Source organism: Bos taurus, chromosome 2 (genome assembly GCF_002263795.3).
Source record: "Bos taurus isolate L1 Dominette 01449 registration number 42190680 breed Hereford chromosome 2, ARS-UCD2.0, whole genome shotgun sequence".
Taxonomy (NCBI): domain Eukaryota; kingdom Metazoa; phylum Chordata; class Mammalia; order Artiodactyla; family Bovidae; genus Bos; species Bos taurus.
In genome coordinates this window covers 78,874,576-78,946,369 of record NC_037329.1, presented here as the reverse complement: position 1 = coordinate 78,946,369, position 71,794 = coordinate 78,874,576, and the positions used below count along the sequence as shown (strand labels likewise).

The following is a 71,794-nucleotide window of genomic DNA, read 5'->3' as shown; positions in this document are numbered from 1 at the left end:
GATTGGTCCTGGGCAGATGGTCTTCACTAGGGGAATTTACACAGGCAGGGCTCAGTGGGCAGGGTGGGCTGTGGAATACTCTGTTTTTATGACAATGTGACTTCTTGGCTAAAGTTTAGTTAATTTATACTACTTTTCAACCCTGATTATATATTTTGGGTAGACAATTTGGAAAAGTACATGATAGGAGGGAAATACCAGAAAACAGAGGCTCCTACCTATTCTGTCTGTGAAGAAGCTCTGTTTCAGGAGCTGAGGTCCTTGGAGCATAGGGATGAAGTGAGATGCCTGTTATGCAGACTCCCAGGGACTGTGTGGGCCTTGCCATGCTGCATGTGGACTCTGACAGGAGGTAGACAGCAGGGTTAGGGGCCCACCCTGAGGGCAAACGGGGAAGAAGACACACTGAAGATCCGCCCTCCAAATCGGGAGGCATCTCAGAAGAGCTTCCTTGAGTCCTTTGGAAATTTCTTTCAGCGATCTTAACTCTGAGCAGTTACTGTTATTAATAGTGTGCAGATGAGCTTCCCCATATTTTCTCTGGCTTTCTAGTGTGCCTGCATTTGTCCTGGGTATATATTGTTTATTTTAATGTTTCTCCATATAAAATTGCATCATGAGCATTTCCCTAACCTTAAAAATCTTCTGCAACATCATTTTATTGCTACAGAATATTTAATTGCAAGTCTGCATCGTAATTCTCTTAACATTCCCCTAATGAGAAACTCTTAAACTGTTCTCTATTTTCCTTACTGTAAATAGAGCTATTACAGATCTTTTTAAACTGAAATCTTGATCTGTATTTCAGGATATTTTCTCAGAACAGGCCTTTAGAGGTAGAGTTTCTGGGACAAAGAATGTGAACGTTTACAAGATTCTTGGTATACTGCCAAATGCACTGCCAGAAAAGTGATGGGCAGGTCTGCATTCACCAGCATGTGCCCGTTGGAAGCTTAATGACTTTGGACAAGTTTCTTTTAAATAATCTCTGCTTTAATTAATAAGATAAAATGTGATATATATATATATATATATATATGTATATACACATATGTATGTAAGTGTATGTGTGTGTATTATATCTTTGATTAGCAAAGCAATTGCACATTTTTTTCCTCCTAGAATCATTTTTTTAATGGCAAGTGGATTAATGGTTGGTGGAATAAACAAGTCAGAGAGCTTACTTCTCCTTCCCTGGGGGGTAGATACCATTAGCTGCCAAGAATTCCAGCTCAGCTTGGCTGTTTTTTGTTTTTTTTTAATTAAACATGTCTGTGGGGGAAAATCCCTCCATAAAAGCAACCAAAGAAATCTTTGTGATGGTACATTTCAACAGGGTGTTGAAAGGGGTGATAAGACAATGGCAGAGGTCTTCTCTTCATCCTGAGCATCTCTGTGTCCCAGAGATGCTCTAATTCATTCTAACAGTTCTGTGAAAAAGGACCAGTAAGATGCTTCATCCCTTTTCTACTCATGAGGAGATACAGACTTCAAGAGGGGAGCCTCATGACTGCTCCGTGTCATCTCCCAGGAACCAACTTGTCTTTTTCACTTAGTGACAATCAGCTGAAAGACCCAATGGGTCCCTTCCATTGTCAGACCATGTCTCTCGGTGTGGGGAAATCCAGCCAGGCTTTTGTAAGAGAGTGCCATCTTTAAATGGCAATGGCTGCCAGGGACGAGTATGGGGTAGGACTTTGCCAAATGCCCAGTAATGCTCCGATATTGGTATTTATAACATAGGTGGAGCTAGAGGGGCCAGGCTCCACCTAGGTTATAAATACCAATATTGGAGCATTACTGGGCATTTGGCAAAGTCCTACCCCATACTCGTCCCTGGCAGCCATTGCCATTTAAAGATGGCCTGAGAAATTAGAAGATTAGACAGAAGTATCCCTATTGGTTTCTGTGACCTTATCTGGACCATGTCCGGTCATTTTATTCAACATCCAGCACAGTCTCTTTTTTGTATCCTAGTCCTATGTGAGCAAGATGGTGTTCTGACCTGAGATGGGTGTCAGAGCTGAGCCTTTGCAAATTAATGAAATGAGAAACATCTCCCTCCTCTGCCCTCCTGTCTCCACCCTGCCCTCTACCACACAAATATGCCTTAGCACTCCAATCCTGGCTCCTGCCTCCAGGCTCTGGCGCCCTGAGTCCTCTGGACAGAGAAGAGGCATGTATACAGCCTCACTACTTTCCCCCACACCTGGAAGGCAGAGAGATTTGCAATATATCTTCCTAAAGAACAAAACTTGAATTATGGCATTTCTGACTTCCTTGGGGTTGAAAGTCTAGGTAGAATGCTTTCCATGGGTATCACCAGTGTCATATACACAGGCTTTAAGAGGTATCTCTTCCAAACCCTTTGTTTTTATTTTCCTTCTGGGGTTCTAGCCCGATATCTTTTGTCCCAGAGGAGCTGCAAATATGTCTCTAGGAATCTGAAGACCTTGGTTCATTCTGTGCAGATTTTAGTGACAAAGGTGGGGGAAGAATCTTCATGCACAAACCCAACACATCTATTTTGAACTTTTGCTCCCGCTGCCATAGTGTTCTGGGCATGTGAAATCCCTCAAGCAATGCAGAGCCAGATGGAGTCTAGTTGTGTCTGAACAGGATTTTGCTTTCAACCCAAGGGACTTGTTATAAGGTGCTTCTCCTTATTCAAGCCCCAACAGTTTCTAGGTCATCTTTCTCCCCATAATACACCTCTAATTCATCTTCAACATTGGCCACCAAAGTAAACCTGACCATATCTGCACCCTATTTCCTCCCATAAGCCCCTCCAAGGGCTTGCCACCACCTTTGGGACAACATCCAGGCTCCAGGGTATGACAAGCCAGGCCCCTCATTACCTGGCAGTCCAGCCTTATCCTTGGTCACTTCCACACATCTCATGCTCCCCCAAATGGGACAGTACACTTGAAGTATCTGGAACCTCTATTTCTCTGCTTTTCTCGTGCCTGTATCTGGCTGACTCCTTCTGAATAAGGTTCAGGAGTCCTCCTTCAAGAATCCTCCCCTGACCTCCCACACACCTCTTTTTAATAACTAAAGTATAGTTGGCTTACAATGTTTTGTTAGTTTCAGGTATACAGCAGTGATTCAGTTACATACATACCAATTTTTCAGATTCTTTTCCTTCATAGCTTATTATCATATATTGAACATAGTTCCCTGTGCTACACAATAGGTTCTTATTGCTTATCTATTTTATATATAGTAATACTAGTTTATGTTAATTTATCCCACTCCCCTTTCCCCTTTGGTAACCATAAATTTGTTTTCTATGTTTGTGAGTTCCTTCCTTTTGACAGCCTTCCACTGTGTGCACTTCATAACATGAGCCGATTTGACACATTTCCTGTGGTGCTGGGTGTCCTTTGGAGCAAGGGCAGGAATTTGATCACCTCTAAGTCTCTGGCATTGTGCCTGCCACCTAGTATAAACTCAGTGGACATCTGTGAATTATTGAAGGTGTTTCACTGCCTGGACGCTGGGGCCTGGATGCTCACCATCATTTTGTCCTAACATCTCCACCTGTCACCCTTAGAAGACAATATCTGATGAACAACGGCTGTGGACTAAATGACCCTTCCCAGGATGGAAGTGTGTTTGCCTCTTAGCCATAGAAGGGGTTCACAGGGTACTTTATCTTGAGAAGGTGAATGTAGAGCTCTTCCCTAAGTCTTTTTTGACTTAGAAAAAGAAGTCAATTTAGTTGAAAGATAAGAGTTGGCGAAAGTGTTTGGTTTGAAGTTAGAGACTGGGAGGTCTGCATACCTTGTCCTTGGAGATTTATCATGTTGGCAAGAGAGTCACTTTCATCACAGGACAACCTCAGAAACAGAGGCTGGCAAATTCCATCCAATCTCATTGCCAAGGCTCTGGATTTATGAATTCACCCATGAACTTGAGACTCCCCACAGTGTCTCCTCTGTTTGTGATAGCAAAGCAGCAAATATACCACACCTGCAGCTACCTCTCTCATATACATCTCCCTCATATACACCTCCATACAAAGAGGGGCAGAAAAGTCTTCTACCTTAAACTCCCTTAAGTGTCTCAAGAAGCAGAAGATGCTCTCTGGGAATTCCCTGTCTGTCCAGTGGTTGGGACTCTGTGCTTTCACTGGCTGGATTCCCTGATCAGGGAACTAGGATCCTACCAGCCATGCAACACAGTCAAAAAGAAGAAGTGGAAGCTGCTTTCTGATTTGCTGGTGAGAAGGGGGAGGTCTGAAGCGCCAATACTTTGGCCACCTGATGCGAACAGCCAACTCATTGGGGAAAAACCCTGATGCTAGGAAAGCTTGAAGACAGAAGGAAAAGGGTATGGCAGAGGATGAGATGGTTGGAATGCACCACTGACTCAATGGACATGAACTTGGGCAAACTCTGGGAGATGGTAAAGGACAGTGAAACCTGGCATGCTGCAGTCCATAGGGTTGCAAAGAGTTGGACATGACTTGGTGACTGAACAATAACAACACAGGTGAAGGTCTAGTTATTTAGTTCATTGTTAGGGGATTGTGGATATGCACGTTTACTCAACAGATAGCATTTACTGAAACCCTCTGTCCCAGGCATGGGGTTAGGCAGTGCCTACCTAACTAGGAGATAGTTCTTAGTGGGCCTCTCTCATTTGTCACATCTTGTGAGTGAGGCACAGGCTGCCATTTGTTCTGGACAATCTTTGCAAGGACGTTTATAGAGCAAACAGCCTCAGAGGATGGAGATAGTGCCTCCCTCCAGAGTAGAGGGTGGGTATGCATATTGTCCATTTTAAGGGATTTAGCCCAGCATTTACTTTCAGAACTTAATTCACTCATGTGGACACACAGCTGTTTGGGACTACCCACATCGCCAGTCAGGACTTGGGGACAAAGAGAATGGATGTTCATGTCCTAGCTGTGTTCTAAGTGATGAAGCTCTCTGTCTCTGACCAAGGACTCCTATGCCTTCTGTCTGCACTTGCAGAGTTTTTATAGGCTGCCTCTTAACTCGAAAGAGGTAAAATTTCAGTGCCTTCGTGGTTGCCGAGAAGTTTATTTCCTTATTGAATTTTATATTCAAAACACCATAAAATTCAACTGTCTTTATCTTCATTTAATTCATTGAACAAAAACAGAGAAGTTAAGTAACTCTTCCTGGGTCACAGAGCTAGTTCATATCACAGGGGAGATTTTTGTTCAACTCTGTCTGATTCCAGAGCCATATTCTCTCTGCAATGTGTGGAGCTAATACACAGCAAACATTGAATTGCCTGTAGTTTCACTGTGGCCCTAGGCCAGTTAAAATCCTGTTAGCCCTTTAAATCACCCCTGTTGCCATGATGATAAAATATATGCAGCAAGAAGGCAAAGAATTGAGCAGCCTCTCCTCCAAAGGGATATAAACAAGATAAAACATCAGTTCCTCCCATTGCAGAAGAAGTTCTCTAATATTTACACAATTGGCTTCAAGCCTTGACCTACTGCCCTTTCTTCTAGGGAGCGGATGAGATCCATTTCCCACTGACAGGATGGGTTGAGTCATGTGAAATCCAGACTAAACACCAGTGTAGCTGGCGTGATGGGTGTGCTCAGGGTGCGGAATGTCTCGGCCCTTGGGCCGTGTCCAGACCTTGATATGAGCTTAGAACCCTTGTACATTTCCACAGTGCACTGTACTTGTGTCCTGTTGAATCTGCTCATTGCCACATCTCTATGATGGAGACTGACCTATTCCTTCATGGTTCTCTATTGCCCATGGGACAAAGGCCAGATTGCTTAGCCTGGGTCCGAAGGCCCTTGCTGATCCATTCTTGGTCTGCTGTATGGTTGACCTAAGCCCCGCTTCCCCTTTGAAGCCATGCTATCCCCCAGGTGGAACCGGCCCCTCCCTACCTGGTGTCCACATTGTCTGTATCACTTCTCTTACAGCATCACTAACACTTTTCCATGTACACGTAGGTGCTTACCTCCTCCACCAAGCCATGTAGCCCTTGAGGCAGGACCTATTATATCCAGCTATGTCTCCCCCGCACTTTGATAGGTACCTCGTGCATGCTTGTAGGTTGCAGCTATACTCTCAGACTTACACATACACATATGATCCATCTGTCTCTGGGTCTGAAACATTATCATTAAATATGCTGATTTCAGAATTGAATACTTTTTAAAAGCACAAATCATCCAAGCAGGGAGGGTATGAATAACATGATGTCATCTAGCTGACCATTTTCCTCTTGATAAGAGTGACTTGGGTTCAAGCTTCTGGGGTGGTTGAGGTGTAGGTGAGGTGTGATGGGCCTGAAAACACTGACTGTCTCTATCTTGTTAATTATCCCACCCAGGACCAGCTCCCGTGGCTCAGAGCTGCTTCTGGCCTCAGCCAGTCCTCAGGAAGAATGAAGATGTTGACACAGGAGCCCAGGCCATGGCTGGCCATGCCCGTTGGGTGGCAGAGAGCTGGCCTGAGTGCCCCAACTCCCTGGCATTCCTGAATCCTGCTGCTGCCTGCTTTGCTCCCAAGAAGAGCACCTGCTGATTCGCCTCAGCCTGTGGAGGGCAGGACCTCCCTTTCCCAGCCTGCTGGTGAGACAGGCCTGTATTCAGATGCTTCCTTGGCTGTTAGAAGCTGTGTGACCTGCAGCAAGCCCTTCCTCAGTCTCCACAGGTGGAGAGAGAGGATGAGGCCATACTCCCGTGGTGTTATTGTGAGGATGAAGGAGGACTATGTGCAATGAAGCTAGGGTTCACACGGAGTATGAACCCTAGCTCTTCTAGCTCTCTCCTCCACCCTTCCAACACCCTTCTCTTCCTCCTTCTGACTGAACAGCCCTTGGAGACTTGGGGTGTGCATACTTTCTCTTATTTGCCATGATAACATCTATTGCAGGCCCAGTGCAAGGATGCTCCAGTCCCTCATAGAAGGAATCAAAGATAAAGCAAGCACGCTCCCTGCCCAGTGGGAACACTATTCATTTGCACACCCATATGTATTGGATGTCACCTGCCCGTGCATGTGACCTTTCTCTCCCTAAATTGCTCTGTCCTTGTGTGGTTGCTTCACCTCTGCAGTCAACCTGTGACTGCTCCCTCCCAGATGCCCAGATGGCATCTACACAGAGCCTCATTGGCTAACCCAGCCTTGCAGCTTCCATGTCACTGACATAGGAGGACTGGGAACAATCTCTAAAAGAATGACATAACCCTTAAGGACACGACATAAACTGGTTAGAGCCAGGTAGCTCCAAGATGGTGGCAGATTTGACTTCTAGTTGACTGTGAACCTCATTATATGCTCATTGTAATACATTAGCTAAATGACACAGCCACAGGCATCATGACAAGTCTGAGGCTGACCATAAACGGCCAAAAGGTGGGTGTTGGCCCAATTCCTGGAAATCTTTGCCTCTTTCCCAAAACAGTTGGAACAACCCTCCTGTTCATTAACCTATGAAATTACCCAGCCCATAAAAACTAACTCCTCTATTTATGGGCCTCCCACCTTCTAAGGAGGGGCTTCCCAGGTGGGGCTAGTGGTAGAGAACCTGCCTGCCAATTCAGGAGACATAAGAGACACGGGTTTGACCTCTGGGTTGGGAGGATCCCCTGGAAGAGGGCGTGGCAACCCAATCCAGTATTCTTGCCTGGAGAATCCCATAGACAGAGGAGCCTGGTGGGCTATGGACCACCTGAGTCCACAGGGTCACAAAAAGTCAGAAATGCTGAAGGAACTTAGCACACACACACCTTTTAAGGTGGCCCATACTCTGTGGAGTGTATTTCTCCCAAGGCTGCTCTCACCTTTTGAGATGGACCATATTCTGTCTATGGGATGTGTATTTCTCTAAATAAATCCACTTCTTGCCTATCATGTTGTCTCTCACTGAATTCTTTCTGTGATGAGACATTAAGAACCTAAGCTTCATTAAGTTCTGAGACCATTGGGCTGGGGAGCAAGATGTTCTTCCATAAAGTTTTCCAGGACACTAGGTAGGCCAGGAGGATGAGGCTGAGGGGAGGGGATTGAGGAAATGAGGGGATAGGAACCCAGGTCCGATGGACCAGTTCACGAAGTTGCAGTCAGTATAGGCTTCCTGGGCTGTGGAATGAGGGGTGATGAGCATTCCTCTTCCACAGGCATCAGCCCTCATGGAGACCCAAGGGCTCATTTTTTCCCTGGAGCCTTTTTAAAGGAAGGCACTTCTGAAACTGAGCAGGACCCTGTGGGGTTCCTGAGCACAGATGCCTTTATGTGTCCCCCATTTCTTGTTTATAGGGAACACACTCCAGGCTTGATGACATTTCCTGAGTTCCAAAAAGCAGGTTCAAATAGTTACTGATCAGGGGAGGGAAGAGATGTGGCGACAAAGAAAGAGCAGCCAAGAGACAATAGTGCAGCCTTGGGGCAGGGTCCTGGTGCACCTCAAGGGATACACACAACAATATTTTTGAGCAGCAATATTTTGTTGAGCAGCAGCAGCAACTGTCTTGAATCATTTCTATAAAACTCCTCACTAAATCCCTCTGGATTGGGACACACAGTTTTCGAGGGCACAAGCCTGCTGTGTCCCCCTTTGCCTGGCAAAATAATAAAACTATTCTTTTCTGCTGCTGCTGCTAAGTCACTCAGTTGTGTCCGACTCTGTGCGACCCCAGAGACGGCAGCCCACCAGGCTCCCCCTTCCCTGGGATTCTCCAGGCAAGAACACTGGAGTGGGTTGCCATTTCCTTCTCCAATGCATGAAAGTGAAAAGTGAAAGTGAAGTCGCTCAGTCGTGTCCGACTCCTAGCGACCCCATGGACCTCAGCCTACCAGGCTCCTCCATCCATGGGATTTTCCAGGCAAGAGTACTGGAGTGGGGCGCCATCGCCTTTTCTACTTCACCCAAATTTTGTCTCTGAGATTCAATCTGGCACTGGTGCACAGGGCCCAGGTTTTTGGCATCACTTGTATGTGTGGGCTCTGGGTGCTTTTTCTGTGCCCACTGAATGGTGATCTATGTTCACATTCTTTAAAGATGAGGCCGTGTGCCCACATATTCTCAAAATCCTAAAGTGATGACACAACAGGAAGGGATATAAGAAGTCATTTAGTGTTTCCTAAAAGTGTTCTAAGGAATTCTTGGTCCACAGTTTGCAAGAGGTATTCTGGGAAGAAATGGGGTTTCTGGCCAAATATATTTGGGCAGTGCTGCCTGACTCTCCCCGCCTGTCATGCATAGGCTGGAATACTGGAGATGACAAGAGGACTTGCACTGGTTTAGCTTTCTTTAAATAGACTATTTTCCAAACCTATCTGTGCACAGAACAGCTTTTTAGTTTGGGCTATTTATAGCCACTTTGCCAAGGTGGTGTTTGGGACATGGATACAGCCAAACCCTTTATTATACAGAAGAGATGTGGAGGGCCAGTGAGCTTGGGTCACCCAGGGAAAGGCCTCAATTTCGGATCAAGTCTCTCCCATCTCTGCTTCTTTCTGTTGTGACTTCCAGCTTCCTTAGATGGTGGCCATTCCTGCCTGAGCTTGGGTCCCATTATTTCCCTAGGGAGAATCCTGCAAGATCTTTTTGCTGACTCCCTGTACAGATGACTCAGCCTTAAGAAACTTGAGCTCTGGGGAGTTCCTGGTTGCCTGGGCTGCAATCTTTTATCTTGGAGCTTCTAGTCTCTAAATGAGTGATTGCTGAGCTGCTGGGACTCTTAGAAAGACCCTCATGCAAGAGGATGGTTAGTAAGTTCACTTTAACTCATAGTTACTCCTGAGGAGCCACATCTACTTCTGCTTCATTGACTACCCTAAAGCCTTTGACTGTGTGGCTCACAAAACTATGGAAAATTCTTAAAGAGATGGGAATACCAGACCACCTTTACCTGTCTCCTGAGGAATCTGTATGCAGGTCAAGAAGCAATAATTAGAACCAGACATGGGACAACTGACTGATTCAAAATTGGGAAAGGAGTACATCAAGGCTGTATATTGTCACCCTGCTTATTTAACTTCTATGCTGAGTACATCATGCGAAATGCCAGGCTAGATGAAGCACAAGCTGGAATCAGATTGCTGGGAGAAATATCAATGACCTCAGATACGCAGATGACATCACCCTTATGGCAGAAAGTGAAGAGGAACTAAACAGCCTCTTGATGAAGGTGAAAGGGGCAAATGAAAAAGCTGGCTTAAAACTGAACATTCATAAAACTAAGATCATGGCATCTGATCCCATCACTTCATGGCAAATAGATGGGGAAACAGTGGAAACAGTGACCGACTTTACCTTCTTGGGCTCCAAAATCACTGCAGATGGCGACTGCAGCCATGAAATTAAAAGATGCTTGCTCCTTGGAAGAAAACTTATGACCAACCTAGACAGCATATTAAAAAGCAGAGCATTACTTTGCAAAAAAATGTCCATCTAGTCAAAGTTATGGTATTTACAGTAGTCATGTATGGATGTGAGAGTTGGACCATAAAGAAAGCTGAGTAACAAAGAATTGATGCTTTTGAACCATGGTGTTGGAGAAGACTCTTGAGAGTTCCTTGGACTGCAAGGAGATCCAACCAGTCAATCCTAAAGGAAATCAATCCTGAATATTCATTGGAAGGACTGATGCTGAAGCTGAAGCTCCAATACTTTGGTCACCAGATTCGAACAGGCTACTCAGTAGAAAAGACCCTAATGCTGGGAAAGATTAAGGGCGTGAGGAGAAGGGGACAACAGAGGACAAGATGGTTGGATGGCATCACCGACTCGATGGACATGAGTTTGAGCAAGCTCCAGGAGATGGTGAAAGACAGGGAAGCCTGGTGTGCCGCAGTCTGTGGGGTCGCTAAGAGTCAGAAATGACTGAGCGACTGAATAACAACAATGCTCATGAGGAACCATTGAGAAGTGATGCACTGAGGAACTTTCATTGACTGATACACACCCATTATATAAAATTACTTTTGAGCACCCAACACATTTGTTCCTGCCATTGATCCCGAGAGTCCACCAGGGAGGTCAAGTGAGTTGCTCAAGAACCCAGGACCAGGAAAAGAGTAGCCAGGTCCCAAACCCAGGGAACGGGGACTCTGCCACCTGCACTCCAGCCACTGGAAGCCATCATCATCAATTGTTATCATGGGAAGGATGATGTGATACTGTGATTTATAATAAATATATATTTGGTCATTCAGATAACCAAAATGTATTTCTCATATATTTTGGTCTTTGTCCACTGCTCCTGGCTTAGAGCTCCCCAAACCCTCAGAATTTCTTAAGTGTTGAGAGTGATAAAGGTGTCTTTTGTTGGTTGAATAAGGTGACTTTTGGAAGCCCCTAAGGTTGTAGGCTGGTTGCCAGGGGAACCAACCATACAATTAGAGGTTTGTAACTTTTAGTATCACCCCCTTGATTTCTGGAATGGGAATGTGTCTCGAGGTTGATGGTCAGTCACCACTGATGGATTTTTTAAAATCTATGGTCAACGGGCTTTTTAAAATTGAAGTTTAGTTGATTTACAATGTTTTGTTAATTTCTGCTGTACAGTAAAATGATTCAGTTTTATATATATATATATATTTATATATATATATATACATTCTTTTTCATATTCTTTTCCATTATGGTTTATCATAGGATAGTGAATATAGTTTCCTGTGCTATAATGAGGATCTTGTTACTTATCCATCCTATATAATAGTTTGCAATGTGGGTTCAGTAACCTTTTATAATAAATCAGTAATCTGAGTAAATCATGGGTAAACTGATTTTCCCAAGTTCTGTGAGCCCTTCTAGCACATTAATGGAACCCAGGGAGGGAGTGGTTGGCACCTCCAGTTTGTAGCCGGCTGGTGGGAAGCACAGGTGACATCTGAGATGAGGGTGATCCTGTAGGACTGAGTCCTTTACCTGTGAAGTCTGATTCCATCTCTGGGTAGACAGTGTCAAAATTGAGTTGAGTTGCCTGTTGCTGTGGGGAAGCCTTTCCCACACATGTTGGAATTGGGCTTGGGAATGCTTTTCTGATGAGGTTCACTCATATTTTTAGTAGGTCCATTCTTTGTAATACTAGGAATTTGGGAACCAACACTTCAGCCAGTGCCATGGGTATTTCTAGAGGGACACTGCGCCCCTATATTTGTTTCCTGAAGCTGTGCTCATGTGGGGAAGATGCCTGCTGGTCACTGGTCCCTCCCTCCCTCATGGGGCCCAGAAGCCACCTCTATAGACTGTTCTCTGACACCTGCCCGGTGGAGCCCAGAGCTGTGTCCCAGCATCAGCTCATGGAGTTCATCAGAGAATACAACAATCACAGTCATGTCTTTTGACTCTGAATGCTCTGTTATATTTCAAATTTATTTCCAATCAGAGCTGCATCTACGGGAGACAAAGGTGCCTTGGAGCTCTGGCACCTGCTGTTCCCCCCAAATGTCAAGGGCTGACGTTTGATACCATTGTCCCCAGTCAGCATGATGACAACTCACTCCTTGCTCCCCCAGGCCACCACCCCACTCACACCCAGCGAGGACTTCCACCCCCACGCAGGTGGTAACCTGTACAGCCCAGGAGGACTCAGACCTCCTCCGTCCGGCTGAGCACCCTTGGGTCCTGGGAGAGGACTCTCCAGCTGGATTCCTCCTTCGATCCTCGCCCCCACGCCGGGTGGCACCGGGTGTCCCAGGTGAGGTGCGTGTCTTGGGCTGTAGGGGGCGCTCGAGGGCTGCCCAGTGCTGCAGGTGATGGGGCAGGTGGTGGGGCTCTCTTTCCTGGACTGGGAGGCATGGGGGGAGCTGAGTCCTGGTAAAGTCCTTCAGATAAAGTACTCCTTTTTGCTGTTGCCACCGTTGTCCTGGAAGGACGGGTCGTCCTGCAGGGCCACGTCCGCGTTCTCCGCGAACTCCGTGCCCTTGGCCTCGTTGGTGTGGTATGTGCCCTTGTGCCGGTACATGTAGTGCAGCATGAGCAGGAGGAGGCCGACCAGCACGAAGGCCATAGCTGCGATCACGCCTGAAGGAGGGGAAGCACACAACTCAGTGTGGGGGGCAGGGGCTGGACTGGGGTGCGGGCGGGGCAGGCATGCCCATGGGGGTGTGCCAGGACAGACATGCTGCTGGACAAACACCAAGCCTAGACAGGCTGACTCCTTCCTGCCTTACTGTTGCCCTGCCAAGTGCACTTGCCCCTCCCCGTGCCCGTCTAAGTGACCCCTGACTTCCCCACTCCCTCCACTCAGCACCCTCAGACTGAGGCTGGAATCATCTCAGAACTGACCCTGTTCTGAGGCCCTCCTGGTCCACTGAGGAAGGCAGACCTCCAAGCATCATCCACAGAATTCAACTCATGCTTTTGCCTAAAACTGAGAAGTTCATGGGACTTGAAACTTTTAATTTTAAATGTTTAATTCCAAAGAATTAGGTATTTTACACATAGATATTAAAAGAGTGAAAAATTTTATTTTATAAAGTCACGCTCGTTTTGTAAAACCTGGCAAATATAGAGAAATATAAATGGAAATGAAAATGTCCTTAATCCTTCTACTCAGAAATCACCAGTTAACAACCTGATGTTTTTCCCTTCCAAAAAGCATTCATGTTTAATCAAAGTTCTCCTTCAATCTTCAGATGAATGCATGCGTGCTGTCACTTTAGTCGTGTCTGACTCTATGTAACTCAATGGACCATAGCCTGCCAGGCTCCTCTGTCTGTGGGATTCTCCAGGCAATAACACTGGAGTGGGTTGCCATGCCCTTCTCCAGAGGATCCTCCCGACTCAGGGATTGAACCTGCGTCTATCTCCTGCATTGGCAGGCGGGTTCTTTACCACTAGTACCTCAGATGAATGGCCCCCTCTAAAACTCTGTGACACTTTGGTATTAAGAACTTGCAATCATTTTCAAACTCTTCTTACCGGAGTCCATCTGGCTGATTTGTAATTCTCCAAACACTTTTTATTTGACCGTTTTTCCATGTCTTTGCAAATGTTCTGTCTGCTGAAAATATTTTCCCCTCTTATCTTCCTGGTAAACTTGGATGCTCCCTTCTGAATCATGAGTCTCTACCACTTCCTCTAAGATTATCCTTTCCCTGCAGAGTGCATCACTCCATCCCTCAGTATTTCTCTTATACTTTACCAATCTGAGCTTTCTCAGTTTTAAAAGCTGGACAGTCCCAACCGGGCATGGGACTTAAAGTGCATGGTGTTGGGAAGACCAGTTGAACTGGCTGTCCTCTGGGTAGGAGGAAGGAGAGGAGGTGAGGGCTGTCCACAGGGTTGGGGGCAGGTTGGGTGAAATGTGGTCTGTGCTCCTCAGCCCAGTCCAGTTCCCCTATGCTCCTGGGAGACAGGTTCTGCGGCAGGGGTCTGGTGGTGCAGTGCCTGGGCTGGTCAGAAGGACCAGGTCACTCAGGGTCTTGGAGAGAGAGGATGAGTGGGAAGGATGGAAGAGTTAGGGTAGGATTAATGGGTGGCACTCTCACAACTTGGGAAGGGGTTCAAGCTCAGGTGTTTGCTTTAAAGTGCAGAAGAAACTCTCTGCCTTGACTTAGAAGGTAGGTTTACTGAGGGAGGGGCTGGTGGAGAATACGTATAGGCTATAGCTGAAGCCAGTCTCAGCTTTGTGGTACAATTTCCTCAACTTCCCGTTGCCGTTAGGCATTCCTGTCTGCATGATGTGAATGATATTATCTAAAAGAAAGAAGGTTCAGCTGTCCAGTGAGTAGGAGAACACCAGAGTGATTGTCTGCTTTTATCTATTTATATTTAATCATGAAGTTCCCTGAGCTATGAATGAACTATGGGAGATGTGTGAATCTCAGGACACCAAAAGCTGTATCTCACAGACTTAGTGGATCCTGAAACAGTTTGGGGTCATAGCCATGACCAACAAGGGCCAGTATGGGGTTCAAAGCAAGACTGGGGCAGGCTTAGAATGGAGGGACAGGAGTGTAAGACATCGGAAGGAAGAGTGTGGCTGGAGGGAGCTGGGGAAGAAGTCAGGAGCCTTGGTCAGCCCCTCAAGCCCACCCAGCCCTGCACATTCCTCACTGGAGTGGCTGTCCCTCCAGATTCCAACCCTGTGGATCTAGGGCCTGACAGGCCCTGATTCGGCTGTATTGGCCCCTCGTCCACCAGGATGCTGTGTTGGACATTCTTACAGAGACCGAGTCCCTGGCCCACCTTCTAACCACCTTTGAGGGAAGGAAGTTGAGGCCATGGCAGGCCCTCCCGTGAGTCTTTCCTCTGACTCTCCTGCCTACTTGCAGGGCCCCAGGACCACATACCTGCAATGACAGCGATGTTGATCTCACTCGAGGCCATCCCCGGGTTGGGCTCTGTAGACAGAACAGAAGAGCCTGAGATGAGAAAGGATGGCTACCCACACCCTGCAATGTCTCCAACGAGCTTATACCCTCTGCTCGCAGGTGCACTGGCCCAGGGTGCACAGGAAACTGCATGGTACATGGACAGGCCTCTGGCTGGGAGCACAGAGCAGGGCCCAGGCTCTGCTTGGCTGCTGACCATTGCTGGAGAGCGCTGTGTGAACCCTAGGGCTGTCAGACACCATTATGGCATCTCCAGGACGTGAGGGACCCCTGCTGCATCCCTATCGCCCCTCTGACCTAGAGCTCTCCCTGTACCTGCTCACCAGACACCTGTGCAGGGTGTGATGACAGGTCCAGTTGTGTTTAGTGCAGCATCACCTGCCCCTGCAGGCCTTAGCTTTTCTCGTGATGATGGTAAAAACAGACCACATGTGGGGTGTCCGCATATGTCAGTTGTTGGTTTAGCTGCTGTCCATCTAGTATACCATGTGCATGGTGTACTGGGGGCTTCCCAAGTGGTGCAGTGGGAAAGAGTCTGCCTGCTAATGCAGGAGATGAACAGGAGATGAGGAGGATGAACAGGAGATGAACAGGAGATTTGATCCCTGGGTTGGGAAGATCCCCTGCAGGAGGAAATGGCAACCCAGTCCAGTATTCTTGCCTGGAGAATGCCATGGATAGGAGCCTGGAGGGCTACAGTCATGGGGTTGCAAAGCATAGGACATGACTGAGCGACAGCACCACCGCTTTTATTATCCCATTTCACAGGTGGGCCACTGAGGCTCAGAGAGTGATGTGCCCACCATCACATAGCTTGTCGGTGGTCAGGCTTGAGACCGGGACTTAGTCTGCCTTCTCTGAGGGGCCCTGTGTCTCATCTCTCTTGAAGATGCCCCTCCCAGAGATCCCTGTCTGAGACCCTACACAGGCCTCTGCATTCTTCTTCTATGGGAGAGGCACTCTGTGGGACTATCTAAGTTACTGAGTGTGTTTTTCCAAAGCTCAGTGATCTAGACAGAAGGCTAGGATGTGCAGGAGAGCAGGAACCTCCCCTCTGGGAGATGGGTGAGAGGAAGGATTTATTAGAGCATGGAAACTTCAGTGTTCACATGGAAATCCCATTGTCCCATTACAAGGGTGCCTCCTATTAAAACAGAGAAGAATGCTTCATAATAGTCATTTCCATTCAGAGAGTCACTTTAATTATAGTGTGATGAGGTCATTCTCCCCAGCGAAGCTGCCAGATGCCTCTTTCTGATAAGAAGCTGGCTGGTGGTGGGAGGAAGTGGGGGTTCCAGGTTTGAGGCCCCCAGAGGAGGGAGGGTCAGGCTGAGGGCTCTGGGGCCAGCATAGAGCCTGGAGGTGGGGGAGAGGAGAAAACAAAGCCTCAAGTCAGCAAAAAGACAGAGCAGGTGTCAGGACGGGGGAGGGAGGCACAGACAAGGGAAGGTCAAGTGGATGCTGGACACCTCAATCCAGGGTGATCAAATGCAGCTTGGGACTTAGTATCTAGCACATCAGTTCAGTTCAGTTCCGTCACTCAGTTGTGTCCGACTCTGCAACCCCATGATTCACAGCACGCCAGGCCTCCCTGTCCATCACCAGCTCCCGGAGTTCATCCAGACTCATGTCCATCGAGTCAGTGATGCCATCCAGCCATCTCATCCTCTGTCGTCCCCTTCTCCTCCTGCCCCCAATCCCTCCCAGCATCAGAGTCTTTTCCAATGAGTCAACTCTTTGCATGACGTGGCCAAAGAACTGGAATTTCAGCTTCAGCATCATTCCCTCCAAAGAAATCCCAGGGCTGATCTCCTTCAGAAGGGACTGGTTGGATCTCCTTGCAGTCCAAGGGACTCTCAAGAGTCTTCTCCAACACCACAGTTCAAAGGCATCAATTTTTCGGTGCTCAGCCTTCTTCACAGTCCAACTCTCACATCCATACGTGACCACAGGAAAAACCAGAGCCTTGACTAGACAGACCTTTGTTGGCAAAGTAATGTTTCTGCTTTTGAATATGCTATCTAGGTTGGTCATAACTTTCCTTCCAAGGAGTAAGCGTCTTTTAATTTCATGGCTGCAGTCACCATCTGCAGTGATTTTGGAGCCCCAAAAAATAAAGTCTGACACTGTTTCCATTGTTTCCCCATCCATTTCCCATGAAGTGATGGGACTGGATGCCATAATCTTCATTTTCTGAATGTTGAGCTTTAAGCAAACTTTTTCACTGTCTACTTTCATTTTCATCAAGAGGCTTTTTAGTTCCTCTTCACTTTCTGCCATAAGGGTGGTGTCATCTGCATATCTGAGGTTATTGATATTTCTCCCAGCAATCTTGATTCCAGCTTGTGTTTCCTCCAGTCCAGCGTCTCGTGATGTACTCTGCATGTAAGTTAAATAAGCAGGGTGACAATATACAGCCTTGATGTACTCCTTTTCCTATTTGGAACCAGTCTGTTGTTCCATGTCTAGTTCATAGTAGGCATTTAATAAACATTTACTGAATGTATGATTCCTAGGATAAAAGCATGCATACAAATGAATGCATTTAGAGGCCAGCATTCTAGAACTTCCTAGATTACTGAGCCCCTCAGAGTTAAGTAAGAAAGGACAGAACCTTCCTTAAGTCAGCATGGATGGATATAGAAGCTCAAATACCCAAGATTGCTGTGAGGAATTTTCCGGGTGAAGGCAAGCCTTTCTTAAGTCAAATTTGTCCAGTGCAGCCAGGATTAGAAAGGACTGTTATTTCTCTTTTAAAAACAATTGGCAATTGCTTGCCATTTGCCAGGTACCATTCTTAACACTTAAGGTATTTTAATTCAAATAGTCCCAGCGACAATCCCATTCAGTACTAGTTACTCTTATTCCCTTATCACAGATTTGGAAGCTAAGCTCCAGAAAAGTGTAACTGATTTCCCTGGGTTGGAGTCTCTCCTGTCTGTGCCTGAGCAGCCTTGGGTCGGCACACTTAACCCTGCAGGTCCTGCCCAATGATGAGCCTAGGTGAGCTGGGTGAGGACCAGAGGTAAGGGCTTGGATCACTTAAGGGTGAATTACTTGGCTTATGTGTAGAGACCAGATATTAATTTGTTCAAGTCACACCATGTGACTGACTCCATGGTAGTGACACTTCAGCCTGGCCAGACCTGCCACATAGGTCAGAACAGGCATAGAAGATGCCTGGGCATGTCTGGGAAGGTGGGGATGGTGTAAGATGGTGGTTCTCAAAGTGTGGTCCCTAAAACAACAGGATTTCCTGGTAGCCTGTTAGAAATGCACATTCCTGGGCTCTACATTTTTGTACCAGAAATGCTGGAGTTGGGGCCCAGGTGATTCTGACACACATTCAGGGTTGAGAACTGCTGGTGTAAGAGAAGGGTTTCCAGAAAGGGTTTATCAAGATGGGTTTATGAAGGATGAATAGGAGTTTGCTGCACAGACAAGAGTATAAGCATTCCAGGCAGAGAGCTTAGCCCCTATAACAATGCTCACTTCTCTCTAGTTCTCAGTTTTCTCCCCAAATAACTGCTTGCCATCCATGGCACCAAGGGTCCTAAAACCTGGGCTTTGATCTCTTGCCTCTGGAGATGCTTCAGTGAGAGTCACTGGCTACACCACCCTGTGCTTTCAGCTGGCAGCAAGGACATGGGATATCTGCAGAAGGCTAGTTGGAATAAGCTCAGACCCTGTGCAGGAAGTTGACAGGTTAGTATGCAACTGGATTAAGAGCCTGGAATGAAAGGTCACACATTGCTGAGGTTCAAGGGTACATATGAGCTTGGAATTACGATCACTGTGAGCTCAGGATCTGGGGTGGGGGTTGATGGGTAACTTAAGGTAGCAGGGTGGGGTGTTTATGGCAAAGCAAAATGTTATTTATGGTCAGATGTGGGTCTGAGATCGGAAGCAGACAACAGTCTAGTCCTGAGACTGGACAAGTATGAGTGGCCTCCCCGCTTTCTGTAGAGACCCAAAGTACCCTGTGTTTTTCCTTCCTAGCTCTCCTTGAGACTGCAACGCCCTCACCAGAGATGAGGAGCTTCCCTGGTGGCTGAGCAGTAAAGAATACTCCTGCCAGTGCAGGAGATGTGGATTCAATCTCTGAGTTGGGAAGATCCCCTGGAGAAGGAAATGGCAACCTGCTCCAGTATTCATGCCTGGGAAATTCCAAGAACAGAGGAGCCTGAGGACTACAGTCCATGGGGTCGCAAAGAGTCAGACGACTGACCAACTAACACACGTTTGTGGTACCTAGCTCAGAATAGGTATTTATCAGTTGTAGCCACTGGCTTGATTCTGAGTCTTATTGTTGATATTACTCTGGGTCCATCACCTTCAGCTGGGATACTGTTTAGGGAGCTCTGACTTCTTGTGCACACACACACCGTGAGCATATTGATCTGAGTCACAGTGTAAAGTGGGTTTCTTACTGAGGGTATCATTCACCATGATGTTTACAGACCGTGATTTAGACAACTAAAGAGTCTCTTGATGAGGATGAAAGAGGAGAGTGAAAAAGCTGGCTTAAAATTCAACATATAAAAAACTAAGATCATGGCATCTGATCCCATCACTTCATGGCAAATAGATGGGGGAAAAGTGGAAAGAGTGACAGATTTTATTTTCTTGGACTTGAAAATCACTGCAGATGGTGACTACAGCCATGGAATTAAAAGATGTTTGCTCCTTGGAATGAAAGCTATGACAAACCTAGACAATGTATTAAAAAGCAGAGCTATCACTTTGCCAACAAAAGGTGCATATAGTCAAAGCTATGATTTTTCCAGTAGTCGTGTATGGATGTGAGAGCTAGACCATAAAGAAGGCTGAGTGCCAGAGAATTGATGCTTTTGAATTGTGGTACTGGAGAAGATTCTTGAGAGTACCTTGAAGTGCAAGGAGATCAAGCCAACCAATCCTAAAGGAGATCAAATCAATCAATTCTAAAGGACATCAACCCTGAATGTTCATTGGATGGACTTATGCTGAAGCTGAAGCTCCAGTACTTTGGCCACCTAAATCAAAGAGGTGACTCACTGGAAAAGACCCAGATGCTGGAAACGACTGAGGGGAGGAGGAGAAGGGGGTGACTGAGGATGAGATGGTTGGATGGCATTACTGACCCAATGAACATGAATTTGAGCAAACTTCGAGAGATAGTGAAGGACAGGGAAGCCTGGAGTGCTGCAGTACATGGAGTCACAAAGAGTTAGACACGACTTAGCAACTAAACAACAATGACAGAAAAGAATAAACTAAACCCTTTTTTCTATAGTGTCGGGTTCAAGGGCAGCCTGATCAAGAAATAAAGCGAGAAGCTGACAGAAGGAGAACAAAGTACGGCTGATTTCTACTTCACTTGCATCATACCTGTGAAAGCTCTTGTGGGTGGGTGATGGCTAAGGAATGGCCAAGCAGTCTGATACCTCTGGGCTTCTGAACCCTCTGTGTGGTCACCCAGCTGCAGAACTTGCCAGAGGGGGGCCAGGTCAAGGGTGGGGACATCAGGTGTTTCCTGTAGCTGTGGATCCAGAGAGGAAGGGAAGGGCTGCTCCTGCCCCAGCTCTCATGTGGGGATGTCACCACCTCCCATGGAGGTGGGGTATGGGGGTAGGTACCAGGGGAGGCTGATGCTCCAGTGAATCTTGGGAATTTTCAGGGGTGGGCACAATATTCTAGGACTAGAGAAGTGCTGACACAGGTCCTGGGGGTTCAGCCTTGGGGTGGGGGGTGGGGATCAGGGGGAGGAGGTCTTAGTAGGCAGAAGGCACTGGGTGAAGTTGCCTCTTAGCTCTGAACAGCAAGCCAGCAAAAAGGAAGCCTTTGCCCCTTTTTGTGAATTACAGATAATAAAATGCATGCCCAGAGAGCTCAAGTAAGAGGTCAAAGTCTCACAGATGGAAGGAGCAGCGCCTGTGTTGTAACCTGGGATGCCACAGCTCTAAAATGTGTTCTCTCTCCTCAGCGCCAGCTGCTGAAGTTGGAAATGGCCTTGCTCCTGCACTATATGTAATTTGGCTGCAGCCAACTCCCTGCTGATTTCCCAGGTCTGCAGGGTGGTCAGTCGCCTGTCCCCTGGTCGAAGGCAGCAGCCCTGGGGGGCAGCAGGGTGTAGAGGTGCTGCTCCTCCACGTAGGCGACATTCTCCATTCCGCCTGGCAGCTTGGACACAACTAACAGGACACAGCCTTAAGCAGCAGCTGGATTCTCAGGGGTCTAGTAGTGTTTCTCAGATGTCGCAATGCTTAGGCACTGGCCCCAGAGACAAAAGTTGACCCTCCTGTCACCAGCAAGGGCCTCACTTTTCTTGTATTTTCCGATAAAGCTGTGCTGGGAAGTTCTTTTTCCTGCAAGGCTCGGTCTTCCTACCTCCCCACCCACTTCTAATGATTTTTCCTCCTGCTTCAGAGGTCCTGGAAGAAGCACCCCATTCCTGTTTCCCATTGCCCACCTGGTCCAGCCAAGAAAAGAATTCGCACACAGGGCGGAGGACTCTGGGAAAAGGAAGATTATTTTAGTCTTAGAATCCTGAAGGGAAACTCGGTGTGTCACGAAGTCTTGGGTGAATTCAAGCCATGACAACGGTGTGGATGTCAGAAATGCAGTGGCAGCCACGTCTGTTGCTTGATGGTATTGGGTCAGAAAAGTCACTTTACCCAGCGAATCCAGGGGAAGGGGGCAATGGCTTTGTGTGAGTCTGACTTGGGTCCAGGGGAGGGACAGGAACCTTTGTGGCTATAGATAATTCTCCTTTGCTTGCACTGGAGTTTCTCCTTCCTTTTCTACATTCTGGCCTCAAAGGCCTGATGCAAGTAAAGTAGAAATTAGCTGACAACTGATGTTTACTAACTGACTTTCCTTTGGGGTAATAAAAAGGTCAAAGACATTTATTTTTCTTTGGTCTGTTGTTAATCTTGCTCTGAAAGGGTGTAGTCTCAAGCTAAAGCACTCCAAGGAAAGAAATGGATAGCTTGTTATACAATTTCTGTTTCTTGCAAACCAGCATTTGCCCAGCCCCAGGCTTCATGGTATGTGGAAAGGATGAGATCTGTCCCCAAGACACTTATGACATGGTTGAGACCAGATACATTTATGTGAAAGTTAGACCCTGTGTCTTCGAGTGTCAATATGAGCAATAAAGACGTGCCTCGGAAACAGAGTCACAGATGCAGAGAAAAAACTTATGGTTGCCAAGGGGGAAGATGGGGGAGGGGAAATGGGGAGAAGGAAACATTGGGAGATTAGGATTGACTGGAGTGGGGTGCCGTTGCCTTCTCCAATTAGGATTGACACACACACATTATTATATATAAAACTGATAACTGATAAGAATCTACTGCATAGCACAGGCAACTTGACTCAACATTCTGTAATGACTGTAAGGGAAAGGAATCTGAAAAAGAGTGAATATTTGTATATGCATAACTGATTCACTTTGCTGTATACCTGAAACTAATACCACACTGTAAATCAATGATACTCCAATAAAAATTAATAATAAAATAAAAGATGTGCCTGGGGCTGCTCTAGAGGGAACTCAACCATCAGACTCAGCCCCAGGATGCCCAGGTTCTAGGACAGTGAGGAAACTCAGGATTTTGTTTATTCGTTCTTTCCTTTGGCAAACTCTCTTTAGCACCTACTACATCCCAGCAATGTGGCAGAGAGTTAGGGCAAGGTCCCTGCCTTCAAGGAACAGATCTTACAGTAGAGACAAGGATGTCTATGGGAAACTTCAGAAAGGGTAATTCTCTGGGTTCTCATGAAGGCTTTATAGAGGAGGTGGTCCCCAAGACTGGCCTTCTGAGACGCTGAGTGGGCAATGCCAGCAGCGGTGGTAAGAGAAGGATGCAAATGGAAAGGTCGTGATGGGAGGTGACACAGGAGGATCTCCAGGTGGGTCTACCTGTTGGGATACTTGGTCGTCATGGGTCAGGGTCTGGGCTCCCAGGAGCTGCTGGTTGTATGCTGGAGGAGGGGAGTTATCTGCCTGCAACTGCCAGCAGGTCACCCTTCCTATCTGTGCAGAGAGCCTGTGTCCACTTACCCAGGCTCCCAGATCAAATTCTAAGGACAAAGTACCTGGGCAGGTAAGGCCCACGTGAATCTGATGTGCCTTGGTGAGAATGTGTCTGCTAGTCTCAAGGTCAAAATGATTGCCCTCATGGTCCCTTGTGTTCAGGTCAGTTCAGTCTCTCAGTCGTGTCCAACTCTTTGCGACCCATGACTGCAGAACACCAGACTTCCCTGTCCGTTACCAACTACCGGAATCTACTCAGACTCAACCATCTCATTCTCTATCATCCCCTTCTCCTCCCACCTTCAATCTTTCTCAGCATCAGGGTCTTTCCTAATGAGTCGGTTCTTCAAATCAAGTGGCCAAGTATTGGAGTTTCAGCTTCAGCATCAGTCCTTCCAATGACTATTCAGGACTGATTTCCTTGAGGATGGACGGATTGGATCTCCTTGCAGTCCAAGGAACTCTCAAGAGTCTTCTCCAACACCACAGTTCAAAAGCATCAATTCTTCAGTGCTCAGTTTTCTTTATAGTCCAACTCTCACATCCATACATGACTACTGGAAAAACCATAGCTTTGACTAGACAGACCTTTGTTGGTAAAGTAATGTCTCTGCTTTTTAATATGCTGCCTAGGTTGGTCATAGCTTTTCTTCCAAGGAGCAAGTGTCTTTTAATTTCATGGCTGCAGTCACCATCTGCAGTCCCTTGTGTGTCGCCTTATAAATAATCTCCCCAATCCCAGGGCAGCCAAATCGCCGTGCAATGTCATCACATTGCTCTGAAACCCCATCCAAAGATTCAGCCTTATTTGCCTCCTCCTGGCTGTGATCCAGCTTTCCCTGTTGCCCCGGTGCCTGCTTATACTGTATAAAAACAGGGACAGGTGTCTGGTGGGTACCGAAGCCTTGCATGCTGCAACACACCAGCCATATCACTACACATGGGTGAAGCACTGGGACTTGGGATGGGGAGAAGAGAGGTGGGCTCCCTACTCTGGAGAATAGAGCCATTCCTGACATTGATAAACTGGCAGATAAGGGAGCTGGAAAGGGGGTCTTCGTGCCTCTGGATCCTTACTCAGGGAGTTTTCATATCCAGGCATTGCTATTTGAGGGATGTGCTCAATAGAGGGGAACTGAAAGTTGAGGATGCTGTAACTCACAGCCCAGAGTATCTGCTTTCCTCCAGCTATATTTCCCTGCTATTATTCCTGAGGTTTTTTTTTTTTTTTTTTTTAATACAGTCTTATTCCAATACAGAAGTCACCACTGTCCATACGTGGATGTTCCTCTGAAAGAGGGGCCTCGTCAGCTTTGGGTTGTGTGGAGTTTGGGATTTATTAAGAGGGCAGTAAATAGCCTCAAGGCACACTCAAGGAACCACTCTTTCCTCTCCACACCCTACCCTTCTTCCTCCTGAAGATCTGAGGATTTCTAAGAAAATGGAATTCAAAAGAGACCGAAAGAAGGGGAGGAAAAGATCCCAGTCTGGCTGCTGTGTGTGGTCCTGGGGAGGAGCCTGGAACTTGGTCTCCATCTGCTGCTTGGGCGGGGGCAGGGCCAGAGAAGTGTCTGGTCTAGAATCTCAGATAAGACAACACTAATACCACCAAAAAGAGCTCAGAAGGTTTGCTCTTTGTGGCAGAGCAGCTGGTGTTGAAACAGCTGGTGTGGCTTTAGCACACTGGAAAAGGAGAGAGGAGAACCAACCATATTATTAATATATGCATATTGTTGTTCAGTTGTGTCTGACTCTTTGCGACCCCATGGACTGCCACACACCAGGCTTCCCAGTCCTTCACCATCTTCTGGAGCTTGCTCAAACTCACGCCCATTGAGGCAGTGATGCCATCCAACCATCTCATTCTCTGTGGTTCCCTTCTCCTGCCTTTAATCTTTTCCAGTATCAGGGTCTTTTCCAATGAGTTGGCTTGTCACAGCAGGTGGCCAAAGTATTGGAGTTTCAGCATCAGCATCAGTCCTTCCAATGAATATTTAGGATTGCTTTCCTTTAGGATTGACTGGTTTGATCACCTTGCAGTCCAAGGGACTCTCAAGAGTCTTCTCCAACACCACAATATATTGGCTGCACCTCATCCGCATGATGGAATCTTAGTTCTCCAGCCAAGGATGGATTCCCCACCCACTCCCAGCCCCACTGCAGTAGAAGCCAGATTTTTAACCAACAGATCACCATGGAAGTCCTTTTTTTTGGTCCTCAACTATAATATTTATTTATTGTTAGGACTTCCCTGGTGGCTCAGACGGTAAAGCGTCTGTCTACAATGTTGGAGACCTGGGTTCGAGCCCTGGGTTGGGAAGATCCCCTGGAGAAGGAAATGGAATTCCACTCCAGTACTATTGCCTGGAAAATCCCATGGACAGAGGAGCCTGGTAGGCTACAGTCTATGGGGTTGCAAAGAGTCGGACACGACTGAGTGACTTCATTTTCATAATATTTATAGGCTTCCCAGGTAGCGCTAGTGGTAAAGAATCTGCCTGCCAATGCAGGAGACACAAGAGATGCGGGTTCCATCCCTGGGTTGGGAAGATACCCTGGAGAAGGGCATGGCAACCCCCTTCAGTATTTTTGCCTGGGAAATCCCATGGACAGAAGAGCCTAGTGGACTACAGTCCACGGGGTCACAAGAGTCAGACCCAACTTGGCGACTAAAGCACTACCATACATACATACATATATGTGTATACACACACACACATATACATACATACACATATACATACATATATACACACACTTATACATACATATACATATGTATGCATGTATATACTATTTAAGTTCTGATTTGCACAAGTCCCTTCATCAAGCCCAGTGATCTTCATGTTGAAAGAAGAGAAGGTGGATTCTGTCTGACAGAGAGACAGGGTCCCTGCTCTGACCAAGGTCAGGATCAGGCTCCAGAGCCCAGCAGCAATTGGAAGGAATTTGCCGAGTTGTGGATAAAGAGGGAACAGATAAATGTACTCACCATACACTGAGTACAAGAAACAAGGCCCTAAAGAGGGGAGGCAGTAAATACCCTTAGGAATTGTACTAGTCTCCTCAAATGGTATGGTACTCCACCCTTCTCATCTCGAGGGATGATGACACCTGTGGTGTAGGAAAGAATTTTGGAGGCAAGCCCCTCCATGTCTCATAGCCCCCTTTACTTATCTGTAACACAGAGATAGTAAATCCCCAGCCTAAAAGACTGACAGCTGAGGCCCTGGTTCTCACAGTTGAGTGTCCATGGGAAGTGCCTGGGGCACGGGATTTGTCACACCCCAACTCCGTGGGTCACTGCCCCCACCACCCAGATTCTGATCAGCAGGGCCGGGTTGGACCTGAAAGCCCGCATTTCTCACCTGTGCAGGTGATGCTGCTCTAGTCCAGGGGCTTCCCTCTGCAAACCACTGAACTCATGACCGTAAGTGCTACTGACAGCGCACGAGGCTCTGTTCAAACACTGTTACAGTCCTTTGACAGGGGGACGGGGGGGTGGGGGGCTGGGACCCTCTCAGCAATGCAAACAAGCAGCTACAGCCACAGCTGCCTGGGCTACAGCCTCAGCGCCCTTTCTTTCAGGACCAGCTGATGGAGCTGGAGACCTGGCACAGTGACACAGTCTGAGCATTTGTCACCTCTGCTGGCTCCCCTGCCTGTCTGGGCAAGGGGACAGGGGACAATGTACTGAGGTCTGGTCACTACGCATACCCTCTGACCAATGACCAGGGAGGAGGCTGCAGCGTTGTTCTCTGGAAATTCTGGAAGGTCCTCAGCTGGCCCTGGATGCCCATGTGTGCCCTGAGTGAGCGTGGTGACACCCAGGGAAGGAATGAGAGCCAAGGCTGATTCAGCTAAGTACACCCGGGCCCCGATGATGTAGCGGGCAAGGGCTTCTCCAGAGAAAGTTGTCAGGGGCACCAAAATGTCAAAGCAAGTGGGTTCTTGGAGATGCTCTGAGGAGCCAGAAAGTGACTGTGTGTCTCAATTAGCATGGCCTGGCTTCCCAACTCCCCACTCCCCCAGAGCCAGCTGGAGCCCGAAAGGCTCTGGACCTACTTTTTCCAGCCCTATCTACATCTAGCCATGGGGATGATGAGGGTGCAAGAAAGCCCCACCTGCTAGATGGGAGCCCCCTGGGTACCTGTGAGCCGAGCATGATGACCTGGCATGGAGTGGACAGGGGACAACACGAAGGGTGGTCCCACAGGGTGACGTGAGCCCCCACTCACCACCTAGACCACCCTGGGGAGTGCCGCAGCCTCTCCAACCCATTTCCTTGGTGTCGGTTGCAATGGTGCTGCTCTGTAGTCACCATCCATAGACCTCTTATGAGTTAGACTAGCTATTTGAGTATCACTTATTATCCTTGTCCACAGTGTTGACACAGATTCAGTCAAAGTGGGGTTCTCACAGTGCCTCAGGGTTTAATGAATCATGCCTGTGCAATGAAGTCTCCATAAAAATCTTAAAAGGAGAGATTTCAGAGAGCTTCCAGGTTGGTGAAGCAGAATGCCTCCATGTGCCGCCATGCTGGGTTCCAAACGCACAGAGGACTGAAGTTCCTTTGTTTGGGAACTTGCCCTGTGAATCTCTTCACTGGCTGTTGATCCCTTCCTTGTCTTCCTCTTTACCCTGGGGAGGCTGACCCTACTCTGCATCTCCCGAGCTTCCAGGCAGCTGCTTTCCATTTAAGTTGGGAGATGGCAGCAGGAAACTGCAGTTTTGGAGGACAGAGAGGGATGGTTATGTTTTCTTTGCTGCCTCCATGATGACGGCTCTTAACCAGATGACCTTCCTTTTACAACTTCCGCTGTTTAACTCTAAACACACCATCCCCACCCTTGCTCCATCAGCCTCTTTTATGGCTGAGAGAGACTAACAAGACCAGATTTACATGGCAGCGCTTGATCTCCTGCTGAAGCTTGAGTTCTTAACCACTTGAAACTGAATCTGCTTCTTTTCAAGAACAGAACAACTTCACGCAATGGGAGAAGTGGGTTGCCAACTCAGAAAACCAGGGGCTGAACTACTTTTGTTCTAGATACCAGTATATAGAATAATGCACTATTTTAAACTTGTTGTGAAGAAAAATTAAGAATGTACTTTATAAAACATAAAGCGCTACAAAAATTTTCATTATATTTCATGTATTTACACGCTATTATCTAAAATATATGCTGTCTAGATTGCTCAAAAAATGTGGGATTCTCAAAAATGGGTACCTTTCCTTCTCTCACACATTCTTTGGTAAATATATCACCCCAAATATCAAACTCCATTTCTAGTCATTGATCCTGGAGAAATCACCTGAAACAGCAACAAAAATTCATGTTTGGCAAAGTATATTGCCATTGGGTTTAAGATGGAAAATAAGAGAGGAATAGCTAAATGTTTTGCGTCAAGAAATTGGTTCTGTAAATTATGATACATCCACAAGGACAGACAGTTCTGCCTCACTTACTGAGGGACACATGGGAATTCTTAGTGACGGGGGAAACGCTCATAGTATGATTTAATGGAGAGGAACAAGACTCTAAATATAAACTATGTTAAACATTCTAGAAAAGAGTCAGTAAAAGGAAAGAAAGGAAATACACTTTCTTGAGATGGTAGCTTTTGGGTCGTTATAGGTTAGGGGGTAGGTTTTGGGGGTATCTTTTTCTCCTAATATATAGATTTCACACACAACCTTATCCACATATATGTTCATGCATGCACCTTCAGCTGTATCACTGAGCTCCCTGGGCTGATGCAAGTGCTTCTCTAAGTCACGGTCCCCAGCCTTCACTGGTGGTGACGGTTATGCCCCAGCCAGGGCCAAGCACATGGATAGTGAGTGGATCCAGTTATGATGGGGAAGACAGCTCTGTAAGGAGCAGCTGAACTGTGGAGGCCCAGGGAATGGGCCAGCGATGCTCCTCCCAGCCCTGATTTCAGGCTGGGGGACCAATGTGGGGACCAAGGACCTGACCTCTCCAGCTTAGAAAAGAGCAGAGGCCAGGGTTATAAAGCCTCTCCTTGCTGCGGGGTGGGGGAGAAACATCTGGCTGCTCTGAAGATTTATCTGAAGAGAATGTCTCCTCCCGCAGATCCGGCAAAAGCAGAACCAGGCCCCCCTGCCCCCCACCCCCACCCCGTGGCTCTGTGTGGCCAGTGTTTGTTCTCCCATTCACACCCTGAGGTTGCTGCTATTATGTGTCTGCCTGGCCTGTGAGTTAGATTTGGTCATAGACTTTCTTATCACAGGAAAGTCAGGCAGTAGGTGGAAGAACTTCCGTATCCTCACTTCTCCTTTCCTCCCCCTTTCTGAAGACAGTGTGGCCCCATGGGGAGGATCAGGGGCATCCATGGACCACCTTGGGCGTGTGAGGACCTAAAGACCCAGATGTAGAGGGAGCACTCACCTGGGGACCAAAGGGGAATCTCCATCACTGCTGCCGTCTCTGTCCCTGTAGAAACAATGGCATGAGACAGGTGTGGGCATCCTTATTTTAGAAATGTGGAGAGTGAGCCCAGGGAGCTCCTGGATCTTATCCAAGGCCTCGCAGCTAGAGAGCAGCAGGGCCAAGACCCCAGCCCAGCTAGGCCCTGGCTCTCCCCCTGCCCCAGCGGCACTCAGAATGCCTCTCTCCTACCCCGACATCACCACCACCAGCAGCAAAGGCAAGGTATTTGGTTGGCTAAAAAGTTCCTTCAGGTTCCCGCTATACTCTAGCTCCACTCCCCCCAGTGACTATTGTCTCTCTTCCCACTCGAAAGCCCTCCTTTCTAGATATGTATAATGATATAATCACCACCACTTAGGGGCTCACTTTATAAGTTCGTATATTGGTGCAATTTCTCAGGAGAACCACTGAATTGGATGCAACAATGCCCATCACTTTTCAGTGGGGCAAACTACAACCCGCCTGAGGTCACACAACAGCAACATGGGGGGTGGGAAAGGGGTCTGATTCCAAAGCTTCTGCCAGAACCACCCCTTCAGAGAAGGTTCACTGAGGGCCCATCACATTCCCTTTATTAGAGGCTGAAGGTCTAACAGTGAACTGCGCTAAGACCCTCCCTTGGGGTTTTCTTTTCCATTCTAGGGTAGGGAGAGACAATAGGGAGTTAAAAATAGGGATTCAAGATTTACGGCCAGGGAGGTGATAAATCCTTAAGACACAAAAAAGGGGGAAAGGGAAAAAGAATAACTGAGGAGGTGATCAGGGAGGTCACCCAGAGGAGGCAACTTTTGGGCTGTGCTAGACTAAATGCTTTTGTCCCCTCCACCCCCCACCCTCCCCTGCTGCTGCTACTGCTGCTAAGTCACTTCAGTCCTGTCCGACTCTGTGTGACCCCATAGACGGCAGCCCACCAGGCTCCCTCGTCCCTGGGATTCTCCAGGCAAGAACACTGGAGTGGGTTGCCATCTCCTTCTCCAATGCATGAAAGTGAAAAGTCAAAGTGAAGTCGCTCAGTCGTGTCCGACCCTCAGCGACCCCGTGGACTGCAGCCTATCAGGCTCCTCATTCCATGGGATTTTCCAGGCAGGAGTACTAGAGTGGGATGCCATTGCCACCCTCCCCACCCCTACCCAATTTCATATGTTGAAACCTAACCTCCAGTGTGGTGGAATTAGGAGGCCATTGGGAGGTGACTAGGTCATGAAGGTGGAGTCCTCGTGAATGGGATTAGTGCCATTATAAAACAGACCCCAGAGGGCTCCCTCAGTCCTTCTGCCACTTGAGGACACAGAGAGAAAATGCCTGGCTATGAACCAGGAGGTGGCCCCCACCAGACATCAGACCTGCTGGCACTTTGATCTTGAACTTACTTCTCAGTGCCCAGAACTGTCAGAAATACATATCTGTTGCTTTAGCCCAGATATGTGGTAGCAACTGAACAACAACAACTGTGGCATTCATTATAGTAGCCACAAAGGACTAATGCAGGCCGAAATACTGGAGCCTGTGAGCCCTACAGACATTGGAATGAGGAATATCTCAAGGAGACACTCGCCAGGCGATGTGTTCCCAGGTGAGCCAGGGACCATGTGGCCACTGCAGAGTGAGTGAGGGCCAGAGTGCTAGGAGGTGCAGTGATGACAGGACAGGTTGGACCCCGCAGCACTCGGTGAGGGGTGGGAGGCCAGAGCAGGGGTCCAGCAGGAGCCATATGAACTGTGTATGAGAGAGGATTATCATTTCAACTGCTGTGCTGAGGACAGACCCTGAGTAAAGATGGGAGAGGCTGCGGCCATGGTTTAGGCAAGCGCCTGGATAAGAACCATGGTGCCACAGGTGATGAGGGATAGAGACATTTGGGGTGTATCTGGAATGTGGGGCAAATAAAACTTGCCAATGGATTAGATGTGGAGTGTGCAAAGAAAGAAAGAAAGAAAAAAGAGTCAGACTTTTGGCCTGAGCAGGGAGGATGGAGTTTACTACAAGGGGCGTGTGGTGTGGGGCAGGGAGGGGGGCAGAAATCAGCGCTAGATGAGGATGTGTTAAGCTCGGGGATGTATTAGATGTGAAGCACAGGTGCAGGGCAGGCCATCGGAGAGAGGAGTCTGGAGCTCGGGGAAAGGTGAGGGCTGAAGGTGTAGCTGGAGGTAGGGGGTTGCTCCAGCATCATGACGGTGCTCACAGACATGGGCTGGGGCCACATCCCAGCAAATGTAGATTAAGGAGAGGAGCCAGATCTGAGCCCTGGGCCTTGGACTCATGTGGCAGCACTGGAGCCCAGGACGAAGCAGGCAGTGAGCCAGGAGAAGCCCGGGGTGGGGGGCGAGCCATACCTGGGAGACTGGGCCAGGCTCCCCTGCAGTGGCTGGGCAGCCCTGTCACGACTTTCCTCCTGCTCAGTCTATGGCTGCCCTGTGCTCCCCAGGGCCTGTGTGTGTATGAGACTCCACATCCCCACACACAATAAACGTCACCACTGAGACCTCCCCTCTCTCACCTGCATCACAAAATTGGCCCCTGCCAGCAGGTCACCCCTGACAGCACACTGTTCTGCAAACTGAAGAAAAGATAAAGCTCCCTTCTTCACACCTTGTCTCCCTCCCACTCCTGGGCCCTTCCTCTGCTCCCCCTTATAGCAAAACTCCTCAAAAGGATTTCTATACCTTCTTTTGATGTTTCAGAGGTTTCTTTTTCAGTGAGATAAGCCTCCCTCATAATTGGTGCTTGGGGGGAAAACAAGTGGAGGGAGGAAATGGACAGAGAGAGGTGGGGGCTTGTTGAACAGAGAATTTGGATTGGGGATCACAGCACTGAGTAGGGGGGACCAGTCAATCTGGTGTGTGTGTGTGTGTGTGTGTGAATAGGGGGTGCTCTTAGCCTGGCTTGAGTTCAGCTGCACAGGAGGGGGAAGAGCTATATTTACTGATCTAAACATGGGCCAGTAGGAGTAAAGGAGAAAAGGTAAGAGAGTTCACATGTTCATTCAACAAAATTCATCTGGGGACACAGCAGCAAAAACGAAGAAAAACAGCTGAAATTCTTTTTCTGGAGTTTACATTCAAGGGAAAGGATACAAATAATACAAAGGAGAAAAACACAAGCTATGGAGTATACTAGACAGTGTGAAGACAAAAAAAAAGGACAAGGACCATGAGTAGGAGTTACAAATTTGAGTAAGTGTGGCCAGGGAGAGGTGGCATTTGACTACGACCTGAAGGGGGTATGGGAAAAGATATCCAGTGGAGATCTGGAGAAGAGTATCTCAGACAGCAGGAACAGCAGGCGCAAAGGCCCAGGGTGGGAGCAGCTCCAGTGTATTTAAGGACAAGCCAGAAGGCCAATGTGGCTGGAGTGGAGTGAGCCTGGGATGAGCTGTAGGAGATACAGTCAGAGAAATAACAGCAGAGGATAATGGAGGGGCTAGAGAGCCCTGGACGAGCTTCAGTTCTTACTCTGAGGTATACAGGGGCCATAGAAGGATTTGGAGCAGAAGAGTACTGTGAACTGATTGTCATGCTGTCAGGATGGCTCTGGCCACTGTTCAGAGGAACGGGACCAGGCAGGGGCCATGGTACAGTTCAGAGAACCAAGGATGCTGGCTTGAACTTCAGTGGGAGAGATGAGAGGTGATGGGTTCAGAACATATTTTCTAGGAGGTCTGATTATGGGCTGTGGAGCCTAAGATGCTCGGCGGGGAAGTGAGTAGATGGAAGGTGATGGGCAGGGGAAGTGGTCAGGTACTGGATTCAAGATGCCCACTTGTCTGAGGAATTGCTGGAGTGAAGATGTGGAATCAGCAGAGGCCTGAGCTGTTGGAGATCAGGCCGCTTGAAATGAAGACTTTGGAAGTGCCCTGTGAATGTTTTATTCTGGTTATGACTGCAGGAGCTGATGCCAAAAGGCGGGAATTGAGGTTAATGGGGTGTGTGTGTGTGTGTGTGGACAGCTCACAGAATGATGCTGGTGAGACAGCTGAGATTCTGAGAGAGACAGCAGATGTCTGCTTGGAGGAGGAGAGCATGATGTGTATGTTCAGGAAGGAAGGAACAACAGCGTCTCCTGTTTCCACACTGTGCCCAGTTGTAAAGCCAGGTGTCTGCTGCAAGGGAGGGGAGGCGTATTCAGCCGGGTTGGGGTAGGAGGCTGGGTGGTGCAGCCTTTGGTCCCTGTGTTCTGAGCTGTCAGGGAGATGAAGGGATCTGGGGGCAGGGATAACTGGAAGGCCTGGGCGTCCAGGCATTTGTGTGCCTTCTTTCCCTGCAGCTGCTTTTCTCTGTCACATCGTTCAGTCCCCAGGTTGGACCTACTGGTGATTCAAGGGCTAACATCCCTGGCATCAAGACCACAGGGGCATGAGAAGCTGAGTGGTCTGTCCCTCCCCATTGTCTCGGTGTTGGGGATCAGCAAGCCACATCTGGTCCTTTTGTTGTACAGTGGGACGGGTCCACACCCCACTGCCTGACATTTCAGAACCTCTGGACTCTCCCAGGCCTCCTTTCAGGAACAAATCCTCTAAATTTATCCTTTATGGTTTCTCGTGTGTGGTGGACTGGTTGGCTGGAAGGAAGTTCCTGGGGATGGAGATGCTGTAGTACTCCTGCTTAGCTATGAAGTTCAGGTCATGTCACCTCCTCTGAGAAGCCTTCCCTGATTTCTGCATCAGGCTCATCTGCTGCTTCCTTTATTCCTTCAGGAGCTGCAACCTTTCTCATAAATATTTTAGGCTGTGCAGCCCATATATGGTCTCTGTTGCATATTCTTCTTTGTTTTATCGGTTTTCCTGTTTTTTCAAACAATCCTTTAAAAACATGTAAACCCTTCTTAGCTAAACAGGCCACAGGCTGGGTTTAGTCTGAAGGCTGTAGTTTGCTGAACAACTTGTTCAAATCATTACTAAAATGCTTTGTGGTCATCCATCTCTACACTCATTTTTGAGCTATAATGAGGGAGGATTGTATTTGACCCCTCACTATCTGACACAATGTTGGGTTGTTGGATGAATAAGTGATGTTGCATAAAATATCCTCTGACATGTCCCAACTGACTTTTTTATCATTATTTTTCCCACACACCTGCCTCTCACATGTTAAATAAATAATCTCTCTGAGAGTCTCCAAGTGAGCCATTAAACAGTCGTCACTTCACAGAGGTACACAAAGCTCCCAGCGATATTAATGGCTCTCATTTATTAAGTTCCTGGTTTGTAGTAGATCATCGTAAGGTGAAGCTGACATCTTGTGTGTGTGTGCAGCGCATGCACGTATGCCTGTTCATCTGTACATACGTGCATACGTTCACGTGGTCACCCATGTGGTTCAAGTACTGGCCACTTGGCCTCTGTGCGGGCCATAGTCATGCTGACATGTCTTTCATGGTCCCCGCTCTCCAGCTAGATCACGTGTGCTAAGCCTTACCACTTCTCCAAGGACTTAATTCACTTAAGAAATCATATAATTGCATTTTCAGCACAATTAGGTACCTAATTACATGGCTAAATGTCCTCGATCAGACTGCATGTGTAAATGATGATGATGTAGTTAGCCACGCTTTGTTATTGGGTTCCATAAGTTGGAGAACAGGAGACAGAAAATGCTTTTCTCTTCCCTTTGTGAGCTTTGACAGGCAGGATCCACAGAGACCCATGTCAGGCCTGGAAAGTGAAAAGGATGGTGGCAAGAGGTGGTAGGGTGTGCTGCCCTGGGATCTGGTCAAAGCCTCAGGGAGAGCCTGTCAGACGAAGGAGTGGGGTGCTTGCATTCTACAGACAGACACTAGTACTTCCTCCAGGATGTACTAAGGGGATCCAGAGTGAACCAGAGATACAGGACTTTGAATTCATGAACTCAAAAGGTGAAGATGGAGGGAATGATCCTTGAGGAAGGAAAGCATGTTCCCCCTCCACTCCCTGGAATTCTTCTCTTCCTCCCAAGCCAGGGAGGGGGCTGCATCAAGGGACTCTGCCTTCTCCTTACCCTGGGTGGAGGCATGCTGGGCTCATTATTGCTACGTGTGCAATGGGGTCTGAGGGTATTTGTGAGGATGACATGAGATGATGCATATGATGGTATCTGCACACACTCACAGATGAGTCTGGGCACAATACATGTTAGCTGATACTGTGAGTAAGAACACTGTAGATTTTTTTTCCTACTGGAATAGTGTTTGAAAAGCGTGCTAGGAAAGAGAGGGTGCATTCTGATCTAAATACTGGGAATGTGTTGCTCGAAGTGGTGGTAAAGAGAAAGGAGAATGCACATCAGAAAACTGCTCTTTACAAAAACTGTCTGAAAGTGTTTCAAGAGAGCACCTTGTAGGTGAAGGGAGGGTGGACTGCAATAGATGGTCATGAATCCTGGCTCCTCCACTTTAACCGTCTCCAACCCTCAACTCACTGATCTGTAGAGAAGGATGCACCTGTATGGTTCCCAGGAGAATTGTATCCAACATATGACAGCTCTTCCTATCATTCCCACCTTTTTGAGAATAGCTCCTTCTCCTGTCTCTCTCTCTCTCTCTCTCTCACACACACACACACATACTTGGCTTCTGGATGTAGGGTGCCTCTGGGAGCAGAACAGGGGACCAGTTCTTGTGACTTGGGGGGCAGGGAGTGTTTGTTTGTCTCCTGGAATACTTGGGCTTCCTGAGCACGTCCACTGTGCTGTTAGTACTCTTTTTGTCCTCTGGCTATCAGGGCAGGAAAGGGGCTTCAGGAAGTCATCAGCTCATCTCTTCAGTTTGCATCAGGCAATGGAGCTAAGAAGTTGCCTGGCTCTAGTTCAAGCCCCTGCACAGTCTTTGTGCTTGGGAAGGAAAAGCCATTTTTCTTCACTGCTCCCACCCCACCACCCCTGTGTCCCACCCTCCCTCTGGTTTCCTCCCTGATGAAGACACTTTACAATCCATCACCCTGACACACTCCTGCTCTGTCTTTCCAGCATCTCTCTCCCTTAAAGGTCTTGTGATTTATGTTTCACTCACATTAATCTTTTAAAAGCAAAGAAGTCATAAACACACACATAATTCTTCCTCCTGTCAGCTGAAATCCCATGACACAAATCAACTGCCATCTAAATTAAATGTTTCTTTCACAGAAAGTGAAAAATGCCCTGGAAACCTAATCAAATAAAGCCAACAAACTTAAACTTTGTTTCACTTCAGAATTTTGTAGGTGGTTTATTTAAAGTCCCACAACTGGTTAATGTCTAATGACCAACAGGAAGGGTGAATTTCACTCTCCTGTTATTTTAATGCAGCTAATATAAACAGAAAGGATTGTCCATATAGCCTTATCAGGGATCTCAGCACCTCAAAATTGGGTTTGAAATCTAACACATATTAGGGGGTTAAGGGAAAGTATAAACACAATTTACTATTCTTTGGACAGGTGTACCGATTTCTTAAGCAAACCAAGTAGAGAGAGCAAAAATAGAGTTAGCAAAATAGGCATTAGCTATCTACAGAGTTGGATCTATTCGAGTAATCAGGATTAGGGAGGGACTGCCAGATAAGTCAGATGGTCTAAGACAACGTAGATTTGAATACTTTTATCCTTCTTAGTATGAATGACTTTACATTAAAACAAATGCAATGTTTAATTTTATACCTCCTATTTGGAATAGGAAAAGGAAGGGAAAAATATCAATGACTAAATTCAGTACATGTTTTTGGTTTATTTTCCTCTCTTCCTTTTCCTTGTCTTATTACATCTTCCACCATCACTATCCCATTTGATATCATTAATAAACTTTATCACTCATCTGCTTGGTGAGTAATGAGTAATGAAGAGTCTTAAAGGTGAGGTTAGATGAACTGAGTCTTCTCCTGTAGGCAATGAGCAGATGAGAGATTATAGAAAATTTCTAGAAAGTTTGTAGTACAGCAGTGGAGAGGAAAGTCTTCTCTCTTCTCAGTTTAGAAGAGCCCTTTGGAGCTACCAAGAAAGGATCAGCAGGACTGAGAAAGAGGAAAGAGACCAACAGGACTGAGAGTAATGGATGTGGGGAAGGAGGTATAGTTGTGAGGCAGGGGTTCCAGGAAGGCACACTTGACAGTGCTGGGAGTCTTGAAGGTTAGAGAGTTTGAGGTTCTGGAAGGAGTGTGGTTAGTAGTTAAGAAGACATGTGTGTTGGGAGTGCTATAAGCAGTATGAATAAGGATTTATTGTTTTGTATTTAAGTATATCCAGTCATTGAATAACTTCCACAATTGCATCACTTAAAATATTAAAAATTAATTAGCTTCAGATTTTCAAATTTATATAAAAATAGGTTTTTGACCTGCTGTGGGAGGCATCCATGAACTAGATGGAAAGGATGAATAAGAAGGAAATCTCAAAAGCTTCCCTAAAAATGTTTTTAAGAGTGGGAATGCTTCATATACTCAGAGTCTTTGCAGTTAGGGACCTGGCCTGGGGCTTGAGACAGTGGGCTTGCTCAGAGCAGCAGGAGCCTCTGGCTCATGGTCCTCAACTCTGACTGGACAGTAGCATCTCATGAGAGCCTTTGAAAAGCACTCATGTTCTGATAAAATGCAGGATGCTAGTTAAATTCGACTTCTAGATAAATAGCAACACAATTTTTAGTATGTCCCAAATAATACATGCCAGCTCCACGGACTGTTCAGTTCTTTTGTCAACTTAACAGATCCACTGTGAGTTCCCTAATAGGGATCCACCCAGAGGAGACCACTGGGAGATCCCAGGCCTAAATGCAGAGTGACAGCCACAAGCCAGTCCAAATTCCCACATTGTCATCTCACACATTCACATCGTTCCTGTCCCATGTCAGCCCCTTGTAGGTCACATGAACTCCAATTATATTTTGCACCCCCAGGCTCTGGCTCTTGCTGTGCCCTCTGCCTGGAATGTCCACTCCACCTGGCTTATCTGGTGAATGTCCACACATCAATCCACACTGGTCCAATGCCACCTGTAGAGGGTATCTGTTCTGACCTTCTGGAAGGAAGTGACCTTCTGTTTCCATGGACAGACTCATCAAACACATCAAAGAACTCTGGGGCACAGTGAGGGCTCTGGCATCTTCCCTTTGGTGTCTGATATTTTGCCAGGTGACCTACACATGGTAGGTGACCATCTATGTGATCATCAAAAGCTTACTGAGTGAAAGCTCCTCCCAGCAGTGCAGTGAAACACAGCAGGAAATTTATCCAGATATGTAGTTACAAAAGCAGGAGTTGGCAGTGATCGCAAAACACAATGTATCAAGCATCTACTAGCTGCTAGGTGTGAAGACCATCTCTCTTGCCTTTATCACTACAGAGAACATTTATACATGCTGGTCCTCTGGCTCTCAGGATTACACATGAGGCTTTGACTGATTCCAGGGGAGAGATTTGAGGAGTCCTGCTGTTTCTTCTGTAGACACAGCTCATGAGAGCAGCCACCCTGGCTGGTCCTATTGCTCTGCCCCTCAGCCTGCCTTTTCTCTGGCCTTGAGTAGTTGTCAGCCTCAGTCTGGGAAAGATGGTTTCTTGATATATCAGGTTCCTCTAGTTCCTCTAGTCTCAGTTCTCCAGCTTGGTGTCCATCTCAGGGCAGACCACCTGTGTGGTCCTGTTTTAGGGACTAAGAGTCAGGAGCTGCTGCTCCTCTTGGCTGTGCTGTCAACCCTTTTAAAAAATGTATTATTTATTTGGCTGTATCAGGTCTTAGTTGTGGCATATGGACTCTCAAGCTGTGACCCCCAGGCTCCAGAGTGTGTGGGCTCAGTAGCTGTGGCACACAGGCTTAGTTGCTCTGAGACATGTGGAATTTTAGCTCATCGACTAGGGAATGAACCCATGTCCCCTGCGTTACAAGGTGGATTCTTAACCACTGGACCACCAGTGAAATCCCCATGAGGTTTGCTTTGACAGCATTCTTGCAGGTCATCTGAGAACAGGCTGTACCCCTCTGCACCCACCCTGCAGGCCTCTTCGGTGGCTGCACATCCAGTCACTGGCCCAGGATGCCAAGTGACCGTGTAGGACCTGCCTGCATGGAAGCCTGCTGTCTCTGCTTGTCTTGGAGGGATCTTCAACCTCATATGTATCCATGTACCTAAACACCTGGAGCAGGGGGCAGCCAGCAGATCAGCTGGGCTCCTGCTACTGCTTTTTATGAGTCTGCTCTGTGCTGGGGATTCACTCACATTATTTCACACTCAAGATGCTTCTCATTCAAAACCTTTCTCATGGGACAGCCACAAATCACGAGTAGCTCTCATGAACTGAACTCCTGCAAACAACCTTGCCAGACTGGAGTTTCCATCCCTCCTTTAAATATAAAAAGACTGGAGCTTAGAGACAGTGTCCAAGGACAGAGCCAGGATTCAAACCCAGACTGAGGCTCTACGGTTGACCTTGCTGCTAGGCCCTGGCCCTGTCTCGCAGTGTAGGGCAAAGGCTGGTGGTGGAACCCTGGTGACCAGTGGAGGCAAGATGCCCTCCACCTGTGAAATCCTAAATGCTCCCAGCAGGGCACTGGACATAGGGATGACCAACCCATTTTAAAAATGGGACAAATAAGGTCAGAAAGGCCAAGTCACTTTTCTTTTTACATATATGCTTATTACAGGAAAGGTATTTTTCTTAAAGAAATTTTTTTTTTAGTTGGAGGATATTTGCTTTACAATGTTGTGTTGACTTCTGTCATATAACAATGCAAACCAGTCATAATTATATATATGTATGCCCTCCCACGTGAGCCTCCCTCCCCACTCCCATGCCACCCCTCTAGGTCATCACAGAGCTCCAGGCTGGGCTCCCTGTGTTATACAGCAGCTTCCCACGAGCTGTCCGTTTTACACGTGATAGCGTTTGTCAGTGCTACCCCCCAATTCGTCCCACTCTCTCTCTTCCTCGCTGTGCCAAGTCCATTCTCTATGTCTGTGTCTCCATTCCTTCCCTGCAAATAGGTCCATCGGTACTATTCTTCTAGATTCCATATGGCCAAGTCACTTTTCACAAAACAGTCAGCTAGCCCAGTCTGTCCTACCTCAAGGACAGGAAATTTAACATTGACCGAAGCTTAAAGGAAAAGAAGTTAATGTTTGAAGATAGAATTTCTGTCTTCAAATGGGGTGTGTGGGGGGCGGTGGGGTGGGGGGATGAGCTCTTTGATCTCCTTCAAACCAGAGCTCCCAGGAAGGGGGCAGACAGCCTGAGCTTTTGGGTCTGGCAAACCTACTTCAAACGTGATCACGCCACATTAGACCAAACGCCTTAACACCTCCCCTTCCCCAGCCTTGGGGTGTCTTATCCAGGACTAGGAACAGTAGGGCCTCACAGGGAAGGGCTCAAACCACACACTTGATCTCGATATGTGCCTGGGAGGAGCCAGCTCCCACTGTCCTGTCAGAGCCTCCTAGGGTCCTTTGTCCCATCAGCCTCATGGCCAAACCTCTGTCCCCAGTGGCTTCCTATCAGGTCCTCTTGCCTGTGGTCACCGGGAGTCAGCTCTAGTGCCTAAGAAAGTAAAGAAGCTTCCTGGGTCTGGCAACCCCCACTTCTGATGGGTCAGGCCCTGAGGGCAGGTTGAGAAAGCAGCTGGTGAGCTGGGCCCAGGCCCATTTTATCAGCACCAGGCCCGCCCAGTGCTGGCACCAGATCCACTGCTGCTGTCTGATAAGAGGCTCCGCTCTGCTTTCTTGAAACCATCTGGAGCTTATCAGAGGCAGACCTGGGTGAAGGAGCCATTTCCATCAGCGTGAATAAAGGAAGGGAAGAAAAAAAACCCGGGAGAAATAGAACACCTTTGCAAGCAGACACAGTCAGGCTATACGCCAGATGCTGGTGCAAGGCAGATTCACAGGCACAGGCAACCCCACTCAGAAGCCAGCGGGACCTAAGCTGAAAGCAAAGAGGATGGCTCCCTGATAGTGCTGCCGGCCATGTCTCCTGTGGTGTGTGTGTGTGTGTGTGTCTCGGTGGTGGTGGTTTGGTGGCTTAGTCACTAAGTCATGTCCAACCCTTGTGACCGCATGGACTGTAACCTGCTAGGCTCCTCTGTCCATGGGATTCTCCAGGCAAGAATACGGAAGTGGGTTGCCATTTCCTTCTCCAAGTGTTGGGGATGCAAACCAGGTTCAAGTGTGAAGCATTTATCCTCTTAGATTTTAATTTTTTATTGAAGACTAGTTGATTTACAATGCTGTGTTAGTTTCAGGTATATAGAACAGTGATTCAGTTACATATATAAATGTGTGTATGTGTGTACACACACACACACACACACGCATATACGAGCTTCCTAGGTGGCACTAGTGGTAAAGAACTTGCCTGCCAATGCAGGCGACATAAGACACATCGGTTCGTTCCGTGGTTTGGGAAGATCCCCTGGAGGAGGGCATGGCAACCCACTCCAGTATTCGTGCCTGGAGAATTCCATGGACAGAGGAGCCTGTGGGGAACAGTCGCAAAGAATCAGACATAACTGAAGTGACTTAGCATACACATAAGCAGTGTGTATATATTAATCTTATATTAATCCCCAACTTCTAATTTATCCCTCCTTCCTTTCCCATTTGGTAACCATACATTTGTTTTCTGTCTGTGGGTCTATTTTTGTTTTGTAAATAAATTCATTTATATCTTTGTTTTTAGATTCCACATATAAGCAATATCATATGGTAATAGTCTTTGTCTTACTTCAGTTAGTGTGATAATCTCTCGGTCCATCCATGCTGCTGCAAATGGTATTATTTTATACTGTTAATGGCTGAGTAAAAAATGTCCCCTAGGTTCATAGCACAAAAAGCACTCAGCATCATGGAGGAGGATACTGCCTGCCAGTAGGTGAGCCTGTGGTGTGCAGACATTATGGAATTGAGTGACAGCTGGACTGTGGGGTTGGCTCTTCTATTTGCTATTGGTGTGGCCTTGGTACAGTCATTTGTCCCTTTTACAGGAACACTTAGGGTACTGAGTTTTGTGAGGACCCCAGACCCTTCATTTAAGTGGTGTCTAAGAGCACTCCCCTCCCTGGTGGGCATGGACAGCCTGCCTGGCCCCTTGGCTTAGAGAGATCTCAGGGGAGGCTGACCCTCCCTTCACACCCTCTGGCCTGTCCCAGGCTGCAGGGAGAACCAGGCAAGATGAGAAACATGTCCATGCATTGGTATATGCGAGAGGTTCCAAGTACAAAGGGTGCTCGGGTGACCCGAAGCCTAGCATGCCTGTCCCCGTGGAGATGAAAAGCCAGTCACTTGAAGAGCACCTGGATTCGCGTGCAGGGATATTATCTGAGGGCAGGAGGCAGCCAGGATGAGCTCCTGAGCCATATTTAATTGGCCCCCATCACTTAACCGGATGGTTTCCGGGGCAGCTCAGCAGATTAAACACAACAGTGTGTAAACAAAAAGCAGATGAAACCTCAACCTCTGTCCCCGCCTAATGAACCTGGCTGCTAGTGGGACTTTCCTCCGTGAGCAGTTGCATTAATTTGTGCCTCTTACATGGGGGTGCAGAGAGACTCAAGTGGTAGAATCCTGGCTTCTAAGCTGAGCTGCAGGAGCCCACACTGGTCTCATCACCCTTCTGATATCAGGGAGATGGAGCCTGTGTTTCTAGGCTGCTCTTTTACTCCACCAGGGACTCAAGCACACATGTGCACACAGGCAGAGGTCAGGTTTCAGAAGCCTCGCTGGAATTGATGGTTGCGTCTTCTGTGTGAAGCTTCCGGGTTAGGCTGAGAGTGTTGTGGGGACCACCTTTCCCAGGCAGGTGGCAGCTTGGACCCCAGGAGTCTTGGGCCTGAGAGCACCCTTGTCCACATCCTTTCCTGATTCTCTTCTCCACCCCTGCTGGGCCAGACCCTGCAGCCCTGGGGACTGCTCTGTGCCTTCTGCTGGACTGTTTCCCCAGGGCTTACGTGGACCCAGAGCTGGGAGGGAGATGGCAATGTCCCCCTCTCTGGCCCTGCATGGGGTTCTGTCCCACATTGTAACACTCCTAGCTGGTCCCCGAGAGTCCTGAGTGCCTGTGAGGGCAGGTGCCAGGAACCTCATACCCATATTCATTTCCTGTAGAGCTCATCATGGCCCTGCAGAAAAACTCCACCCAGAAGATGCAACCAGTAATTTCAGAGAGGCTCTGAAAGCCAGCCACTGTGGGTGTGTGTACGTGTGTGTACGTGCACGTGCGTGTGCACACGCACATGTGGGCCTGCAACTAAGGCATCTTTCAGGACATTGGAGAACAAATGGCAACGCACTCCAGTACTCTTGCCTGGGAAATCCCATGGACAGAGGAGCCCTGTGGGGTATAGTCCGTGGGGTCTCAAAAGAATCAGATATGACTGAGCACGCGCACATAAACACAAATGGGGTGCCTGGTGAAGGCCTCCGTCACCACTGCACCTCAGGCATCACTTAGGAGTTCTCTGCCATCCTCTTCTCTCCTTCTCAGCCCCCAGTACGTGTAACAGCTAACTCAGAACCTTGCTAGAGCCTTAGCAGAGATGCTGAGGGGCTCCTCACTCGGGATGAGAAACCTTCTGGCAGGGAAAATTCAGGAAGGTGGTAGAATTCCAGCTGCTACAAGGGGTGCTGGGAGACAGTCCCATTGGCCCTGTGCTGCCTTACCTGTCTGACTTCATCTCCTAGTCACCACTTCCCACTCCTCTCCCCACTGCACTGCCTCCTATCAGTTCCTCGATCAGGCCAAGCCTGGTCCTACTGCAGGACCTCTGCATGTGCTGTGCTCTGCCTCTTGTGCCTCCTCTCAGATATTCAATCCCATGTTTGGCTCCCTGGCTTCCTTTAGGTCTTTCTCAAATATCAACTTCCCCAGTGAAGATTCTCTGCCCCCTCTCTTTAGAATGGCACCACCTCTTGTCCCTTGGGCCTCTCTCCTTTCCTGGCTTGATCTTCCTCCCCACACTTAGCGTCATCTGACTTATTGAGCACTCTACCTGCAGGTCTTGTGTCCGTCACCACTGAAATGTAAGCTCTCTTTTTGGATGACTGTTGGTTTGTGCACTGTCAAATCCCCAGGGCCTGACACACAGTGGGTGCTCAAAACACACTCATGGGCTGGGCTAAAAAGCTTGCTGATGCCGGTGGCAGAGGCAGAGTAGGAGTGTAGACTCAGGGAATCTGTTGTTGAACTCAGGGTCCACTATCTCATAACTGGTGAAATGTGGACATACTTTTTCCTCTGAGTCAACATATCCAATCTGAAAAGAGGGATAATAACCTCCTGAGATGGGGAAAGATGTCATTAAGTTGGGTAAAGAAAATGTGGTACTTATATACAATGGAATATTACTCAGCCATTAAAAGAATGAAATGATGCCATTTGTAGCAACGTGGATGGATCTAGAGAGCGGCATACGGAAGTAAGAAAAAGAGAACTAGCGTATGATATTGCTTAAATGTGGAATTAAAAAAAATGATACAAAGGAACTTATTTACAAAGCAGAAACAGACTCACAGACTTTGAGAACCAACTTATGGTTATCAGAGGGGAATGGTTAGCAGGAGGGATAGACTACAAGTGTGGAGTTGACATGTACACATTGTTTCATTTAAAATGGACAACCAACAAGGACCTACTATATAGCACAGGAACTCTGCTCAATATTATATAACAATCTAAATGGGAAAAGAATTGGAAAAAGAACAGGTAAGTGTATAACTGAATCACTCTGCTGTACACCTGAAACTAACATATCATTGCTAATTAACCATATGCCAATATAAAATAAAAAGTTAAAAAAAGAAAAACAAAACCAGGTTCAGGACAACGCTCCTAGCCCAATGCCTGCTTGGGCCCTTCTGAGAAGCCCTGTTTTCTGAACGAGATGGGAGAGCTGTCTGGTCCAGGCACAGCCTGTCTGATGTTTGGCTCTTTTTCCTATACCTGCCCAGATGGGGTGAGGATTTTCTGCAAGGCAGTAGGAGAGCCCCAGCTGCCTATGTTTATGGGGCCAGGGGTAGACAGGTGACAAGAAGGCAAAAGAAGGTAAAAGCCACAAGAGGGACAAGCTTCCCTTGGCAGCTTGGGTGGATCAGGTCACAGGAATGAGTCATTCCATCTTCACCCAGGTAAGCCAGGCCTGGCCTGATGGGCGTACCTGGCTGCTACCTGGTCCCTAGCCTCGGCTGCAGGTCTTTCTTCTGTGGCTTCTCATCCATCCATGAGGCTATGGCTTCCCCCAGAGAGAAGTGCAGTGGGGCCAGGTGGGCTCCAGGGCTAGAATTCAAGCCACTGGAGATGCTCCTGTTGGTTTAAGACAGCAGTTGGGAAACTTTTTTTGAGGAAGGGCCACACACTAAATAGTCTGTACACCATGTGGTCTCTGCTACAACTATGCTGTTGTCCCTTGAAGGAAGTTTGTTTATACAAACGAATGGGTACAGCTGTGTTCCAATAAAGTGAAAGTGAAAGTCACTCAGTTGTGTCCAACTCTTTGCGACCCATGAACTATACAGTCCATGGAATTCTCCAGGACAGAATACTGGAGTGGGTAGCCTTTCCCTTCTCCGGGGGATCTTCCCAATCCAGGAATCAAAACGGGGTCTCCTGCATTGCAAGCAGATTCTTTACCAGCTGAGCTACCAAAGAAGCCCATTGCAATAAAACTTTATTTGTAAAAACAGGCATCCTATGGGCCTTAGTCTGCAAACGCTTGGCTTAAGTCTCTGTGTCACTGAGCCTCTCTCTTCCCCCTCATGCTAATATTTGCATTGTGGTAGCTCAGTGCTAGGCCTGGGCCTTTCCTACATCTCATTTAAAGTGCCCATGAGGATGGAGCCTTGAGTGGCTAAGCTGCATCTTGAACCCAGGTCTGACATGTTTGCAGCCTTTCAAATGGCCACCCTCTGCTCATTTTTTCTTGGGGAGGGCCCTGCTCAAAGGAGCAAGGAGAACCATAGAGAGGCCACAGGCAGAAAGCAGGGCAGTGAGAGGTGCAAGCTGAAAGATCATTAGCTATAAGAACACAGGACACCATCCACTGCTGTGGCCACTTTGCACAGATTGCAGAGTCTGGCTGTACCCATGGCTCACTGTGCCCTGAACACTCCATAAGTATGACAGGATGCAGGTACCAGGGCCATGGAGGCCAGAGAGGGTGAGTCACCAACTCAAGTTCACCTACACTGGTTATTGGTGGGGTTAAAACAGGGGCTGATGACATGGTATGAGAGTGGCAGGTCCCACCTCTGATTTAAATCTTGCACAGGTTCAAGGCCATCTCTGCAGTGAAGGCTATGGCCTGCCCTCTCTGACTGGAGTCTGTGCAGCTCCCCTGGCCAATTGCACTGATTAGAGAGGCCTCATCACAGAGGGACCTTCCAGGGAATCTTGAGTCCTGAGATGTCAGGTTCCAGACCAGAACAAATTGCTTATTCAAGTGGTCACAGCCTGGCTACACCAAGGGCCTGCTCCAGGGAGGCCTGAGGAGGTCTGGGAAGCATTTGTACAAGGGTTCCTGAGTGGAGCTGCTTGGCTCAGGAGATGTCTGGAACCAAGGCCGAGGAGAATGACCGTCCTCTGTTCATTTCTTCTTAGAGGAGGGCCCCACTCAAGGGAGCTCAAAGGAGAACCTTGGAGACCCCAGGCAGAAAGCAGGGCAGTGAGCGGTCAACCTTTTATCTGTGTTTATCTGCATAGACAGTCAGGCCTCTGTTTCTAGAGCCCCAGGGCAATGAGGGCAGGAACCCAGATAATTGTGCCTCTGGGTGGTGTGACCCTGTGGCTTTTACCAAAGGAACAGAGGACAATGAACAGTTGGCCAGAGACCAAAGCCTCAGGAAATAAACAGCCTGGAAACACAGTCTCACCGGGTGTCTGAACTTTGGAGGAAAACCATAGATTTCATCTGTCTTCGACTGCAATGTCTTCAAAGCTGTATTCTGACTTTCTGTAGCATTATGTGCCTTTTCAGTGAGTGACAAATGTCATTTCACTCGAATGAGTTCTTTAAAAATAGCATGTTCCAGAAGATCTTTTCAGAAGTTCCAAGAATCTTAAATAGGAAATGACCTAGGAGTAGCGACCAATGCCTGATATAAATGAGCGCAGTTAAAAAGCCCATTGGAACCAACCTTCTTTCACTCCTGTGAAAGAGAATTTTGTTCTCTTTTGAAACCCTCCACTGTCTACACATACAAATGGTGATACTGAGCAGGGCTGAAAAGATGGCCTTGGGGTTGGAGCACCTGGGTTCAAATCACAGCCCTGCTGCTCCCAGCCTGTCCTTCATCCAGAGGAAGGAGGCACCATCCACAGACCCATCTCATAGAGAAGGACGGTGACAAGGAAAGAATACTTTGAACCAACATTTGCTCAGCACGTGTGACACATCAGATCATCTACGCTCACAGCAGGTACCCCACACACTTGCACTATTTTCTGTATTTTAACATTCTTTCAACTTGTCTAAACTTTAGTCATTCCCTGAGTTAGAACATTCAACAATGAACGTTGGTCTGTGAACTAAAATATTGCCTGCCACATCAGTAAGCAAAGGATGTTGCAGCCATCAAGCCATCTCATCAGAGTCGCTCAGATAGTAAGCCCCGAGGGAACTTAGGATGGAAGCAGGATATCTGCCATCCAGCACTCTGCTGTGCAGCTACCCCTCTGAGACCCAGATGAGAAAGCACAGGCTACTGGCCCCACATAGCTAAGGTGCATATCAAAGAAATTAATTCAGTGAACCTAGATTATTGCATCTTCCCAGACACAGAAAAGTACTGAATTCATGAACTTAAGATGTCTAGTTTTCTTTGATAAACAGTAATCTTTTGATTACTTGATGTTCCAACTACTCGGTCTTTTGTTGCAAAAACTTCTATATATTCTGGCTTTCCCTTTGCCTCTTTGGAGCAGTCTTTCAGAGCTATCTAAGAGGCTGCATCTTGGGTTTAAGTCCTCAGATTTATCCACCAAATAAAACATAATTCTCAACTTTTAGGCTGTGAGTTGACAAGTTCTTCAAGGACAAAGTCTTAATTCAACAAGATTAAGTTAAGGAGAAATACACCATAATTTAATATTAGCTATCAGTGTTAAGTAATTTTAGATAGCAATTTATATTTGAGAAGTTAAGTTAGTCTTTAAATTGCTAGATATCTATTTAGCTATGAAGAATCAGAAGAAGACACAGGCAATTCAATCTGGAACCTGAATTCAGTTGCTAAGAAATTTCGCAGTAAGGGGTTTGGATGCTTTTTATTCCTGTCATGATGTGTGTTCTGTTGCACCAAGAAGTCCAATGATGCTCTGAGGACAGGGATCTTGTCTAGACTTTTTATTATCTTCTCCTGCATCCCTAGGACAGGGCGGATACATAGAAGTCTTTAAGTTTCTGTTGATGAACCAGGGGTGTACATGGTCGTTAGTAAACATTTGTGGATAAATTGCTTCCCTAATGGAACCATCTATCTATTGGATTGGCCAAAAAGTTCATTTGGGTTTAAAAACCTGAAAGAAATTTTTGGCTGACCCAATAGTTTCTAACTATTAAGATTTCTTCACAGAGACTCGAAGTTTGATAAGAACCTTTCTTGTGGATTAATTGGTAAAGTGATGGACAGCTGGGTGTATGCTGCAGTCTGGCTATAGGCAAATAATTTAACCACATATGTTCATGCATGCCAAGTCGCTTCAGTTGTGTCCGATTCTTTGTGACCCCAGACTGCAGCCTGCCAGGCTCTTCTGTCCATGGGATTCTCCAGGCAAGTTTACTGAAGTGAGTTGCCATGCCCTCCTCAATTTAACCACAGTGAGAGTATTTTATGTGATGAAAATGTCTAATATGGAAGGACCCTCCAAAAGCCCCAAAACATCATCACTGACGACAAATAGTAATGAGACCTCAGGTGGCCATTCTGACGCACCAGCCAGGAGACTGAAAACTGGGTTACTGAAGCCCCCAGTGTCCAGCCATGACTTGAGAGTGACAATCACAAGGGGGGACTGGAGAGGAGTTGCCAGGCTGCCCAGCTCCACTACACAGATGGGCTTTTTATCTCTTTCATATTTCCAGACTTCATCTCACAATTCATTTTATAGAAATGTCATTTCTCCTGAAAATAATTGCAATGGAGATTTGTAGCTGTGACATTATTTTTTAACGTGTGTATTTTTGGGGGGTGGGGACCCCAGGTGGGGAGCCATTGCTTTTGGAGATTCAGGGATGGATGGCCTTCATTCTTTTTGGTGACTCTATAGTCCCAGCATCAGCTCCTCAAAGTCATTACATCATCCTGTCCCCACTTAAGAACCTGATGAGTGAATTTCTGTGGCAAAAACAGTACGTTCCCAAGGGAATCAGAGACACGCACCCCACTTTGCTCCACATACTACATCTGGTTGTGTAACCCTCCGAACATTTCTGAGCTTCACTTTATTCACCTACCAGAGAAGGCAAGTAGTGCCTCCTTTTTTTCTTTATTTTTTAAAATTGAAGTATAGTTGATTACAATGTTGTGTTAATCACAACTGTATAGCAAAGTAATTCAGTTATACACGCATACCTTTTAAAATATTCTTTTTCATTCTAGTTTACCATAAGATATTGAATATAGTTCTCTGTGCTATACAATAGGAGAACAGACTGCTGGTTGCAAGGGCGAGAGGGATGGAGGGGAGATGGAGTGGGAAGTTGAGGTAAGCATATGTAGGCTTCTATATACAGAATGGATAAACAAAAAGTAGTGACTCCTGAATGAAGAAAGGAAATAGATTTGAGAGTGCCTAGAGCAGCAGCAGCAAAGAAGAACACGTAGTGCTGGAATGGTCCCACGGCTGGTGATATTTCAACAAAAGACAACTCTGCCAACGCAGGGGTGGGTCTGTGGTGGAGGCATTCCAGGAATTGGCCAGGAATTGGTGGGGGCATTATTCTCTCTGGGTGCCCTTGCAGTGACCCTGAGAGGCAGCTGCCCACTGCCTCCCTGAGGAAGAGTAGGACCTGTGTGTGGGTTGGCCTCAGCTGGTACAATCGTCACAGCCCAGCCCTCACAGGCCACAAGGAACATTTCATCAGCAGCTGCTCGGCTGCCAGGTGGGGGCTCATTGAGGAGGGCAAAGCCAGCACAACTGGCCCCATGTGGGGTGGATAAAGAAAGGCCTTTCCTTCCAAGGCAGGAGAGTAAACTCAGGGACACATGGAGACGAGCAGACCACTGGACTGCCAGGGTCATGGGCAACCCCTCCCAGCATGCCATCTGCCACATCCCAGAGGCAGACGGATACACCAGGCTGGCAGCCAGACAGCGCCAGTGATGCCCTGTGAGGCCCTGTTTGAACCTCAGTTTCCATGTTTCTAAGCTGGAATTAATAAAATCTACATCTGGGGAGATGGTGAAGGACAGGGAAGCCTGACGTGCTGCAGTCCATGGGGTCACAAAGAGTCGGACACGACTGAGCGACTGAAAAACAACATCTGGGTAACATCTTCCGGTTGAACAGGATACCCTGTGTATCCCACCCTGGGCGTGACCAACTGCACTCCCCACCCTGCCTCTGCACCTGTGCTGAGATCCACCATCCACAGTGATCAGTATGAGTCCAGCAGGCTTTTCATGGCTGCCCACCTTGGCCCCTCACTGGGTGGACTCCTTACATTGAGGTCCTCCATCTGTATCTCTGCCCGGTCTCTTTATGAACTGCCTTCCTCCTGTCACCTGGCTATCCCGTAGGTATCTGAAAGTCACCTCTGCTTAGAGAGACTCTTCCCACACCCTCCTTGATTTTTTATGTATAATTTTACAATGACCACGAATTGCTTCTTTCACAGTGAAACAGGACAAAACTTTTAAACTTTGACGTGAAGAACAACAGCCTAATTTCATGGCTGAAAAAGGCAAGAGGATAAGAGAAATACAGAGATGGAGATACAGAGATAGGACTTCCCTGACAGTCCGGTGGCACGGGTTCGATCCGTGATTGAGGAAATAAATTTTTTTGCGCCGTCAAAGTTTTTTTTTTTTTTTTAAAGGGAGTATTCTGGGTATCCTCAAGCATTTCCTTTTGATTCTGGCAATCTCCCAGAGTAGAGGCAAAGAGCAGGCATGGGGGAGCCACGGCAGCAGCCCAGGAGCTCTGCCTTTGTTGGGTGGGCAAAGACTGCTGGGGAGTGGGAGAGTGGGAGGATTTGACATGGAAGCCCTGCAGAGGAGGGTCAGGGCTGTGGGCACTGGGCAGGGACCAGTGGGCACCAGGCCCTGGGGCCCAGATGGGCTGAACCAGGGGGCCTTTGTGGGCCTAGGCGCTCTGTCTTCCTGGGTCCTTTCTCCCCACCCCCCATATTAACAATCATTTTAGAGGGGACATTGATATAAAGACAAATACAAGGTTTAGTCTTAAAAGTTCATTTTCCCCTTTTGATTGCAAAAGAAACACCTTTTCCTGTGGTTCTCTAAAAGCTCTAAGTGCTGTGCCTAATGTGTGAGGCGGCCCTGGCTGAGTTCCTCGTAGAAACACCTGCTGTGCATGAGCGAGGGGTTGGTGGCTCTCGGCAACTCACATTGCCTCTTGAGTTTCTATATCATCACATGCAAAATGGAGATAAAATAATCACCGTAGGGCTGCTAGAGGGTGAAATGAGATAACTTAAGCAGAGTGCAGCAAATTTTTTATGCTCTGAGTCAGGGAGACAGTTGGTCAGGACAGTTTATAGAATTTGTGGAAAAGAGGGAAAAAAGAGATTGTAAAAATTAAAAAAAAAAAAAGACAATTTGGGATTTTCAGCCAAAGCAGAACTGAATTCACTAAATTGAGAACTTTGGCAGAAGCTGAAGGAAAGTTATTCAAATGACAAGTCAGTCCCAGGGCACAACCAAAGGAGAGAAGGCTCAGCTTCCTCGCAGGAGTTCAAGTGTGGGCTGGAGGCCGGAAGTGGTGAGAAGGGGGCCCACCCAGGAGAGAGGTGACACCAGCTCTGCACCCACCCAGTGCAAACATCAAGGGAAAGACACTGAGAGGTGGAGCAGCTGCAGGCCAGGTGGGAGGGAAGGAGCCCCATGTGCACGCAGGTTGGGGTGCACAAGGAAGGCTGGGAGGGGCAAGGCATCGGGCTGAGCTAGAGGCCATTGTGGGCCACTGAGGGGCAGGGCTAACAGGACAGGGAAGATGCAGGTGAATATGGGACCAACAGCACTCTCTGTGCAGATCAGACTTGTTTACACTGGTTGGCCCTTCACATCTCCCCATCCCTCCACCCACCCATCCATCCATCCCTCTCCCTCCATCCACCCACCCATCTCTTCCATCCATCCCTCCATCCATTCGTTCATGTATGATTTTAAGGAGCCTACTCTTCCTCAAGACAGCCAAGATTCTTATTGTTAAGCAGGCAGTGAAGCTGAGGGAGCAAGGGTTGTTCTCCTCGGATGCTAGCTAAGAAGACTAAGCTGCAGAGGGTAAAAGGTTGGTTCAAAGTCACACAGCTGGTGGGAGAGAACACATGCTGTCTGCCCCACCTCGCCCACTCTGTGATAAATACTGAAAGAACAGACCCCTTGGAGGAAGCTGTCCTAGCACAGAAGGGCACAGTATCCCAGAGCTATTGCAAAATTGACTTCTATGCTAGGTCTGAGGGCTTCATCTGGAGCCCTAGGACCAGGACAGACTTTGCCTCCTGTCTTTGGTATTATTTTCAGTGGCCAATGAGCAAACAGGGAGAGGAGCCGTACAGTGGAAAGTGAGCCAGAACTCACTGAGGACACCGTAAAGCACTCAGGCAGAGACAGTGATAAATGCAGACCAGGCTTTATATCAGGAGTTTTACCCACGAGCTGAGAACAAAGGGGCCAGCACTATGTTCAAGGTCACGGTCAAGTCAGAGCCGATCCACATTCAAACCCAAAGCCTGAACTCTAAAGCTGGTCTTCTAACCTCCTTGTCACTAGACAATTGAAGCCAAGTGTATTTGCACTAAATGGCTTCACAAGGTATAGCAGAGGGACCTGAGCTTGAACTCCCTACTTGCTAAAGGCTGTGTGTATGGTGAGCATCCCAAGAGAAAGGACCTTTCACAGCTGGGGACTTTGCTGTCCAGTGAACACAGAGGTCACAGATAGGAACCCAGCACAAAAGGCAGATAAGCAGGACAATTTATCTAGTTTTGATCTGGCAAACCACAATCCCCTTCACTGTAAGACATGGCTGAAATACGTGTCCACAGCTACATATAAAACAAGAAGACTCTCCATTCCAGGGTTCAAGGGGGATGTGCCCGGGCCCAGGGTCAGCTGGTAGGTGCATACTTGAACTCTCATAAAAGTGTGCATTGTATGAAGGAGAAGGGGGTTGGGGGTCCCAGCCTGTGCTCCCTGCAAGTGACGTGCCAGTCAGTCCATTACAGTGGAGATAAAATACCTACATTATGTGTGCAGTGAGATGATGGGGCATCCTTGTCCAGAGCATGTTCCTCCCTGCTGCTGCTGCTGCTGCTGCTAAGTCACTTCAGTCGTGTCCGACTCTGTGCAACCCCATAGACAGCAGCCCACCAGGCTTCCCCGTCCCTGGGATTCTCCAGGCAAGAACACTGGAGTGGGTTGCCATTTCCTTCTCCAATGCAGGAAAGTGAAAAGTGAAAGTGAAGTCGCTCAGTCATGTCCGACTCTTCTCGACCCCATGGACTGCAGTCCACCAGGCTCCTCTGTCCGTGGGATTGTCTAGGCAAAAGTACTGGAGTGGGGTGCCATTGCCTTCTCTGATGTTCCTCCCAAAGGCCTCTAATTCAAGGCTCCTTTCCTCAGAGACCCAGCAAGGGTCACAGGTGTGTCCACTGAGCAGCAGAGAGTATACCAGCCACAATGCTTTGGCAATAAGAGAAGGGAGGTGTGGCAGATACAAGACAGACTATAATAAAAGTGTCATAAAGAGTTACTTATCACAGTCATTTTAAATTTCCAGTGTGGTAATTCCCATATCTCTCACGTCTGGTTCTGGTGCTGGCTCTATATCTTCAAATTGTGTGTTTTGTCTTCTTGTATGTCTTGTAATTTTTCTTGGCAGCCAGATGTGATATATTGGGTAAAATGACCTATTGGGATTGGGTGGTGAAGGGTAGGGAAAGGGGAGCACCCTATGGTCTAAAGAGGTCTATCCTTTAGTGAGCCTGTCTCTCTGGACTGTGAACTTCCTAAGTGTCCCTCAGTGTTTTTCTCTCCTTGCAGGTGGGCACAGAAGGCTAGCATGGGCTAGAGGTGGGAATTTCCCTTCCTCTAGGTCAGTTAGGGAGAGGGCAATGGCACCCCACTCCAGTACTCTTGCCTGGAAAATCCCACGGGAGGAGGAGCCTGGTAGGCTGCACTCCATGGGGTCACTAAGAGTCGGACACGACTGAGCGACTTCACTTTCACTTTTCATTTTAATGCAATGGAGAAGGAAGTGGCAACCCACTCCAGTGTTCTTGCCTGGAGAATCCCAGGGACGGGGGAGCCTGGTGGGCTGCCGTCTATGGGGTCGCAGAGTTGGACATGACTGAAGCGACTGAGCAGCAGCAGGTCAGTTCGGGAGAAGACGATGGCAACCCACTCCAGTACTCTTGCCTGGAAAATCCCACGGGTGGAGAAGCCTGGTAGGCTGCACTCCATGGGGTCTCTAGGAGTCGGACACGACTGAGGGACTTCACTTTCACTTTTCATTTTCATGCATTGGAGAAGGAAGTGGCAACCCACTCCAGTGTTCTTGCCTGGAGAACCTCAGGGATGGAGGAGCCTGGTAGGCTGCCGTCTATGGGGTCGCACAGAGTCGGACACGACTGAAGCGACTTAGCAGCAGCAGCAGGTAAGTTAGGCTCTGACAGTATCATATCAGATCAGGCTCTGGTTAATTTCCCTGAGGCCAGACCTTGTTAAGAACAGGTGCATTTATCCCCTCCTTCCTGCTGGAAACTCAAGATGACTTTTCTCTGATATTTACTTCGGTCACCTGGTCAAACTCCAGATAGTGGATATCACCATATTGTGTGTGCAGGGGTGGGGTGGGGCTCTCAATGACTGGGCCTCTACCTTTAGGGTTTTTAACTCACAGAGTTATCCACACTGGTTTAGCTGCTAAGTCATGTCCGACTCTTGTGACCCCATGGACTGTAGCCTGTCAGGCTCCTCTGTCCGTGGGATTCTCCAGGCAAGAATATTGGAGTAGGTTGCCATTTCCTTCTCCACACTTGAGTCTTGAGCAATTTATCAATCCTAAAGAGTCATGAATGAGAGCTGGAAAAGATGTTGGGCCAAGAGGATGGGCAGACTTCAGAGCAGGAAGGTGGGCAGCCAGTGATGCTCTGATACAGATCACAGGGCAAGACAGGCCAGTGGCTGTCTTTGACCACAGGGAACCAGCACACAGGCTCTCCAGTGGCCAGAGGGAGTGTGAGGGGAGTTGTGCGAGGTTCAGCCTGTGAAGGAGCCCAGCGTCTTGAGCTCATGCTCCCGCTGGCCTGAGAGAAAGAACCGACGCTTGACAATATCTGCCCTCAGCTAAGATTTTGCACACTAACATTTGTTCTGGAAGGATGTACCCAAATTAAAGTTTATAACGACTAAGGGCAGGAAGTGGTGTTCCCACAGAAGTTCAGCTTATGTAATGCTCTGAAGGAAACCCTGAGCAAAGGTGGGGAGGGCAGGTGGGGGAGCAGAGGAGGCGAAAATGAAATACCAATCAGAATGCAGAGTAGAAGAGTTTGGTGGTGATGCCCGGGGCCCATTAGCATGTTCTTAGAATTGGTTTGGGTTTGACTTTCTGTCCGCTGCAATGTATTATTTACAGATGCCCAAGTTCTAGATTAGGACCCATTGAGCAGATGATTTTAAAAGGTGTTTTTGGACCTTCGAATGGACATGGGCTCAGGAGTGTTGGCCCCTGGGTGGTCTGTGTAGTCACCTGTTCGTGTCTGAGTTGCTGGCTGAGCACTTTCCTGAGCTAGGCACCAAGTGGTAGGGGGCAGTTGGGGTCACAGAGCTTCTTAGAAGTCAGAATTCCTGAAAATGTGACAGACCCAGAAATTCCTCAGGCTGCAAAGTGTCCTCAGGGCCCCAGTGAGTGGTTTTCTAATGTCAGGAGGTTCCCAGGGAGGCCTTAACTGACCAGCAGGTATAGGTGTGTGTATAGGGGGCAGTACCCAGAGAGCCTGGAGGCCTGAAGCAGGCAGGTGTGAGGGTGTAGCTGGAGGGACAGGGCAGTCCAGGCAGGAGGAAGGACCCTAGGGAATGTCCCACGCTGGCTGTGGAGGGCAGCAGCTGGCCTAGTGTGGGTCAGGCCTGACCACACAGAAGGGGTGATGGCAAGCAGTGGTAGACTGAGGTTGGACCACAGGCCTGCATAAAAAGCTATGGTGTGGTTGGCAGGTTTTAAGCATCTGTGCAAAGGCACAGCCCTGGTTTCCTGGGCACGGTTCTCATTGCCTGTGGGAGGCAAAAGGCCCTGCCTGGCACACATGGGCAGCAGGCCCACATGCACCCTAATGCCACACTCAGGTTAGCCTCTGTTGGCTCTGGGGTCTCATAGCCTGTGTCCACAGCCTGGCTGTATCCTGGGGACCAGGAAGCCCTGAGGATCATCATTCCCCAGCCTCCAGTGTTTCATCTGCAAAACAGGGAAGAATATGCCTGTGAGGCCAGGCAGTGGAGGAATGACCCAGGCAAGGCTGGACCATGGGCCTAGGCATATAGGTACCGACATTGCTTCTGTTACATTATCAAAAGCAAACTCAGCTGCTCTCTGCTAGGGAGACTGGAGATGATTAGCACCTGCAGGCCAGGTTTGCTAAATTCTGTTAACAACAACATCTGCCAATACCACATCACTGGGCACAGCGCCAGACCCTTATTCTCTTGTTCATCACACTATTCCCAAGAAGTAGCTGTTGACAGATGAGAAAACTGAAGCTCCGAGGTCTCCTATATCTCCTCAAAGTCAGTAAGTGTTGGAGATGGTATCCAATCAAGTCTGACTCCCCAGCACAGCACTTGTGGGGCTTAGGTCCACCCTCTCACTCACCATGAGAGACAGCACACTTCATTTAACTTCTGGGGCATATTTCCTCAGTGGGGGTAGGGAACCTGCTAGGAAGTGGGCAAAGGCCATACAAGGTACTTCTCAGCAAAAGAAACACAGTACCTAACAGAAGTGTAAAAGCATGTGTAATTACAGAGGCACATTCAAAAGTGAGAACATGGGTCACACATCAGATTGGGCAAGATAAAAACCACACAGTGTGAGTGAGGATGCGGGGAAACACCATTTTCATTGGCTGTCAGAAAGTGTTAGAAATTCATGTGACCTTTTGAAGGGCATTTTTCAGTATCTAAAAACATTTCACATGTATATACTTTTTGTCCAAATTAAATTCTGAGGGAAAGTATCCTAAATGTACATAAACATATGCAAATGAAACCCTACTTACAAGGGTTGTCATGGCAGCACTGTGTCTGGTTAAAAAAAGAAATCAAGACTGTACACAACCCAAATGTCCATTTTTGGAGGAATTGGTTAAATAACCCATTCATATTCATACTATGCAGCCCCAAGAAGGATGGATCTGTATATGTTGATAAAGTATACTCTGTAAAATATGGTCTTATGAAGAAAAAAAAAAGATGAAGTAGAATACATGTTTCATTTGTAAATGAAAAAGCAATTGTAGAGATATACAATACTTCTAGAAAGTTTCTCATAAATCTATAAAGTCCCTGCTCTGGAGGTGGGAAGAAATTCTATTATAAACTCTTCAAACATTGTTTAAATTTTCTTGTTTTGTTTGTAGCTTGTGCTTAAGAGTGCCTAAGGGCTTGTGCTTAGGTGTTGTGTTTGCTCACCCTTTGGAAGGTGTTTAGGTTGGGGTCTCAGAAGGGCATTTGATGGACTATATACCTGCCACTCAAAGAGGCAAACTGACTTGAGTTGCCAGCTTCTCCTTGCTGGTGAAGGGCCTCTCTCTCCCCATAGTAGATGGGCTGGTGAGCTCCCACTGCAAGCACAAGACACCTCTTACCCCACATTCCTATTTCCCTGGAGGCACTGCAAGTCCCCAGAAATAACTGGCCAACTCTGGGCACCCTTGGAAGGTCCAGTTGCTGGCTGTGCCAAAGCCATGTGACTCCCAAAAGCCACGGATATCTGGAGGGGTTGAGCAACAGCTCTGATGGAATGTCATTTGGCACTGAACACAATCCTCCCTGCTTTTGCCAAAGGTAGCGCATTCTATATAAAGCTGCCAGACCTGGCCATCTCCTCACTGAGCCTGATCCTCCCCATCAAGGGCAAGGCGATTGATTTCTGCACATAACTCCTCCGCAATAATTGTTGCCTTTGGGTTTATGCACCCAGTTGGATAGCCGGGGCCTGGCTGGGAGGGAGCAGCAGGTCCTCTCCATTGTAATATCTGGTTCTGGGGGTGGGGTAGTGATGTAAACTGAGACAGGAAGGATATAGACACATCCTGCCTGAGCTAGCAGCGGTGGTGAGAAATAGAGCTCCACGGTTCTCCCACGGCAGAGATCCTGCCAGAAAGTAAATCCTAAGGGTAATCTGGAATGGTATGCAAGTAAGGGCTGCATCTCCATCAGTTCTGGAAGAGAAGTGTTTGCAGTCATTGGTCAAGGGTCAAGGTCTGAAACCTGAATCCTGGAGAACCACTGTAGAGGGGCAGGGTGAGTGGATGGGTTGGGGGAGGGCAAGGCTCCCTGAGCATGCCCATCTTCTCCAGACTGGAAGGATTGTAGGCCTGCACTTCCTTGGTACCTGAATTAGAAAAATCACAGTGCCCTGTCCCCTCAACACTGGCCCCGAGACACACATACACACTAAATAGTATCTGACTCACACTCACAGACACATACACAAAGGTAAACACTAACTCACAGGAGCTCATGGATCCTCAGTATGATACAGATGCTGGACATTCATTAAGCGCTTAACATGTGTTCATCTCTATGCTGAGCCACTGAACTCTCACAATCCAAACAGGCCTACTATCCTATTATTCCCACAAAGAATGATGAAACTGCAGCTAAGGGAGGTTGGCTGGCCTCAGGTTCCTGTAATAAGTTGCACACATGGTCCAAAAGCAGGCAGGGAGGAACTGGGAGCACCTCATGGGCACACACATGGCCATGTACACAGAGAGGCACACGGTGGACAAAGACAGACCCAGTGGCTCTCGCCCAGGCTCAAGAAAGAAACAAATGGAGTGTGTCTCCAGTACCCATAATCATGACCCTGTTAACTACTAAATGTATTACATTATAGACTCAGTCTCCTCTCTGACAGTTTCTAAGAATCAGACCTAGCCAGGGTAGGGAGGAGTGATCAACACTGGTTTTTTTTTTTTGGTCTGTTTGCTTGTTTATTTTTTAAATGAAAATTTAATGTTTATTGCAAAAGCCCAATGGCGGGGGAGGGGGTGATGTTGGGGGAGGCCCAGTAACATTTCAGAACATTGCTTTTGAAAATCACAAAGAATCCCTGCGGGATTTCCTGTCCTTAAGAAAGCATGTGCCGGTTTTAAAAAGAAAGAAAACAGGCTCTGAAGAATTGCAACCGCCCAAACGGTCAAGGCGAGCCGAGCCGATCCCTGCAACATCTGCGTGTGGCTGGTTCCCGCCCGCCTGGGAGAAGAGAGGAGTCGGGAGTTAGCAGAGTTAACTCCGAGTTTCTCAGAACTCGCCTTCACCTTCCTGCCGGCGCAGTCCCGAAAACAACTTGTGCTTTCTCTGCGCTGCTTACCGATCTGTCTCTCCCTCTTCATTCTCTCAGGGGAAAAGTTCTGGCCACAGGCACTTCCCCACCACCACACAAAGAAACAGAAAGCCAGCGGGTGGCCGCGGGGACGGAGGTGGCCTCTCTAGGCCCGGGGCGCGCAGAGCCCGCGCACCAGGCTCGGGGGACCACGACCCCGCGATGCGCAGGGCGCTGCGACGCCCGGGTTCCCGCGATGTTCGGTGACGCGGTCGTGTGGGTCCCTCGCTGGCGGCAGCCAGAGTCCCTGGGTTCCTTGGCCACAGTTCGGGCTTGCCACCCCCCCCCCCCCCCCGCCCTCTCGGTACCCGTCGCCCCTCGCCCCTCCTCCGGCGGGTACTCACCTTGCTGGGTCGTGGTCAGCGGCAGCTGAGTGCTCATCGCTGACCGGTGCGGGGCACGGCCAGGGGGACCGTGGCAAGGGTCGCGATCGGCCGCTCCTGACCCTCAGCAGCCGGAGGAAGCGGCACCTGTGTCACACTCCTCGGCGCGGACCGAGGGGAGGGGCTCCGGCCAGAGATAGGCAGACTTCATTTAGTTTTTTCTGCAGACTTGGCTGATGGGGTTCCCACCCATTTTTTTTTTTTTTTAAACACATACACCCGCCCACTTCTGAACTCTTCTGTGCTCTGACTTTCCTGCGCGAGAATCACATTTTTCTAACTAGTTTCTGTTTCTATCTGCAGCTAACAGATAGAGGTTGTGTTTGAGAATTACCCTGTGTGTGGGCTGAAAAGCGCCCAGACGTGACAAGATGGGCTTCCCGGATGGCCTTCCCCGCCGCCACGGTCCGGGACGGTGACCAAATAGAACCAGACTTACGTTGGAGTCTTGGCGGATCCTATGAGGCCTCTCAGAGCCGCGGAGCCTTTGTGGCCTGGGGAGAGTTCCTGGCCTCCTCGTGCCTTAGGGCAACTGCCCCAATCCATGGGCTTATGTTTGGGAAAGATTCCTAGAAAAAAGGGTGCTAAGACCCTGTGACTTGTTTGAATCACCTTTGTCTGAGGCTTTCAGACAGAGTGGAGTGTTTGGAGAATTCACTTTATTAGGCAATTAAAAACTCTACAGGGATTTTGACACTCTGGTTAAATGAACTCTACCCATCTCAACCAAAAAGAATGTTGTGTAATATATAGCATTATATTCTCTTCACCTCGCAGAGAGAAAGGTAGGGAGCTTCAGAACACGTCACCTTTATTTTAAATCCCTGTCCAAGGAAACACCCTGGCCTTCTCCTGTCTTTTCTGTGGGGTTTTCACTGCTGTTTACCTGACAGTCCTCATCTCTGCTGCAATTTCAGGGCACCTTTCCAGCAGTCTATGCAATGTGTGTGCAGTTGGGATTACCATCCAGATTGAACACAACTCAAGAGTGCCCCCTGGAGGTGTGCAATGCAGATGCTCTGCCCCGTTTCTCCCAGCCTAAACCACTCCAGGTGTCCTTACTAGAGCTGCCTGTTTGACACAGTGGAAAGTATTTCTAATTCTCTTTAGTTAGATAGTGTTTATAGCTGCTACTAAGTTACTTCAGTCGTGTCCAACTCTGTGCGACCCCATAGATGGCAGCCCACCAGACTCCCCCGTCCCTGGGATTCTCCAGGCAAGAACACTGGAGTGGGTTGCCATTTCCTTCTCCAATGCAGGAAAGTGAAAAGTGAAAGTGAAGTCGCTCAGTCACGTCAGACTCTTCGCAACCCCATGGACTGCAGCCCACCAGGTTCCTCTGTCCATGGGATTTTTCAGGCAAGAGTACTGGAGTGGGTTGCTCATAGGTTATACAGCTTTAATCAAAATTCCACACTCAACATATCTTATGGTGACAAGAAGTGAACTCTTCACAGAATGTCTTTGGCCAGGTATGGAAAATTTTAGTCTCAGTTTCCCTATCTGTAAAATGGATACAAGAACAATTACATTCCAGGTTTTAAAGAAGCGATGTCTACTTAATGACAGTGGGACAAAAAAGGCATTTAATAGAAGCTGGCAGTGATTACTGTAACAGTTTAACATTTTATTTTGTAATGCATGTAGGTTCATGTTGGATAATAGCATCGCCTGTGTTCAGTTCAGTCAGTTCAGTTCAGTCGCTTAGTCGTGTCCGACTCTTTGCAACCCCATGAATCGCAGCACGCCAGGCCTCCCTGTCCATCACCAACTCCCAGAGTTCACTCAGACTCACGTCCATCGAGTCAGTGATGCCATCCAGCCATCTCATCCTCTGTCGTCCCCTTCTCCTCCTGCCCCCAATCCCTGCCAGCATCAGAGTCTTTTCCAATGAGTCAACTCTTCTCATGAGGTGGCCAAAGTACTGGAGTTTCTGCTTTAGCATCATTCCTTCCAAAGGAATCCCAGGGCTGATCTCCTTCAGAATGGACTGGTTGGATCTCCTTGCAGTCCAAGGGACTCTCAAGAGTCTTCTCCAACACCACAGTTGAAAAGCATCAATTCTTCAGCACTCAGCCTTCTTCACAGTCCAACTCTCACATCCATACATGACCACTGGAAAAACCATAGCCTTGACTAGACAGACCTTTGTTGGCAAAGTAATGTCTCTGCTTTTGAATATGCTATCTAGGTTGGTCATAACTTTCCTTCCAAGGAGTAAGCATCTTTTAATTTCATGGCTGCAATCACCATCTACAGTGATTTTGGAGCCCCCCAAAATAAAGTCTGACACTGTTTCCACTGTTTTGCCATCTATTTCCCATGAAGTGATGCGTGTGCTAAGTGTACTAAGTCGCTTCAGTCGTCTGACTCTGTGTGACCCCATAGACGGCAGCCCACCAGACTCCTCTGTCCCTGGGATTCTCCAGGCAAGAATACTGGAGTGGGTTGCCATTTCCTTCTCCAATGCATGAAAGTGAAAAGTGAAAGTGAAGTCGCTCAGTCGTGCCCGACTCTTAGCGACCCCATGGACTGGAGCCTACCAGGCTCCTCCGTCCATGAGTATTCATAAATAAAGCAACTGTAGTTATTTGAATGGCAGCTGGGGAATTGAAGCCAAAGACCAGCCAGGTAAGCAAAGACTGAGTCCCGAGGTCTTTGCACCTTGCTAATGGGAGGACATCACCAGATGGTCAACACCGAAATCAGATTGATTATATTCTTTGCAGCCAAAAATGGAGAAGCTCTATACAGTCAGCAAAAACAAAACCAGGAGCTGACTGTGGCTCAGATCATGAACTCCTTATGAAATTGAAGAAAGTAGGGAAAACCACTAGACCATTCAGGTATGACCTAAATCAAATCCCTTGTGATTATACAATGGAAGTGAGAAATAGATTTAAGGGACTAGATCTGATGAATAGAGTGCCTGATGAACTATGGACTGAGGTTCACGACATTGTACAGGAGACAGGGATCAAGACCATCCCCATGGAAAAGAAATGCAAAAAAGCAAAATGGCTGTCTGGTGAGGCCTTACAAATAGCTGTGAAAAGAAGAGAAGCGAAAAGCAAAGGAGAAAAGGAAAGATATAAGCATATGAATGCAGAGTTCCAAAGAATAGCAAGAAGAGATAAGAAAGCCTTCTTCAGCAATCAATGCAAAGAAATAGAGGAAAACAACAAAGTGGGAAAGACTAGGGATCTCTTCAAGAAAATTAGAGATACCAAGGGAAGATGTCATGCAAAGATGGGCTCGATAAAGGACATAAATGGTATAGACCTAACAGAAGCAGAAGATATCAAGAAGAGGTGGCAAGAATACACAGAAGAACTGTACAAAAAAGATCTTCACGACCCAGATAATCACGATGGTGTGATCACTGACCTAGAGCCAGACATCCTGGAATGTGAAGTCAAGTGGGCCTTGGAAAGCATCACTACGAACAAAGCTAGTGGAGGTGGTGGAATTCCAGGGGAGCTATTTCAAATCCTGAAAGATGATGCTGTGAAAGTGCTACACTCAATATGCCAGCAAATTTGGAAAACTCAGCAGTGGTCACAGGACTGGAAAAGGTCAGTTTTCATTCCAATCCCAAAGAAAGGCAATGCCAAAGAATGCTCAAACTACTGCACAATTGCACTCATCTCACATGCTAGTACAGTAATGCTCAAAATTCTCCAAGCCAGGCTTCAGCAATACGTGAACTATGAACTCCCAGATGTTCAAGCTGGTTTTAGAATAGGCAGAGGAACCAGAGATCAAATTGCCAACATCCACTGGATCATCGAAAAAGCAAGAGAATTCCAGAAAAACATCTATGTCTGCTTTATTGACTATGACAAAGGCTTTGACTGTGTGGATCACAATAAACTGTGGAAAATTCTGAAAGAGATGGGAATACCAGACTACCTGACCTGCCTCTTGAGAAACCTGTATGCAGGTCAGGAAGCAACAGTTAGAACTGGACATGGAACAACAGACTGGTTCCAAATAGGAAAAGGAGTATGTCAAGGCTGTATATTGTCACCCTGCTTATTTAACTTATATGCAGAGTATATCATGAGAAACACTGGGCTGGAAGCCGCACAAGCGGGAATCAAGATTGCCGGGAGAAATATCAATAACCTCAGATATGCAGATGACACCACCCTTATGGCAGAAAGTGAAGAGGAACTCAAAAGCCTCTTGATGAAAGTGAAAGTGGAGAGTGAAAAAGTTGGCTTAAAGCTCAACATTCAGAAAACGAAGATCATGGCATCTGGTCCCATCACTTCATGGGAAATAGATGGGGAAACAGTGGAAACAGTGTCAGACTTTATTTTTTGGGCTCCAAAATCACTGTAGATGGTGACTGCAGCCATGAAATTAAAAGACGCTTACTCCTTGGAAGGAAAGTTATGACCAACCTAGATAGCATATTCAAAAGCAGAGACATTGCTTTGCCAACAAAGGTCCGTCTAGTCAAAGCTATGGTTTTTCCAGTGGTCACGTATGGATGTGAGAGTTGGACTGTGAAGAAAACTGAGCACCGAAGAATTGATGCTTTTGCACTGTGGTGTTGGAGAAGACTCTTGAGAGTCCCTTGGACTGCAAGGAGATCCAACCAGTCCATTCTGAAGGAGATCAGCCCTGGGATTTCTTTGGAAGGAATGATGCTAAAGCTGAAACTCCAGTACTTTGGCCACCTCATGAGAAGAGTTGACTCATTGGAAAAGACTCTGATGCTGGGAAGGATTGGGGGCAGGAGGAGAAGGGGACGACAGAGGATGAGATGGCTGGATGGCATCACTGACTCGATGGACGTGAGTCTGAGTGAACTCTGGGAGTTGGTGATGGATAGGGAGGCCTGGCATGCTGTGATTCATGGGGTTGCAAAGAGTCGGACCCGACTGAGTGACTGAACTGAAGTGAACTGAATGGGAAGACATCCCAGAACCTCACTTACAGAAGGCATGGCACCCCACTCCAGTAGTGTTGCCCGGAAAATCCCATGGATGGAGGAGCCTGGTAGGCTGCAGTACATGGGTCACTAAGAGTCAGACACGACTGAGTGACTTCACTTTCACTTTCTACTTTCATGCATTGGAGAAGGATATGGCAACCCACTCCAGTGTTCTTGCTTGGAGAATCCCGTGGATGGAGAAGTCTGGTAGGCTGCAGTCCATGGCGTCGCACAGAGTCGGACACGACTGAAGCGACTTAGCAGCAGCAGTCTTTGGACATAAGACTAAAATTTGCTTAATTAATGTCTTAGTGAAAGTGAAGTTGCTCTGTTGTGTCTGACTCTGTGACTCCATGTACTGTAACCTACCTAGCTCCTCCGTCCATGGGATTTTCCAGGCAAGAGTACTGAGTGGGTTGCCAGGTAGGAAACGTTAAAAGCACTGAAAAAATGCCACAAATTCCTTATGGACAGGAAGCCCAAAACTAAGTAACTAAACAACTGAACAACAAGAGTAGAAAACTGAACAAACTATTCAGATGAGATACAAGAACAAAGTAGAGTTCTAAAACATCTTGGCTCTTTAGGGTTTTCTATGTAGAGGATCATGTCATCTGCAAACAGTGAGAGTTTTACTTCTTCTTTTCCAATCTGGATTCCTTTTATTTCTTTTTCTGCTCAGATTGCTGTGGCCAAAACTTCCAAAACTATGTTGAATAGTAGTGGTGAAAGTGGGCACCCTTGTCTTGTTCCTGACTTTAGAGGAAATGCTTTCAATTTTTCACCATTGAGGATAATGTTTGCTGTGGGTTTTTCATATATAGCTTTTATTATGTTGAAGTGTGTTCCTTCTATTCCTGCTTTCTGGAGAGTTTTTAATCATAAATGGATGTTGAATTTTGTCAAAGGCTTTCTCTGCATCTATTGAGATAATCATATGGCTTTTATTTTTCAATTTGTTAATGTGGTGTATTACATTGATTTGTGGATATTGAGGAAGCCTTGCATCCCTGGGATAAAGCCCACTTGGTCATGGTGTATGATCTTTTTAATATGTTGTTGTATTCTGATTGCTAGAATTTTGTTAAGGATTTTTGCATCTATGTTCATCAGTGATATTGGCCTGTAGTTTTCTTTTTTTGTGGCATCTTTGTCAGGTTTTGGTATTAAGGTGATGGTGGCAGGGGGGGTTTACGATGGGGAATACGTGTATACCTGTGGTTGGATTCATGTTGATGTATGGAAAAACCAATACAATATTGTAAAGTAATTAGCCTCGAATTAAAATAAAAAAAATTTAAATTAAAACAAACAACTAAAACATCTCGGCTCCATCTTTAAGGAGAGAATGTCACTGCACCCTGGGCTACCAAGGAGCTGAGGCTTTGGGACTCCATCTGGTTTTGTGCCTTTACTGCCTTCTAGCTGGGTAACACTTAGCATTTTACTTGACTTCTCTGAGCCTCATATTTCTCATCTCTGAAATTGTGGAGATCTGCAAAGCTTGGTTGTTATGAGTGATACATTAGCTAGTTAATCATGAAACAGACAATATGATGTCTTACTCAGCACATAGGTGTTAAAGTTACCTGTTTCCTTCTCCTTCACTGGAACACTTGGTTTATGGTAAGGACCCCAGGCAAATCTGAAAAGAAGGTAAATAGTATTTAATAGTCCATGGGATCTCAAAGAGTGGGACATGACTGAGTGACTAAGCACACAGCACAGTATTTAATAGTCAGTGGTTCGGCTAACAGGGACATATTTGATATTTTAGAAGATTTAACCATGAAAGTACCTACTATTAAAGAAATGAGGACTATTTTAAAAAGATAAAATAATTATATGAGACATTAGATAATATGGCAAGAGTCTGACATTAAATCACAGAAATGCATTACTAGTGTGTCTTAATGTGTTAGATATTTATTAATGAGGTAAAAAGCTCAGCTCTGTCTTGAAACAATAAAGCAGTTCTCATCTCACTTAATCCCGATGAATACCTTCAAACAGGGTATTGTCAAGGGCCCATTTTATTTTATTTTTAAATTAGTTTTTTATTGGTGTATGGTTGCTTTACATTGTTGTGTAGGTTTCTACTGTACAGCACAGTGAATCAGCTATACACATACATATATCCCCTATTTTTTAGATTTCCTTCCCATTTAGGGCACCACAGGGCAGTGGGTAGAGTTCCCTGTGCTGTACAGTAGGTTCTTACTAGTTATCTATTTTATCCAAAGTATCAATAGTACATATATGTCAATCTCAATCTCCCAGTTCATCCCTAGCCCCTTTCCCTCCTGAAGGACACATTTTAAAGGTAAGAAAACTGAGGTTGGGAACAGTGACAAAAATTTGATCACGGCAGTAGAACCAGGATTGAGTCTCAGCCCTGGAAGACTCTAATGCATGTAGGACAGGGTTGGTATAACCCTCCTACAACCCTCCAAGGGATAAGAGGGTGCAATGGAGGCCATGTTGGGGATTTCCTCTTCCTTCCAAGCACCATACAAGGTAGGAGTTGCCCACAGGAGGTGTACCCCTGCCTGCTTTATCCCCACCCCAGACTAACATGCACTTGCTGCTGGTCCCATTCTTAGGAGAGGGCTATGAGTTCTTAGAGCCAGACGTGGACAGATTTTACTTGAGGCCTTTAATTTTTTAATTTAAATGAATTTCTAATAAAAAGTTTAAAAATTCTAATAAAAGGTTTGTCCTTCATCAAAGGAATAGATGCTCTTTGTGTAAAAAAGCTAAATGGAGAGGAAAAAAAAATCAAACCCAATTCAAACAACTGCTCGTAAGCTCTGGTATCTGTCATGTATCAGTTACTCAGTCATGTCCGACTCTTTGTGACCCCACAGGCTGTAGCCTGCCAGGTTCCTCTGTCCATTGGATTTTTCAGGCAAGAATATTGGAGTGGGTTGCCATTTTCCTCCTCCAGGGGATCTTTCCAACCCAGGAATTGAGCAGGTGTCTCCTGTGTCTCCTGCATTGCAGGCAAATTCTTTACCTGTTGAGACATCAGAGAAGCCCTAATTTCTGGACGTGAAGGTATTTTTATTTCTAGTCTCTTTTTGAGGTGGGGGCCATCTGTGGACCTTTGTTTTGTACTACTGAGATTTTCCTGACTAAAATTTCCCAGGTGGCACTCGTGGTAAAGAACCTGACTGCCAATGCAGGAGATGTAAGAGGTCCAGGTTTGATCTGGGATTGGGAAGATCCCCTGGAGGAGAGCATGGCAACCCACTCCAGTATTCTTACCTGGAGAATCCCATGGGCAGAGGAACCTGGAGGGCTTACAGGCCATAGGGTGACAAAGAGTCAGACACTGCCAGTGACTTAGCACACAGCACACGTGTAATTTTGAGTGCTGAGTTTTCACTCCCAAACATTATGTCACAACCATTTTTCCATTTAGAAATATGAAAGAATTTTAATTCATTTTAATTACTAAGTTATTTCCCTTTCTTTGTTAAACACTGCTGTCATAAGCCCTGTGAACATAAATATCTTCATTTCATGTATTTTTCTCTCTTAGCTAGTATTCCACAAGTGGAATTACTGAATCAAAGAGTCAGAGTGTATTTAAGGCTTTTGATATATTCATGAGCTGTGCCTATAACAATTTGTATTCTCCCCAGTCAAGAGTGCCAGTGCTCATCTCATTAAGAATTAAGCACTAGATTTTAAATCATTCTGTAGATTCTGTAGATGAGAAACATGTATTTATCTGCGTTTGCATTTTCTTGATGACTTGTGAGGTTGAATATGCTGTCATAGGCACATTTACAAATTATGTGTTCTTTTAGGTGAGTATATTTTTCATGCTATTTCCAAATTCAGAGAGGGAGCTAATGTTTTTCTTATTGATTATCTGAACTCTTAACACACAAAAGGCAGCATTACTTTTTCATGTATATAGCAAATATTGTCTTCCTGGGTTTTTTTCTGGTTCTTCCTCATCGGCATAGAAATAGTTTGACTTAGCTGATGGATAAGTTGGCAACTTATCAGGAAAGCAGACTGTGGCTCTGTATATTTTAAGAGTAGTGGAGAGAAGGGATTTGGTTTAGTAATGCTGCCACAAGTTGTGAGTATTGAGGAGCGTGGAGAGCAGGGTGGAAAAGGCAGCGCACAGAGAGGCACAGACAGACCTAGGGCAGTACCCCCCCCACCACACACACTTCCCCAGTAAACCCACTCCTTCTCCAGGAGCACACAGGACTTTCCACGGAGGACTTTTGGTGAGGAGGTATGAAGTCTGAGGGGGAGGGAACCTGATGTTGGTTGCTGATGCTGAGCTGCTAGCCCACTTTGATCTAGACTTTGCTGAAGGCTGGCCCTCAGCTTGCCAGGCAGAGGAGGGTACCCCAAGTTCAAAGTTAGTGAGACTGTGAGACCTCGAGCCACAGTCCATGCCCCTGACTTACAGGGCACCTCATCCAAGGGCAGATCTTGAAGCACCCATAATGGTCTGTCTCTGACAGTTTGTAAACTGAACCTAGGGGAAATGGACTGCATAGAAACCCAGCAGAAACATCAGGTAGTCTGAGATAGTTTGAGGCTACCATAGGCAAAAATCTCATGCAGCGGGGTACAGCTCTAATGTTAATCTATTAGGAGCTAGGATTGAAATGAGCCAGGAAGCTTCATGCTGGGAAGAAAAACAAACAAACAAAAACCAAACAGAAGCAAAATAAATAAACAAACCCGAAACCAACCAACCAAAGAAACCAAACAAACAGGAAGAGCACAGAGAAATGTGGGGGTGGAGCTGGCTTGAGTCTTAGAAGAGCCTGGGTAAAGGGCACAGCCTGGAGCTCAGCCTGGGTGGTTCCCACACAGTGGGGAATCTGTGAATTTTCAGGGAAACACATCCCGGGAAGGCATAGGATTATGTAGATGGAGACAATTTCCTGAAGACATAGGATGTGCCAGACCTGATGCTACTTTGAGGACTCTCATATGTGATTATTGCGAATGTCACAGTGTCCTTACAAGGCAGGAGATGCTTTATTTTTGTTTGTTTTTCCTTTCCATCTTCTTCATTTTACAAGAGGGGAAACTGGGCACCAGAGAGGTGAAGTAACTGCTGAGGTTCACACAACTACTCAGTGCAGGCTCTGCTGTGGGGGAAGGGCTGTCAGTTCACTCTCCTTAGGACCCTTCCCGCTCAGCCTGTGTTCCTTGGCGATTCACTGGTTTCCTGCTCAGCTTGATAGGGTTATTCATACCTGAGGCAAGAGGAAAAAGTTGCTGGACGAATTTCCACTGGGTCCCCTCAGAACACAGGGAAATAGAATTTTCCAGCATTTAGTGAATTACAAAGTTCCAGGGAACCCTTTTTGGGTTACAGACCTTTCCTCTGGATTTAAGTCTGGATATCTTAGTGAAGTCTTAGTGAAGTCGCTCAGTTGTGTCCGACTCTTTGCGACCCCATGGACTGTAGCCTACCAGGCTCCTCTGTCCATGGGATTTTCCAGGCAATAGTCCTGGAGTGGATTGCCGTTTCCTTCTCCAGGGGATCTTCCCAATCCAGGGATCGAACCTGGGTCTCCTGCATTGTAGACAGATGCTTTACCGTCTGAGCCACCAGGGAAGTCTGGATATAACTGAACTAAAAAATGGCTTCTCCAGCTGCTCCCAGCTGAACTCTTGGCCCAACAAAGGAAGAGTCAGCTTCCTCCTCTTTTACTGTCTTGGGCCCAAGACGAGGGAGGAATTCTGGGCATGGGGTCTGTGACTGGCAAGACGGAGTGGTGATTCTATTTGCTGTGAGCCCCACTTATTTCATGCCAGAGCAATGTCACTAGCAAGGAAGGACCAGGATTGGGAATGTGGTGATAATGACTTCTCATTCGTGGGTCACCACTTGCCCCTTTGCCAAGTGTCTTTGACTCCAAGGTTTTCTCATGTGCTAAGTGGGGTTAATGATGCCTCCATCTGGTGTGCTTCTAGGGAGCTGTTGCAGGACCCCCTTGGAACCT

General features: G+C 47.3%; 1 protein-coding gene across 2 annotated transcripts; it reads right to left on the bottom strand.

The window, feature by feature from the left end:
• Positions 1-12,314: 12,314 nt before the first annotated feature.
• GYPC (glycophorin C) lies at positions 12,315-60,981 on the bottom strand. 2 transcript variants are annotated; one of them, NM_001002886.1, is given in 4 exon segments: positions 12,317-12,984; positions 15,258-15,308; positions 29,733-29,777; positions 60,818-60,973. In NM_001002886.1, coding segments are annotated over 4 exon segments (330 nt in total). In that variant the 5' UTR covers positions 60,855-60,973; the 3' UTR covers positions 12,317-12,787.
• Positions 60,982-71,794: the final 10,813 nt, after the last annotated feature.

Excerpts from the sequence above, each read along its gene's own strand:
- GYPC (XM_005202569.4), bottom strand. The coding sequence starts at position 60,854 with ATGAGCACTCAGCTGCCGCTGACCACGACCCAGCAAG. Across the intron at positions 15,309-60,817 it reads GCTGACCACGACCCAGCAAG|AGCCCAACCCGGGGATGGCC; the intron begins GTGAGTACCCGC and ends TTCTGTCTACAG. Across the intron at positions 12,985-15,257 it reads CAACATCGCTGTCATTGCAG|GCGTGATCGCAGCTATGGCC; the intron begins GTATGTGGTCCT and ends CCCCTCCTTCAG.